Source organism: Cynocephalus volans, chromosome 10 (assembly GCF_027409185.1).
Source record: "Cynocephalus volans isolate mCynVol1 chromosome 10, mCynVol1.pri, whole genome shotgun sequence".
In the NCBI taxonomy this organism is placed as follows: Eukaryota; Metazoa; Chordata; class Mammalia; order Dermoptera; family Cynocephalidae; genus Cynocephalus; species Cynocephalus volans.
In genome coordinates, this window is record NC_084469.1 from 16,768,801 (window position 1) to 16,840,269 (window position 71,469).

General features: G+C 44.4%; 1 protein-coding gene and 1 non-coding gene across 3 annotated transcripts; one reads left to right on the forward strand and one right to left on the reverse strand.

Annotated features, from left to right (window-relative positions):
* The first annotated feature begins 1,931 nt into the window (after window positions 1-1,931).
* Window positions 1,932-36,456, forward strand: YPEL2 (yippee like 2). Of its 2 annotated transcripts, XM_063111300.1 has the most exons (5): window positions 2,153-2,236; window positions 7,528-7,547; window positions 31,293-31,336; window positions 32,298-32,406; window positions 35,968-36,456. In XM_063111300.1, the coding sequence occupies exons 2-5, from the start codon at window positions 7,533-7,535 to the stop codon at window positions 36,055-36,057; spliced, it is 258 nt and encodes an 85-aa protein (XP_062967370.1). In that variant the 5' UTR covers window positions 2,153-2,236; window positions 7,528-7,532; the 3' UTR covers window positions 36,058-36,456. The 2 variants fall into 2 exon arrangements, with proteins under 2 accessions (XP_062967372.1, XP_062967370.1); XM_063111302.1 differs by lacking the exon at window positions 7,528-7,547 and having other exon boundaries at window positions 1,932-2,236.
* TRNAS-GCU (transfer RNA serine (anticodon GCU)) lies at window positions 11,725-11,799 on the reverse strand. The gene has a single exon. It is a non-coding gene; the product is annotated as a tRNA-Ser (tRNA).
* Window positions 36,457-71,469: the final 35,013 nt, after the last annotated feature.

A 71,469-nucleotide genomic window follows, 5' to 3' on the forward strand; every position in this document is an offset into this window, starting at 1 on the left:
GTCCATTCACCTTACCTGCTACCCAGAGTATGCCCAGGGTGTGATGACAGAGCTCTGGATCCAAGGGTTCGTTTATCTTCTCTATCTCTCCTATATGGCCAGGCCTAACTCTGAGGCAAAACTGAGGGAATTATTTCCCACCTCCATATCCTTCAAATATTTCTATAATGTTCAGTGTAACCAGTTTTTTTTTTTTTTTTTTTTTTTTTTTTTGTCGTTTTTTCGTGACCGGCACTCAGCCAGTGAGTGCACTGGTCAGTCCTATATAGGATCCGAACCCGCGGCGGGAGCGTTGCTGCGCTCCCAGCGCAGCACTCTACCAAGTGCGCCACGGGCTCAGCCCAGTGTAACCAGTTTTCACATCTTTAAAAATAGTGGTAGGTGGGAGACTGAGCAGGGAAGACATTATGCCTGGGCCCCTGTAGGTCTGAATCCCACCAGTTGGACATCTCATATATCCTTGGTCACCTTGCACGTGGATCCTACTTGGCTCAGGGCTGCAGAAGGGATATGCTGTCACTGCAGGATATGGGGTAGTGGCCACTGTTGTCCTTCAGCCTAGTGCTAGGCAGTGGTGTTGGCCACTTGGGAAGATATACAGAATCCTAGGTGTGTGGTGGCCTCAGTGACTGCTGTGCTGGCAAGGATGCCGGGGGAAGAGCAGCCTCCCTTTGGAAGATTTGGTTCTAGTGAGGTTTAGAGGAAAAGGAGGACTATGATTTGCGGGCTTTCTCTAAATATCCAGATGGATCCCAGACATAATCCATCATGGAAGATCTGATTTTGTTTGTCTTCCTCCCCCATCTCTATAAAGAATTTTATCTTCAAAGCATGATGCAGGCATTAATTAACACTCATGGCCCTCCTGGGAGGTAGGCAAGTGGGAACACCACCCCCATGAATGAAGCGCAGGAAACAGAGAGGTGCCAAGGCCTCAGGTAGGTGAGCCATAGAGGAGCAGAGCAAGTCTTAGACCTTGTGGCTCTGCCCTCCCACCTTTACTTGGACTTACCCGCTCACTTGGTGACCCTGGGAGCTACCCCACTTTCTCAGTGTCCTTGGATCCCAATAAGATAAAAGAGCTGAGGCTATGGTAGGAGAGATGTTTGGTGCTGTGGGATGAGTAATGGGAAGCCTGAGGGTTGGCGAGAAATCCTGGTGGAATTTACCATCATCATGAATTTTAGATGCAAGTCTGATTATGCCATTGACTTCATTTGCTTGTTTTTTCTTTAAAAAAAAAAAAAAAAAAAAGAAAAAGAAAATGTATTGAGCATCAACTACTGGGCAAGGTATTACAAAGAGAATCACATCTGTCAAAAGAGCTGACGCCATCAGGGATCCTGCAGATTGGGAAGTTAATCCTTGCTATCCCATGCTCAGTCCCTAAGCAGAGGCTGGTGTGGGGTGTGCTGCCTTTGCAGGTGGTGGCTTCGAGAGCTGGATTCCCGGCATCTGGAAATGGACGAGAAATCCATATGTGACTGTTGGATGTAATGAATCTCTAGAGGCTGATGTTCTCCTTCTCCTTCAGCCATTCACCTTTGTTGGCTCAGGAGAAGGGCGTCCCTTAAGGGTCCTCTCCCTGGGGCTGTAGGTTGCACATCTTCAAGCCTGGCCTTTTCTATGCCTGCTTGGGAATGATGATGCCAGTTTGCTGGGTGTCTGTGGAGGATACCTGGGTAACTCCTGGAAGTGCTGAGTTGATACTGAACCTCCAACTCTAGAAAAGCAGCAAGACTTGAGTGTCCAATGACTTTTTTGTCATTCACCGGGCGTTTTGGGCATAGTACAAGAAACAGAAGGGGGTCATTTTAGCCTGTAAGTGTTGCCCTCTCTCTGGGTGGCAGCTGGACTCTACTTGCTTTGTAGGAAGCCCTGCTCCATCAGCTAATGATATTCCCCTTATCTTGGTGCTGCAGGCTGCTGAGAACCAGCCCTAGACCTCTGCTTGAGGGTTCTTCCTCTGAAGACATCACCAGTGTGTGGAGCCTGCCCCACACCCACCCCCTGCCAAACCACGGCCTTTACCTGTGTCTTCCGGTGTTTCCCGTGCGACCCATCCTGTGGGAGTGCCTCGTGGGCTGCCCCGGAGTTCGCCCCACACTCAGCGGCACCAATGGTGAAGATGACAAGATCGAAGACTTTCCAGGCATATCTGCCTTCCTGCCACCGGACCTACAGCTGCATTCACTGCAGAGCTCACTTGGCAAATCATGATGAACTAATTTCTAAGGTACATGTTTCCTGCAGGTCTTCCTTGCCTACCGAGGGGGAGGGCACCAACTGTTTCTAAAGTTGCAGAGGTTTACAAGCTCTCCCCAATAGACTGGGACATTTGTACTCCATCTTTTGTACACTTCATGACTACATCACTCGACTGACAACTCCAAGTCAGAGGGACAGGGTAGTAGCTTAATTTGTTATTTTGGAAATTAGATGTCATCCCTCTTGGAGGCTTTGGGAGCTGGCAGCTTGCAGGCCAAAGAAGGGAGGGGCTCAGGGGTGATTAGAGCCTGATGCTTGGCTTGCTCGGTCTAGGTTGGCAGTGAAGAGCTGTGAAGAGCGCTGCCTGCTTGGAGAGTGAATTCTAAGAAAGGGGTGTGTTGGGGGGAGGGGTCTTGTAGAGGGGTTTATTAACTGAGATGCGAGCCCCCAGCCAGCCCCTGGGAAAGTTGTGAGACTGTGGCTTTATTAAAATGGGTGGCCTTTGTGGAGGACCAGAAGTGGCCTGTTTAAGAGCTTGACCCACTGGCCTGTGGAGACCTTGAGGGCTTGTACATAAGGTAATATGGAGTGACATTTGGTCATAATTAGAAGAAAGAATGGAACCTTATTTTTCCTGAGGAGACCTGGCAGCTGCTTTCATAAGTTGGGGCTGGGGTTATTAATAAATATACTCAACATCCTGGTCGTGCAGTCCAGGAACTGGATCCTTCAGGCAGTGTTCTCAGGAGAGCTACCTTCTTCCTGGCCCTAGAATCCCAGAGGAGGAGAAACAGGTTTTACTAGGCTGCATGACAGAGAGAAAGAGATCATGAGGTACTTTTTCCTTAAAAAGCATCTTTTCCAAGAACCTGGACTTCATGCCGTTAAAGTAAAACAAACAAATTTTTATGCAGATACAGACTGTTTATTTATGTGGCTGTTCTGTATGGGGATCTGAAGCCTTGACCTTGGTGTTATAACATTGCTCTCTAATCAACTGAGCTAACTGGCCAGCTACCCCATTCCCCGCTTTTTTTTTTTTTTTTTTAATCCATTCCTGATTTATTTACAAGAACTGCTGGAAAAGATGGCATTGCTTTCTTTGTCTCTGGTTTGGTAGGCCCAGCCAGAGGGATGAAGGATCCAGTCAATAGTTACAGAACAGTCCTGTCCAGCTGGCTGATGTGACATAGGAAAGAAAGAAGCCTGACCAAACCACCACGTCTGTGGTAGCGGGGATTCAGGGCCTAGGGTTACCACAGAGCTTGAAGCTTTGAGACCTCAGTCCTGTCCTCTGGCCAGACTTTCACTCTGCCCCACTTTCCCTTCTCTACGGTTCTGCTAGTCACTCTCCTTTATTCTGTTTTTCATCCAACCTTTAGCTTCCTTCTCTATCAGCTAATCCCTCTTGTCTCAGATTCCCTTTGACTTTGGGGGGGATCCCCTTGAGTCTAGAAGTTTGGGTACAGGATGGTTGTGCCAGTGAGAGAAGAGTGTCAGTCCCCTGGACATTGGAAGCGGGCTTGCCAACTTGGAGGGGAAATGTGAGTCCTTTTTATGGAAATCTCCAGAGAAAGTGCCTGTATCTAGTGGGGAAGGCAAGGATCATTTTAATAGAAGGAAGAAGTGCCATGTAGCATAAGAAACTGAGGAACCAATAAAGTATGTTAACACCACCTATGTACTAAAAACTGCTACTGGACACTTTGTGTTATCTCACTTAACCCTCATAAGAAATCTTTGAGGAAGGTGACGCTAGTCATATTTTGTATGGTTGGAGAAGTTGAGACTCATAAAAGTTGTCCAATACCTCAAATCAGGTTTGGAGAAGAGAGAGTGATTACTTTGAGTGGGTGATCAGGACGGAAGTTAAATGTGTGGGGATGGTAATGGCCTTTAAAGTTTATGTCTCTGGCCTGGTATACAGGACCTTTGATCTGGCAAAGCTTAGCTTTGAGTTAGATCTCCTGCCAGTTCCTTACTTTGTTTCAGCCACTCAGAACAACATTCCCTGAATGTGCAGGTTAGAGGTATTTCAGACCTGTGTGTCTCTGCCAAGAAGTCCCTCCTTCCTCCCTCGGGAGCTCTTACACATCCTTGGGCTGTGTCCTGTCAGTTTTCTGTCTCTGGATCAGAACCTGACTCATGGCAAGAGCTCAATATGTGATCAAACAAATGGATGGATGGAGCTTGAGCCTTGGGAGAAGACAGGTCATGAGCAAACAAGACTTCGCTGGCCTCATGTCCCTTTCCTTGCGCCTTTTGGGGCAGAAAGTCTCATTCACAAGTCCAGGCCAAAGTCAGCACAGTCTTTGGTTTCATTGGCTACAGCCGGTGCACAGATGGGGTGCATTAGAGCTTGATGATTTAGAGTTGGGTGAAATGCCTGGCTGTGGGGAAAGCGTGAGGGAACTGTGGCTGGCATCGCACAAAGATTCCTTTATTTCACTCCACAGCCACCCCCAGTGTTAAATAATCTATAGATTCTTATGCAGGACCACTTAACAGAAAGATCATTGCCCCAGTCCCCTACTTGGAAAATGGGCCTTTCTTTTCCTTTTTTTCCTCTCTTCCATTTAAGAAAGTTCAAGGAGAGAATGTCTCTCCTGTTCTCCCCTCTTGACTTAATCTCCTATGCGGTTTCAGAATCTGTCCAGTGGGAGTTAGGAGCTGGGAAGCAGACAACTGGAAATGGAGCAGCAATGTAATTAAGTGATACTTTGTACTTGTAATAGAGCCTTTCATCTGAAAGCTTGACATTTGTTTGGCAAAAAATAAATAAATTAGTGAGTCTGCCTTCATTATGGAGAAGGGGACACAGAGGTCCAGAGAAGTAAAGCTCTGAGTGTGTGGTCAGCAGAGAACTGGGAGCAGTACTGGATGTCAGGCTCCCTTCCTATCAGCATGGCTCAACCTCTCTGGAAATGTATAGTTGTAAAGTTTTAAACATTTAGTGGACTGGCCAGTTAGCTCAGCTGGTTAGAGTACTATGTTATAACACCAAGGTCAAGGGTGACCGCATATATATCCACATATTGGTCAGCTGCCCTCAAAAAACAACAATACAAACATTTAGGGTCTGTTTTAATAGGTTGGTGGAAAGAATCATGCACTAGGCTTTCCACCTTCTCAGCTTGACCTAGATTCCTAGAGGCCTAGCTCCCTGTAATCAGCTAACTTCTGATCCTCAGTTTCTCACTTATAAAATGGGTAAAATAACATTTGCTCTGTTCTTAGTCATTAGAGCTGCTATAACAAAATACTGTACCATAAACTGGGCAGCTTATAAACAACAGAAATTTTATTTCTCATGGTTCTGGAGGCTGGGAAATCTAAGATCAAGATGCCTACAGATTCAGTGTCTGCTGAGGGCCCACTTTCTCGTTCCTAGACAGCTCTTTCTCACTGAAATCTCACATGGTGGAAGGGATGTGGGATCTCTCTTTGGCCTCTTTTATGAGGACACTAATGCCATTCATGAGGGCTCTGTCCTTAAGACCTAATCACCTCCCAAAGGCCCCACCTCCTAATATTATCATCTTGGGGGTGAGGGTTTCAACATATGAATTTGAGGGGGTGGGGGGGTGACACAAATATTCAGACTACAGCAGATGGTTAGCAGCCAGCACATAGTGTATGTTACTATGTGCCATCCCTGTACAGTCCTATGAGAGTAGGGCATACCTTATTGTGGGGAAGGGCAGGTTTACCTCATAGGGTTGTTATGAGGCTGAGATGAGATCATGGATGTGTAGGTGGTTTGCAAATTACAAAGCTCTATGCAAACATAGTTCATTTGCTTCTCTTGGCCTTACTGTCCAAAAAAAAGAAAAAAAAGGCAAGGCCGGTGGGTTGGAGAGTGTTATTCCTGCCTGACACGAAGCAGATTTAGTTTAGCCAAGATTGTTTCCTTTTAGAGCCTGGAGCATAGGAGGTAGATATGAGGAAAGGGTGATAGAAAGCTAAGTGTGTCTGTAGAAAGGTAACACAGCATTTGCTCTGTAGGATGGTAGGGCGGGTAGGGGGAAAACCTCTTTGAACTGATGACAGAACTATCTAGGGAATGTGCTGAGGCGTCCTACAACTTCTTTCTTAGGGGGTGTTGCGATCTAAATGCTGGAGCGTTTGCATGCAGAGGTATTTTGAGTTGGCACAAGGAATTGCTCACACTGTTGTTTCTTTTTCAATGGTGCAAGCCCCAGTATAAAAAATATAGTTTGGTTATAAAATAATAATAGCCTCAGCTGGAATAGTTAGTTGCCCTGAACGAGAGTAATCTAAACACTCATTTCAATGGACACGATCTATTATGGAAACCTGGCTCTTCACAAAGCTTTTGTATGAAAGTTTTCTGTCTGTGGTCCTTGCCTTGCCTCCCTCTTGCCACCCCCTTGATGGCATTGTGGAGTAGACCTTTTAGGAATGGTGAATTGGATTAGTCTATCACAAACTCACTTTGGGGACTTATGACTTCTTTACAAGACACAGGTTGCTCTAATGCTCTGGGTCCTTGGAGGGAAAGGTGATGTAGTAGGCCGTAGAGTGGGTGTCCAGGGCAGGTGGAAGGAACAAATCGTTTTTTCACTCTTTAAGTTATGTTATATCAGATCTTTAGGGCAGAAAATCTTCTGGTGGCAAATACGGAATTCCCAAAATTGCAGATCATCTAGTCCAAGTTCCTCTTCAGGAAGAAACAGTCCATGGGCGATTCATTGACCAGCCTGAAGTCATGCAGCCTCAGCACTAGGGATCCCTACCTCATCCCCCTCAGCTGTGTTCTGTGTGAGCAGCCCTGGCCTGACTTGTTTTCAAGCTCTGGGCAGTCCTTCTGAGGTTGGGAACATTTAGGAAGCAGGTTGTTTTTCTTCCCTAGGGTGTTCCATTGGGCTCACAATGGTGGCATTTTGGTTTTCCCTTCCTACCTAGAGATTAGATGCAGCATTGCTTTGAGAAGAGAAGCAGGGAGTAAGATGTTCTGAAGCCTTGTATTGATTTAGTGGATGCTGAGAGGTCAACTCTGCCCTCAATTTCCTACACTCTGTCTCTGAGCCCTAGTTTTCTACAACAGTGATTCTCAAAAAGACTCGTACCCCTAATGCAGTGGCTTAAGAGGTAGTGGATATGGAGGGGTGCTGGTTTGGAGGTGCAGAGATCTGTTCAGTCCTGTCGAATTCTCACTGCCCACCAGTTTGTGCTTTTAATGTATAATAAAAGTATTCTCTAAAATATTAATGCAATTATTTATGTCCTGAAAACTTCATGTAAATAATAAATACAAAAACAGAATTTCTAAAAATCCCCTTATTTCTTTTTCTCTAGGTGCCATGGAAAATGCTATGGTGAGCATTGGGTTGTATTAGTAGTGTTAGTGGCTGCTGTGTCACATCAAACAGCATGACTCATAAATAATGTGTACAATATAAGATATGGCTCTTGAAGATAATTATTCCATGAGCTTACTTGACTTGCAAAATAGTTGTTAAACTCTAATTTTATTAATTGAGAGAGCTTTTTGATATCCACTTGATATGACATGCTGGTTTTTACAAAAACATATTTGAATGAAATTAGTGTTTTAACAGGAGAAACATGTAAACCTATAAATGTCTGTCTCATAAAAACTGAACTTTTTGTTTCTAGAATAATGGAATCCAAGCTCTTTATCAGAGTAATTGGGTTCTAAGAAACAGAAGGTTGCAAACAACTGCTCTGTATGACCCATACCATAGTGTGTATCTTTGCCTCTTTGCTGTTCAATGTCAGTGTTTCTTTTTTTTTTTTTTTTTTAAAGATGACCGGTAAGGGGATCTTAACCCTTGACTTGGTGTTGTGAGCACCACGCTCAGCCAGTGAGCGAACCGGCCATCGGTATATGGGATCTGAACCCGGGGCCTTGGTGTTCTCAGCACCACACTCTCTCGAGTGAGCCACAGGCCGGCCCAATGTCAGTGTTTCTTAAACAGCATTTGCGAAGTACAGCAGAGACAGAAGTGATATGTTATGGAAGAGTTCCAGCACAATTCAGTAAACCCAGCTTCAAAACACATTCAACCAATTTGGCTCTTTAAAAGAGAATTTCTTTTCCAACCTGAAATTACTTATTTTTCCTCAACTATGTGACCTTTGAAAACCCTGTCGTCTTCTAACGATGTGTTAGCTCTTTTGTACTCCTCCAGAATACTGTCTGTTGACCACCCAGGAAGGGATGACAGGTGAGCCAAGTCTGTACAGAAAATCTCTGAACAAAGGGATGTGGTTAGATTATAGTGTTTCTTGGTGAAAAGAAACTATTAGGAGCTTGTAAATCTTATGGTAACTTCCCTCCATAGGGACAGAGATTGAACCAATTCGGGGTGCAATGGGCCACAAATTAGGCTGGTATAATTTGTATAGTGTAGTTGGTCAACAATGGGACCATTTTAACTGGATTTCAGGGGTTTCTGGTATACGTGGGTGATGGCAGTGGGGACTGTGCCTATACTTTTATACTGTTCCTTTGTCTCGTTGCCTTCATTCTATTGTTGCACAAATACCAATATGAACTCTGTGTGCTGGGGGTGGGGGGTTAAAACTGTACTATAGATTATGATACTACCCTCAGACTTTTAACCTCAAGGAACATTAACTCTAGTTGGGGAGATGATAGGTTCATAAGTCATCCCTTCCTTATGTTTCTCTTAAAGCAATTATCACAGTTTAATGATGCATATCTCCCATTAGCCTGTGAACTTCAGGAGATGATTATGATGTCATTTTTGTGTCTCAAGCACCAGCACGACGCCTAAGACTCCTAGCTTCTCAGTGAACATTTGAGGAAATGACTGTTAGTACTCTAAGACAGAGATCTTCATAAGTCTCAATCTGGGGTCCGTGGACTGGCTTCAAGGGATCCCTAAAGTTGTATGTGTAATTCTGTGTGCATGTATATTTTTCTAGGGTTCCATAGCTTTCATCAGGTTCTCAAAGGGGTTGCTCGTCTAAACAAAGAAAACCAAAAAAATCCTTATGGTGTATCCTTCTAGAAAATGAAGTTCTGGGAAGACTTGGTGGAAAAATGGTGTTGAGCTGTGCTTGAAGCATGAACCTAGCTAGACATGTGGAAATGGATGGGGAGGAGCCAGTAAAAAGAGCAGGGAGAACAAAGAGTCAGAGGCAGGAAACGTGCAGGGAGCAGCCATTCTTTTGGTTTGGATATTGAGGAACTGTATGAAAACAGATTGAAAGAGTAGGTAGAAGCCAGATTGTGAGAAGAATAGAAGGTTGGACTTCGTTCTGTTGGCAGTTGGGTGCTACTGAAGGCTTCTGAGCAAGCATGACGAGGGAATGATGAATGTTGCCATGCTGTAGTAGGTGAGCTGCTGAGGAAGAAACTAGGAAGGGCGCAAATTGTGTAAATCCATTGCAGTGGTCCCAGTGTATTCTGGGCACATGGTGGTCATCCAGTGAATACCTGTTTACCACTGCTTGACAAAGAAATACAAGCATTCTACTGTTTTTTAAAAAAACTTGTCTATCATTTGTTAGGCATGAGCCGGGGAATCAAGTTCAGGAAGTCACACTGTTTAGATGGGAGGCAGACCTACCTGTCCTAGTGTCATGCCGGGGGGACGTTAACGACCCGGGCACATGTAGAGCTGCTCACCAATTTATTATCAAGGGAGCTGCTGGGGGCCAAGTCTGGTGAATCATCTTTGTGATTTTTGCTGTAGACTGCAGGCAGCTGGAGCACGAATCTGCTCAAATGTGGTCCTCTCTATGTGGTTACTTTAAATACCAAAGGGAAATGTTGACTTGAGCTATGAGGTGTACCCTGAAAATTAACTCTGTGGTTTGCAAATGCCTGTAAGCTTCCAATCATGGGACTGATTTTTACATTAGTGTCTCGGCATTCAGCAAGGACACCGGTGATCGCAAGCTTTGTGTTCCTAGTCAAAATCCAAAGAAACTCTTTGAGTTCACCCTGGGAAGCAAGAAGTAGGTGTAGGACCCCTCCCCCTATGTTTTTGTTTGAGCACTGACACTCCCTCTGGCCTCTAGATTGGTAAAGCTGCACCGTCACTGGTTTGGCTGTTTGTATTTTAGGGCCTGACCAGGATCTATCGTCATACACTGTTCAATAATTTTTCTTTTTTTACTCTTGGCAGGGGGCAGCTGGCTGGTGTGGGGATCTGAACAATAATATTTCTTGTGCTTTAAACAGTATGCTAGGCCCTAGGCTAGGAGTTAGGGATAGGAGATGAAGCCAACAAGGATTCCTGCCCTCAAAGAGCCTGTGATCCTTAGGGGACAAGGGAATGCAAGGCTCACCATGGAGGGCAGAATAATGTTACAGATGAGGCTGTGTTTGGTGTCATTAAATACACAGGATGAAAAATCTACATTGCTGCTATTAGCTACTACCAGTTGAACACCTACCGTGTGCCAGGAGCTCCTTTAGACATATTACTCACTCTATCAAACTCACTTTATAACATCCCTTGAAGGTGAGGATTAAGTGACTTGCCTAAGGCCATAGGTTACCAAGAAGCTGGTGGGTTCAGATCTAGATCTATCCACACCCTTTTTACCATGGCTGGGTAGTGTGGCCTGTGTAGCTGCTTTCGGTATTGGCTATTCTGTGGTCCCTCTCAGTAGTATTGGTGGTAAATCCTACTCTTTCTTCCCTCCTGTTATTTCCCTTTTCTGGAGAAATCTTTTCTCTCTCTATTCAATTCCTACCCATTCTTGAAGACCTGCTCAAGTATTTTCTCTTCTAAGAAGTCTTCCTGGTCTATAGGATTCTGTCCTTCCTCTGAATGCCTATAGAACTCACTGTTCATCTGGCAATTAACCTTGTAGTATGGTCTGTGTTATTGTGGTTACATGCTCATTTTATGTATAATTGTCTTGTTTCCTAACAAGATTCTAAATGTCCTGGGGTCATAGACTCAGAATTTTAGAGCTGGAGGTGCCTTTGAACCTAGGTTTTCTAGTTCAACTCCTCATCTTACAGATTAGGAAGCCAAGGTCCAGAGAGAAACAGAGCACCTCTTGATTTTGTACTTTGCTATCTCCTCCCCACCACACGTTACTGCCTCGCACATAACAGGCACTTGTAAATGCTGGAGGCAGCCTGGAGAGTGCTAGCAGTTGGGAGAGTGAAAGTATCATGCTGCATGATCTTGGGCAAAACTGTTCACCTCTCTCTCATTTTTCCTCATCTATCCAAATAAGTACAGTAGATTAGACTGTCTATTAAGGTTCCTACCACCTCCTTCATCTTCTGATTCTAATATACAGTTATCCCTCGGTGTCCTTGGGGGGATTGGTTCCTGGATCCCCTGCAGACACTCAAGTCCCTTATGTAAAGTAGCACAGTATATATAAACTACTTAAGTCTAAGTCATCTATAGATGACCTATAATACCTAATACAATGTAAATGCTATGTAAATAGTTGTTATACTGTGTCTTTAAATTTGTATTTTTTATTATATTGTTATTCATTTTATTTGGCTGGGAGTGTTGGGTGGGGTACTGGCCAGTAAGGGGATCCGAACCCTTGACCTTGGTGTTAGCAGCACCATGCTGTAACCAACTGAGCTAACCAGCCTGCACTGTATCGTTATTCTTTATTTTTTCCTCCCAAATATTTTCAGTCATTGGTTGGCTGAATGCATGGATGCAGAGCCCTTGGATATGGAGGGCCACCATAGCAGCATGACATGGGGTAGCATCACTTTGTAGTTACCGGAATAACCTCTGAGCCAGACTGCCCAGGTTCAGACCCCGGCTTCTTCACTTGGTAGCTGTGCATGTTGAGTAACCTCTCTCTTTCTTAATGGCCTCATCGTCAAAATGGGAATAATATTAATATTATATACCTGATAGGATTTTTGTGGAAATTAAATGACACAATCAACGTAAAGTACTTACCACAGTGCCTGACATATAGTAAATGCCCAATAAACGTCTCGGTACTGTTATCCTGTGAATATTCACGCAGAACCAAATGGAAAGTGGCATTCAAAGGAACCACAGCTTGGCCCCTGTCACATGCCTGGACCGTTGGCTCGGTTTCCTGCTGTTTGTCTCAGCTGTTGCACTGCAGCCATGCAGTTGTCGTCAGTGGTCTTTTGAGGCCTCTAATCACTGGGTCTCTTGTTCCTTATACTGTAATTCCAAGGGGACCAAGCAGGTCTCCGGAGTAATTAAGTAACATCAGCACCTTCCGCTGCTGCTCTCTGGGGCCTTGCTTGCATGCAGCAGTGAGGCCTCTCTTAAAAGTAAATAGAAAAATCTGCCCCTGCCTCACTCCCTTCTAGTCCGTTAGGTGGCTATTCTGCCTCTGATCCACACAGGGACCTCAGTCTGCTATAACAGCAGCAGCCCTGGCCGCTGGAAGAGAATTCCCTGGCCTGGGTGTTGGGAGCAGTAGCTGAGAATTGCCCTTAGGTTCATGCGTTTGGTTCATTCTGTGATGCTTCAGGATGGGGGCTCTTTTGAAAGGAGCCATTTTCCATATCTTTAAAAACAAAAACAAGAAAACTAAAAGAATTCCTGATACCTTTGTTTCCAAGGCACTCAGCAAAGCTCCAGAGGGGAGGGCTTGACCTGGTGACCCAGAGTGTTATCTTTGGGGTCAGGCTGCTTTAGCTCTCTGCTTTCCTCCCTTCCCTGGCCTATTGCTGGTGGCTGGATGGTGACTCAGAGCAGGAGAGGGGGAGGAGAGGAGGAGAGGAGGAGATGGCTCTGCCAGCTGCTGCTAAAAACAACAACATCTAATCAGTCCACAAACTCCCTCCTCTCCGGACCACAGTGCTGTCAAAGGCAGAGCAGGTGGCACTGGTTCTCCCCTCCCCCATCTCCTCCTGACACCCTTGGGTCTTTTGATGGGGACCTTATCGTCAGAAGGAAAATTACCTACCTTTGGGGGCCCAGGAGCTTTTTTTCTTCCCGGTTAGGGTTGGCCCTACCAAGAGTATGAACTGTACCCTCAGCTTCCCAGCAGATACATGAGGGAAGACAAAAGCATTTCCTTGCCCAAACAGCAGATCCCAGAGTGAGACCTCCTGCGCTAAGCCTTATCATTCGGTCCACATTTACTGGGCTCCTCTTTTGTGAGGGGGTGCAGCAGCAAACGGGTGTAAGCCTTAACCTCATCCAGGCCCAGCATCTGAAGCAGCAGCCAGTGGTGGCAGAAATGGGGATCTGCATCTTGACGTGGCCCCTGGGGTTATCTGGGGCAGCTGAGAAGCCAACATTTCCATATTGCTTTCCATTCAGTTTGCCTGATTTTCATGAGATACCCAAATGTATATAGCTTGTTTCCTGAATGTCCCTGTCCTCGGCTGTAGTGTCAGCCCGAGCTAGCCTAGCCTAGTAAAACAGCCCACACTGTTCTGTGTTCTGGAGGAATGTCCGGGTTCTCAGCACCAGGCCTCTCAGCACTGGGTGGTGGCTGCTTTGTTTACACTCCTGACCTTCTGAAAGCTGCTTCACCCACAACTGGCCTCTCCCTTCTAGATGCCGAATGTGACAAATGACAGGTACGGCTCTGTGGAGGACTTTCAGGTTCATCCCAGACAAATTCAACTAGGAAACCTGAGGAAAGAGGAAGCGAGTGAAACCAGACCTCATGGAGCTCCTTCAAGCTCGAAGTCCCCATATTTCTTGATCCTCCCCTCAGTAAGAAAAAGAAAAGTATATCTGTGGGGGAGGGGCCTCTTCCCTGTCTTCTCTATGAAAACAAGAAGACAGTCAGCCCTGGGCTCTGTGGGGGTAGGTGCTGGGTAAATACACAGGGAAGGAAAGCCGATAAGATAAGGTCTGACAAATCTAGGTCACCAGGCTGCTGGCAGGCACCTGTGCGACTGGTCACCTTGAAACTGCCAGGAGGGGGATGGACTTTGTTCAGGACTGGGACTGGCTGACTTCCCCTGCCTTTGTTTGTTTATTCAGTAAACATTTATTAAGTGCCATTGTGTACCAGGCCATGTACTAGGTGTTTCAGGTTCCTGAGCGTCTGACAAGCAGTCTTCTCCTAGATCCCAGGCCTGTAACCGTGCTAAAGAAGAAGTGACTTCATTCAAAAGCTAGTTGGTCCACTAACTTCGAGTAGGGGCAGCCGGTCCCTTGGTAGAAGGGTGAGGCTGTTTGGAGTTTTGATTCCCTGTTCTTTGGTCTAGATCCAAAGGTCAACAAAAATTTCTCAAAGTCCAGATAGTAAATATTTTAAGCTTTGCGGGGCACATGGTCTCAACTCCTCAACTCTGCAGCCATAGAGAGTACATAAACACATAAGCATGGCTATGTTCCAGTAAAACTATTTACGAAACAGGTGAGAGGCCTAATTGGCCCCTTGGGCTTGTTTGCAGACCCCTGGGCTAGATGATTGGAATGACTGTTGTGAAATGCGTGTTGGAGAGATGGGTTTATGTGATTTCAAGAGGAATCCCAAATCAGCATGGTGGCTACATTTGGTATGAATAGTAGGGGTTGAGGCACTGTGCAGTCTCGGCCATCTAGCACCCACAGGTTCCCACCACAGGTTACAAGGTGACCAAGCCAGACAGTGCACGTAGTTTCCTACAGTCTCATCACTCTAATAGGAAAACAACGTGGGGGCCTGCTGAGGGAGAGTCAGTGGCACCATTTTAAAAACCCTGAATGGTCAAGCCACCTCTGCTCTAGGCCTGGCTTTGCTCTAAACTTTCCGGGTGGTGTTGGACAAGTCACTTAACCTCTCCGGTCATTCAGCATATATTGAGTGTGAGGCACTGGGGATGGGCCCAACCAAGTTCTTGCCCTTAAGCAGCTTATGATCCTACTGGGGAAGGCAAACAGGGAAACTATTGTAGAATGTAGTGAAACATTGGCTTCGAATAGGTGATTATTCAGTGTGCTGTGGGGACAAAGAGCAGGGTGACTGTTTACCCAGCGAACAAGAAAGAGGAGTCCATTCTGAGCAGCGACAGAGACATTATCGAGGAGATCAGGCCTGGGGAGCTGCAGTGAGATGGATGGAGAAGGCATGTTTGAGGACAGCAGGGGAGGATCACACAGGGCCCAGAAGGCCGAACCTAAGGAGTGTGGACTGGTTCTGGATGCCGTGTGGAGCCACTGAAAGGTTTTAAGCAAGGGAAGGATAGGATTTGATAGAGATTGGACGAGAATATTATAATATGGCCTAAGTTGATATTATGTGGAAGTTAATAAGCATCAGTAACATACCATGGCTGTTTATAATTAATAATCAGGTTCGACCCCTCCCTGGTGATGCTGTCAGCTAAACAGTAAGCAGCACTAACTCCAAGAAGAGGGCCTTTGTGAGTTCCCTGAGGCCTGGCGCACTGTCTCGCCTGACCCTCCTGGCTTCTTGCGTGAGGCTTACTGAGTCATTGTAAGCTGGCAGTTGCAGCCCCACATTATGAGGTTTTTCTATTACTTTGAAGGGAGAACTGAGTTGCAGAATTCAGATGGTTTTGGTGTAGCCCTGAGGCTTGAGACAGGGCCAAGTGAAGGGGGGCAATAAGTGGCTTCTGTAGTCTTCACATATGTTAGGGTTGGCCCGAGAGTAGTTGAAACTGGCATCAGAAAATGGGGGATTCTTGGGCAGTGACTCCCAATCTGACAGCACAGCAGGATCACCTGAGATAAAGGGCAGGTCTCTAGGCCCCACCCCCAGAGATTCCTGTTCTGAGGGTCTGTGGTGGGGGGGGTCAGGACCTTTACAGAGCTGAGGGAAGCAAGTCACCTAGGACACAAGACTTAAGGAAGCACTCACTCCCAGGGTTGTACAGTACAGGGTCAGCAATTCAGAGTGAGAGCGAGAGCCTCCTTAAATTTTCTTTTTTTTTGGAGGCTGGCCGGTATTGGGGATCTGAACTGTGACCTTGGTGTTACTAGCACCATGCTCTCCCAAGTGAGCTAACTGGCCAGCTCCTTAAGTTTTGTCTTCTAGCTTTCTGGCTTGCCTCATCCTAGTCTCAGCCCTACTGGGGAATTGTTTCTAACAAGCACACACACACACCCCATTCTGATGCAATGAGTACTAGTATTTTATTTGGGAGCCGCTGCTCTAGGACAAGAGTTCTCCGTACTCAGAAGATACTTAAACATACGGTCTCTACAGTCTACTGTCTACTATCTAGCCCTTTTTACTCATAGTAACTCCCTGAAGGCCCAAAGGGTAGTTTTGATTGGCATTTGTTTGAGAAAGGAAACAGCTCTTTGGAGGCCTTCTTCTGTTAATGGTAACAATAGTCATCATTTTACTGAGTGTACACTTTTTATAAGAATCACTTCTTTTGTCTTATACCAACCCAGAGAGATGTACTACCATTGTCCCTGTTTTCAGATGAGGAAAGTGAGGGTGAGACAGATTGGGTTGGCCAAGGGGACCCAGGTAGGAAATGGCAGAATCAGAATTTGGATTCAGGTCTGACCCCAACATCCATGCCCTTAAGTGCTCTATCATATGGTCTATTTCTTGCTCAGAGTTAGTGGAGGAACCCAGCCCAGGCCCTTGTCTTGGTCCTTTCCAGGCTGTCTTCCTGGCTGTGAAATCTCTAGGTAACCCCCTCTTCCTGGGGTCTTGCACTTGGACCAAATGTGGCATCCCAGATCTCTTCTGGTCATTTTCTTTTTTTTTTAAATAAGGTTTTCTGGCCCATAGAGCCATGGCAAACAGAGGAAGGGGTGGAGGAAGTTCACAGGTGATTCTCAGCAGGGGCAGAGAGCGATCTTTTCTTCAGCTGTTTGCTGATAAACTCCCTTCTCTCCTGAAACCAGTCAAGAAGAGGAACTCAAGAGTCAGCAGGGCTCAAAAGCCCTAATTTGTGGTCCAACTGGGTCAGGGGGAGTGACCCTGTGCAGTGGCCTTTTTTGTTTTTTGTTTTTTTTCCCTCAGGGACATGTGTGCTCCAGCTCACTAGAGCAGAGTTCCCTGCACTGAGGGGGAGGGATTCCAAAGGAGTTAGAGCTCCTGTAAAGCACATGCCTGCTTCTTCAGTCCATTCCTCCCTGGCCTCTGGCTGGATTCCTGCTGGTGTTAAGTTGCCCCAAATACCCAATCTCCTATTTCACATCCTCAGGCAAAGATCCCACAGCCAAGGTGCCCTTTCAGCTTAACTTCCCCACTGGTTGCTCACTGACAGATAAGCTAGCACCTAAAGAGGAGGGAAGGAGGAAAGTGAGAGGTGGGTAAACCGTGCCCCCCACCCCCAGCAGACCCCTTTGCAGCCTAGTGGGTCCTGCAGCTCCCCAGTATCGCGTTGGATAGAGCAAGCCCTGGGTGGTGGCTTGCCGCCTGGCCCCAGTCCTTTACTGGCAGATGGAACTTGGCTTGGCAGGGGTGCAGTTGTCCGTATGCTTAGGCTTTACCTTAGGGTGGAAATTGGAAGCTGAAAGTTTGTAAGTGTCAAGAGACAGAGAAACTCCGTTCAATGTGTGGGCTGCGAGAATGCAGAGGCTGCCCGAGCCAGGCTGTTTCTGCACAATCTACCCTGGCCTTGCCAGACTCCCAGTCTAGACCTCTCTGAGATGTTTCATTCCTTGGGCTGTGTTGAACTGACACATGAGTGCTGCTGCAAGACAGGAGGGGGAAGACGCCAGTGGACAAAATGTTCCTGCGCCTGGATGGAGCAGCCACAGCGCGGGCCGGGTCTTTGGGAACTGAGATGAAGCCTCTGCCCTTTCTTTAGCCAGTCCATATCTTGAGTAACAAGTGAGGTTGCTGCCGGGATGAACTGGTTTTAATTTACCTTTCTGAAGTGATGAATGTGCTTAAAATAAGAATGGGTGTGATGAAGTTCACACAGTTACTTTACCAGGCTCACTTCTTTGGGAAATGAACGTGTACTCCTGGAGTTAAACTCCAACACCTTCCCTTCTTCCCTGTCACTGGCAACCAAAGCAAATACGTGGAACCTCCTTATAGGGATTATTATGTTATGTGGAGTTAGTTGATATCCCAGCCAGTCTCAGGTAATTTCCCCAAGGAGTGGTCCCCTAACTATGGCTTCCAAAGGTAACCTTGTAGGTAGGTGCCAGATTGACAGAACCCGAGAACTGGGCCTCTATGTATAAGTTGGTCTTGAGTATCAAGAGACTATTTTAAAATGTGTACAGAAAGGTAGCGATTGAATGTTTGTCTTGGAATAACCCTGGTCTCTGCATTCTCCCAGGAGCCCTAGCCTAGGGAAGATGATTAAAAATAGATCTGAGTAGCACTTCCTGCTTGGCAGATGGCTGACAGCGAATGCTGGGACTTGCGGCTGACCTTTCCGTGCTGAAATCTGCTCTGTGTTTCCATGATGCTAATTGAGTCCCTCTCTAGACCTAATCAAAGACTCTTTAGCTGGTTGCAAAAAACCATGGTTTGCTGTCCTGGCTGGGCTCAATTCATGGAACAACATGAAAGTGCTGGAATTTGCATGGAAACACCCATTCTGTGGTCCAACTGGCTGGTCCTTGTTTAAAAACTAACAAGTTCTGCTTTCAAATTTACTGCCCAGTGATGTTAGGGATCCCACACCCTCTCTATCCCCATCAATCAGGAAAGATTAGCGGATAGGGGAGTGATAAGAATGCCCTGTGTTTAGATGTATGCACAATGCTCACAAAGCGAGTATACCTGAAGGAGAAGCAGGGGCTTTTTGAGATTTGGGCTCTCTGTCGGCCACTGTTGTCTTTCCTCACATATGAAATGCAGATAATACTACCTATGTGTCCCCCTGGGTTGCTGTGAGAGTGAAAGGAAATAGTGCTTATGACTGTGGCCTGAGGCAGTATCCAACTATGGACAACACAAGATATGAGCAGGTGGGGACCACTGTTGACTTCTCCTCAAGTTGTTATTCTCACCTAGGAAAGAGATGGGGATATAGATAGGTTGTGCGGTGGAGTCCTTACAGCAGTACCTAGCACTTCCGGCTGCTTAAGGCCCCACTGATGGAGTAACCTGCTGCTTGCTTGGACTTCTGCTGGCCTTCGAGGCCTCACAGCCTTCAAGCTTTCTTCCTGCCCACTGAAGGGCCTCTGCTGTGATGGGCCCACCTACAGCGCTCTCATCCTCTCTAGTTCCATACATCTCCTCTAAACTTCTTGAATGTCCATAATTTATTACAGTGAATTGTATCATTCTATACTTATTTTATGAATTTTAGTCCCGTTTTCTAGTTGGCTAGATTGTAAGCACCTTCAGGGCAGAGACAACTAGCTATATTATCCATGGCACCCAGCAAGGCTCAGGATACTGCCGCTCATTAAATATTTGTTGATTTCTAATTATGGAGGCACATTATTTCTTTGTGTGACCATACCATAAGATGTGAGTCATTCCCTTATTATTGGACATTTAGATTTCCCCCCTAACTTTTTACTGTCATAGACTACTTTAGTATGTCAATCCAACTTTTTTGCCCAGGAGAAGATTTTCCAATACCTGATATTTCACAATGAGCCTGACACTTCTATGTTGGCCAAGGAGGAAGGTTGAGCACCAGAATATGTGGAAGGAATTTAAGTTTCTGTCTTGAGGATGAGAGTCTTAAGCAAGGAATTATCGGATAAAATTGGCCAACTGATGAGCAGAAAAATCCTGCTTTTTATGCAGATAAACAGGAAGTTTAAAAACATGAGAGAAAATGTTTAACTCTGAGTAAGAAGTATTCACTTAATGTGTGAGGCGGCTATTCTCTTGAGAATATGGACGCACAGGATGCTCAGCCTTGTGAGAGACCTTACTCAACCCCTCATTTCACAGATGATGAAATCCCAGTTTGGAACATTAGGGATCTGTCCAAAGACATCATCCTAGTTGGGGGTGGGTTATCTAGCTTTGCCAGGCAGGAGTGGGTAGGGAATAGGTAGGCTGGTTATTCTGACCCAGTTATGTTCCATTTCTAATACCGAGAATCACCAGGGCCCAGCTTTTGCACTTTGGCAAGCATCCTATACTCAAATCTTTCTAGCAGGTACATGCGCATGTCTCTTTCATAAGACTCTTTGGATGTGATTTCTTCAGTCCCCATAATGACTCTTACTACCAGGACCCTTTTAAGTAACATTGTATCTTCCTTCATAACTGTTTCATAGAACTGTACTCCTAAACCCAGTCCCTGAGGATATATGAACACAGATGTTACAGATGGGTCTATGCTAATATGCTCACTGGAGGAAAGCCTAATGCTGGGCAAAGTCCACAGCAGAGAAGAACACATTCACCCACCTACTTCAGCTTGTACAGGCAACCTGAAGCCCAGTGAATTGTTCGAGTAAGGCCTCATGCTTTGATTAGTATTAGAAGGAGAGGAAGGTGTTGAAAGTGTTGAGGAAACGAATTCTAGTAAGAAATGAAAAACAAGGGATGGAAGGCAGTGGTGAACATGGTCAGGGATTCAGCAATAAAACCATGCCACATGCAGAAAAGTTCAAGGGACAGATAGAAGGAGGTAGATGTTGTTTTCCCATTTTGCAGATGAGGAACTTGACCAGAGAGGTGAACATAACCAAGAGTACATGGCAGAGAAAGTGCCAGAACCGGGAACTGAATCTAGTTCATCCAACTTCTAATTCTGTCATTATACCAAGCTCTACTGAACTGGGAGAAATTTAGCCCTTGGAAGGAAACCTTGATGTGGACACTATAAGAATGTTAAATCTATAACCTAAAGTCTTACAGCACTGAAGGATCTAAAGATGGAAGAAGGCTGGCCTCTTCCCTCAACCCTGGTGTCGTAACTCCAGCTGAGCTTTTGGATCTTCTTACTGGCCAGCTGCTTAAAAAAAAAAAAAAAGAAAGAAAAAAATGAAAGATTCAGGGAGCTCTAGGAAGACTGAGCTCAGCTCATAAGGAATTTTGGCATTGTCAGATCTATTGGCAGTAGAATGAGCTTCCTGAGAAGGGTAGTGGGTTCTCTATCCCAGAAAGTATTTAAGGAGAAGCAGAAATGTGGGCAAGAGACAAGCTTCAAGTGAGTGGTTGACCTTTGGAGGTCCTTCAAATCCCAGTGGTCCATGAGTCTATGAAATTAAAACTGCATAAAGTCTTATGTGTGTTTTGTTTGGGTTTGAGATCCTCCATTGTACCCAAACTATACTCCACTGTGTGAGATTCTAGTGGGCTGCAGTTCCTTAAATATTTCTCTTTACAACTCCTCGAGCGTTCTTCTTCGTACTCTGATACTCTGATCATTCTCTGCCATGAAGTTCAGATGCCAAAGAAAGATGGGATTTTAGGGCTGACTGGTTAGCTCAGTTGGTTAGAGTGTGGAGCTGATAACACCAAGGTCTGGGGTTTGTTCCCAGTACCTGCCAGCTGCCAAAGGAAAGGAAAAAAGAAAAAAAAAAGAATGGATTTTAAGGGGCTTCTTAGCTTTTACTTATTGTTTTTTCCCAAGGGTTGTGAAATAAGTCACTTATTCAATAGTGAGCTGGAAAGCTGTTTTTAGGCTGAAACTCGGAGAACATTCCCTAAGTGGTCTTCAGTCAGCCTTAAGCATTATAGGTCTACAAATTTAATTTTATCCATTCACTCAAGAGTGACCAAGCTCTGGTGAAGTAATTCACTATAACACAGAACTCACAGGAAGCTAATTGGTAAGCCAAAATTCTAATTCATTAGTTTACAGTGGAGCAGATAATCCTGAAAGCTTGGACTGTGTTATCTTCCTTGAAGGTAAACCCACTTGAGCGAGAGAATTAAATTTAGGCAGTTGCTAAGTGAATATGGAGTGAAAGCAGAGGAATTTGAATAGTCTAAGAGATTTTCATTAGTTCTGACAGATTGATACATCCTTCTTCATCACAGAGACATTTTCTAAGTGAACACCCTCTAGAAAAATCTTGGGACTTGGAATCAAAAGCTGTAAGTTTAAGTTCTGACCTTGATTTACAAGCTGTGTGAAACTAGGGAAGTTACTTAAACGGCTCTGGGCCTCAGTTTCCTCCTCTGTTGTTTTGGAGGTTGGCTTAGTTTATGTGAGAGTATTTTGTACATTCTGATGTCCTACATACATGTAGTTTTAGTCCTAATTCTAGTCAGGCTCCCTTCTTTTTAGGAAGTCACTTGGACAGCATTATCCCATTTTCATTCTACCCTAGACGTTGGAGCCAGACTACCTGGATCTCTGCATCATCCAGAGGTTGTTTGACCCTAGGCTTATTTCCTAACCTACTCTTTGCCTTATTTTCCTCATCTGTAAAATGGGGAAGATGACTGTACCTATATCATCGGGTTGTTGAGAGGATTAAATTACTTCCCTTTGAATTGGAATTTGAACCCTGCCTGGCACATAGTAAGCAACATATAAGTGTGAGCCATTACAGTTATCTCTCAGTTTCTACTTTATTGTTACAAGCCACCTTGACCTCATCGATATAAACCCTCCCCAATTTCACTACAGTGGTTGCTTGTTAGAAAATATTTGGAAAGCAATCCCCTCTGTAGTATGTGGCTTTGGTCTTGGAGGGTGGCTTTCTCTGGCCTTTTTGCCTAGGTTGGTAGCAGGGGAGGACTTCTTTTGGGGGTTCGTAGGTTTTGCCCACTGGTTAGACATCCTTTGTAGCGCAAGGACATTTTCATTTGCCAATGCCCAATTGGCTTTGGGAGCACGAGTGTAGACTGAAACATAAATCAGAAAACTCATGTTTGTTCTTCCTAGGCATATCCATTTGCACTTTAACTCTAGCAATTCTGAATTGTTTTCAAAGGCCTGATGGCTTTGAGAGAAGTCTGAACTCCAATATTTCAGCCCTCTTAAAAAGTTGTAGTTTTATATTTGAACTGCAGAGAGCCCAGCTATTAATGGCTGACTGCTACTACATCCTGATTCCACCACCGCAATCTCTACTTCAGAAGCCAGCCTCCCTGAACAGACCTAGTGAGGGTGACATGTCAGCCTTTCTTCTGTAGAAGATGGGGAGATCTGATTAAGGGCATCCTCCACTCTTTATCCTTCTGGAGAATGCATGTTTTCCATGCCTCACTCCTCTGTGGGGAAGGAGGCGGGGAACGCAGGATGTTGAGAGCTGGCAGCATCTGTTTTCCCACTGGCTGCATGTTTACATTGGCATCTAGCGTCCTAACCCTTTGCCACAGACTAGAGAGGCTTGTTCTGTTCTTGATTCAACAGAGGACAGCCATGCTGCCCAAGCTCCAGCTAGGCCCTTAGGACAGATGGGAGAGGAGCTTGTGGGGTCTGTAGCTGCAGGGGATTCGGAAGAGTGGGGAGCTGTGGCAGGACAGACTAGTCATGCATCTCCCATTTTAAATCCTGAAAGCCTGTGGAGGTGTTAAAGGAAGCAAACATTTATTAAATGCTTTTTGTGGGCCAGGCTCTGTGCTTAATATGCACACATTCATTTCATCGTCACGGCATCCCTCTGGAATACAGCATTGTGGAATAAGCATTATGTTTCTACCTTTTGTAGATGGGACGCTGAAGCTCAGAGAGATGAAGCGATTTGCCCAAGGTTACACAGCTAGTGAGGGTTGGATCCGAGGCCTCCCAGGTTCCAAAACCTGCATCCTTTCCACTGAACATTAGGCAAACATGATACCATGAGGGAGCAAGTCTTGCAGATCTTTCTCTGGCCCATTCCCTAGGACTATTTCTGAAAGTGGCCCAGTTCGTGTCAGTCAACAGGAAGGTGAATTTGAAAGGTCTGATCATTAAGTGATTTAGATCCCAGCCTTTTAGCAGTAAAGTATGGCCCCCTCACCACCTTTTGTTTTTGCAGTTCCAGGCATCGTGAATGCTCCCATGCCCTTGGAATTTTATGACTCCACACCGCAGATATTTCCTCCTTTAGAGCCAGTCCCTTCCCTGCCCCTCCCTCCATCTGTTTAGGGAATGTGAGAGTGAATTGAGACCTACCAGGCCCTGGGAGGAAGGGCCTTGAGCAAGCCATCCCTCTGCCCCTAGGCAGCACTCATGGCTTTTAACCCCCACCTCAAAGGTTTCCAGACAGGTATGTGAAAGCTTTTCATAAATCATAAACCATACAAATGGCTTTGTTCTATCCTAGTCTTTCCCACTGACCTATGTCCCAGTGTGGAAGTCACACAGAGTCAGGAAATTCGTCCTTTATAATTAACTCTCTTATTTCCATCAAAGTCCACTTCCTCTTGTTCTCTCTGTAGAGAAGATGGAAGAAATCTCCTTTAGTCTTCTTTCCTCTAAGCTGAACGTTTAATTTCTTTAAGTTGTGCTGGGGTTCTAATTCTGGAAGTTTTCCTTCTCACTTTCTCCATTTTCTTCCTCAAGGGTGAAATCCAAACAGAATCCATTGCTATTATGCTTGGGTTTCAACTATTTGGAATAGGGCCTATGGCTTACTTTGACCCTAAATAGGAAACCTCACTGGAAAAGAGTGAGAATGGAAAAAGAACTGATCCAACCCTTCCCTGCAGAGTGTCAGATCATTTGAGTTGGGAGTTTTAGCCAACATCCCAGGGGCAAGGGTTTTACTAATCCTCTTTTGTATGTCTCCCTAAACACTTCTGCTACCTACTCACTGAGTTGCCTAAAAGAAGGAGATCATTGTAATTAGCCCTTAAAATGTATAGTGCCTTGAGCAAATCCATAGAGACAGAAAGTAGATTTATGGTTGCCAGAAGCTGGGGGCAAGGGAGATGGAGGGTGACTGCTAATGATGTGAGATTTCTTTTTGGAGTGTGAAAATGTTCTGGGATCAGATAGTGGTGATGGTTGCACTACCTGTGAATATACCAAGAACCACTGAATTATATACTTTCTTATCTCCCCTCCACCCCCACCAAGTCTTCAAGTACAACCAAAGAACTTTAAAAGTGTGATGGCAAGGGTTCTGGTCCCCTTACTGGGCAGCCACAAAACAAAACAGTTATTGGTGGGGTGCGACGGTAATGTGAACTATATCTCAGTTTTTAAAAATTCAACTTTACATTTGTGTCAATAAGTTCTTCTATAGTTGTATAATAGAAACAAATTCTAACAAAATATATAGAGGCTTGAGGTTTATGAAACACTTTTATATACAACATTTAAATTATTTCTCATACAAATCTGGTATGAGTGAGAGTACTATTTTATTGTGCCCATTTTACAGATTAGAAAATTGAGGCCCAGAGAAGCTAGTTGGCTTGTTCGAGTTAGTGACGTAGCTAATACATGGCAAAGCCAGGGCTCATACCCTGGCAATTTAACTCTTTGAAGCCCATGCCATTGACACTGTGTGGGTGAATGGTAGAATAGAGAAGCAAGTCCTTTAAGAGGGGTGGACTCACAGAATATTATAACTGGAAAGCATCATGGGGAGCTTCAGTTCCATCCCTTCATTATTATGGAGACATTGAATTATAAAGTGGGGAAGCCTTGCCTTTTGGCATAATAGGAAAGAAAGACAGACCAAAGTCACCAAAGAAAAAAGTTTGAAGAACTCAGTAGGTTAGTGTCAGCCTTTTCATATCTCTTCTCCAGCCTCCTGAAAGGGCCAAAGAGGAAAGATAGGGGACGTTTTACTCTGCATTTCATTTACCTTGTTTCACTTATTGTTCTCAACAACCCTATGAAGTAGGCCTGGTTTCTATTTACAAAGGAAAAAGATGGGGAAGCTGAGAGAGGTTAAATAGATCTTCCAAGGTCAAGTAGCTAGTGAGTTGTAAAGTCAAGATTTGAACCTGAATCCTCTGATGCCAAGACTGGATCCTCTTACCCTCCGCAGACATGCAAGGGATCATCTAGCCCCCAGATGTTACAGCAGGTTAAGCAGATGGACACCTGCTTCCCTCATCTCTCTGTGTACCTGCTCACATGCTCAACTGCGGCACATGCTCAGTTGACAATGGTTGACCTTCCCAGTGAGAGGAGGGGCCTGAGTCTGAGAATCTCTGCTCCTTGGCTGGACCCTTCGTGCTGGGAGGAGTCTGTTCAAGTGAATAGAACTTCGAGGCGAGGACCTGCACCTATCACCAAGGGGGAGAAACCCTCATGTTTGCTCTGTCGCCACTTCCCCACCAAAGTATTCATTTTTCAGTGGTTCTCCTACTTTTAGAAGGTTGCTGCCTCCCAGACTTTCAAAGAGTCCAAAAATCAGTGGTTTTGGCTACCAAACAGGAAATTCAAAGCCCGAGATTCAAAGCCCTTTCCGTTCCATTGAGCTGGCTGGAAGGGCTGGGCCTAGAACTATAACTTTACTTTAAAGGACTGAAGAAAAGTTTTGCGTAGTTTAAAAAAACAAAGCAAAAATTTTCCTGGAGGCCAGTATACCAGCCTTGGTTGATACACAACATGGAAAAGAGCTGCCTTGTTGCCTGGCAGTAATGACAGCAAACAAATGTGTCTGACAGTCTGTTTGGCATCTCCTGGTCTGAAATTCTGTTTGCTTCATTCTAATTGCTTCCTTAACTTCCTTTCAGTCTCCCCACCTTCAGTACCGCCCTCACTCAAGGGACTGCCAGGCCACGCCAGGTTGTGCCAGGCTGGGCTGGGCCCCACAGGATATGGCTTCCCAGCAGGGCTATTCTTGTCTATTTGCAAGATGCCTGTTGTGCTCAGTGGCTGTTTTTCCCATAATCAATGTTGACTTGGCAGAGGCCCCAGGGTGGAAACCATGGTGGAAGAGCTTCCAGAGCTCGGCCTCAGAAGATGTAGCTAGTCCTAAGTGCTAGGCTTAGGAAACAGATTCAGAGACACTGTCCCTCAGGGAGTACCTGAATAGGCCTTGCCACTGGGACAGCCCTGATTGGGCTCAGTACCCTTTGCAGAGTGTGGGCCTCTGCCAGCATAATCTAGTAGAACAGGCCTGGAGGAACCGTATTGGTCCTTGAAGGCACCTCTGGCCTGACTAGCGTCTCTCTGCTCTGCCATGTGCCCTCCCCCACCCCTACTCTCTCTAGGAATTCTTAATCTGTGTCAGGCTAGAGAAAGTTACTCCTGGGCCCTGCCCTGAAGCAGACCAACACCCCAGAACAGTGGTCTCCAAAGTTTTAAAATTACGTACCCCTCTCAGTAAAACATTTGAATGTGTATTACTAGTATAGGTATACTTCCTTATAGATTGTATTTGTGTGCTGCTATATAATATGTATGTTATAAATAAATGTAAATTTTGAATAGACATTTATGTATATATAATTTTAAAGGATGAAAGAAAAAATAAACAATTGGAGGTATATGTGATCAAATGTGCTCCTTAAAAAAAATTTTTTGGTTTATCACTTTCTGATACAATAATTCAAACATGTGTCCTAAGAAGAGTATAATCAATCAGTCGTTCTTGCAAACTGTTCAGGAAAGTGTTTTTTAATAAGGGCTCAAATTCCTTTGAAACTCTTTGGAATGTTTTTAAATCGATTAGGGAATTGCTTACAATCCTAATTATACAGCTCTAGGAATACAGTATGCAGATACATATTTTAGAGGTGGCTTTTTTTTTTTTTTTTCGTGACCGGCACTCAGCCAGTGAGTGCACCGGTCAGTCCTATATAGGATCCGAACCCGCGGCGGGAGTGTCGCCGCGCTCCCAGCGCAGCACCCTACCAAGTGCGCCACGGGCTCGGCCCAGAGGTGGCTTTTTTTTAAAAATTATTTTTATTAATATTATTTTAAAAGATGACCAGTAAGGGGATCTTAACCCTTGATTTGGTGTTGTCAGCACCACGCTCACCCAGTGAGCTAATCGGCCATCCCTATATGGGATCCGAAGCTGTGGCCTTAGTTTTATCAGCACCACACTCTCCCGGGTGAGCCACAGGCCAGCCCTTAAAAAATTATTTTAAAATTAAATTTACATACAGTAAAATTCACTCTATTGGTGTATATAGTCTTATGAATTTTGACAAATGTATAGTCTTATAAACTTAGTCTACTACATTGTCTTATAGTCTTATATATACAATGATACATCAGGAAAAGTTCAAGAGCTGGCTGGTTAGCTCAGTAGATTAGAGCACAGTGTTGATAACACCAAGGTCAAGAGTTCAATTCCTTGTACTGGCAAGCCGCCAAAAGAAAAAAAAAATTCGTGGAGGGGGTTTGGCTGGTTATCTCTGTTGGTTAAAGTGTGATGCTTATAACACCAAGGTCAAGGGTTTGGATCCCCATACCCACCAGCTGCCAAAACAAACAAACAAAATGTATGGAAAGATTTGTATTATCTTTTAATTCCATTTTTCCATGAGCTTTTTGAAGAACCTCATAGTATTTATAGTGCTTATAAGACTTTTTTCTCTTACAAGGCCAAAGAGTAACTTTCTTCTTCACCAAGATAATAGAACAGTTACATCTCCTCTGTAGTTACCTCTATAGTCAAACATTCCCTTTACCATGACCTCTGGCAACCACTGATCTTATCGTAATGCATTTTATATTCATCCATGTTGTTCTGTGTATTAATAGTTCCTTTTTATTACAGAGTAATATTAATGTATTACTGTTTATGCAAACATCAATTGAGAGACATTTAGGTTGTTTCCAGTTTGGAGTGATTATGAATTAAGCTACTAAAAAACATCTCTTACAGGTTCTTATGTGAACATGGCTTTTCATTTTGCTTGGGTAAATTAAACTGCCAAGCTCTTTTCCAAAGTAACTGTACCATTTTGCAGTGTATGAGTTCCACTTGCTATGTATTCTTGCGAGCACTTAATTTTGTCAGTTAAAAAAAATTATTTTACATATATATATACACACACACACACACTTAAAATACATATATATACGTATATGTATTTTGTGTGTGTGGCTGGCCAGTATGGGTTCAGAACCCTTAATGTTGGCGTTACGAAACTGGGCTCTCACTGAGCTAAGCAGCCAGCCTGTAAAATAATAATTAATTACATAAAAATAATAAATTTTAAAAAATTAACCATTCTAATGTGTAGTGATTTATCAGTTCAACTTTTTTCTTCTTTTATAGATTGTTTTTGATGTAGTATTTAAAAACTCTTTTCTAACACAAGGTCACAAAGATTTTTTTCTAAATTTTCTGCTAAATATCATCCATTTTGAATTTTTTGTACAAGCATATCATTTTTAAACCACAAAAATTATATAATATGAAAACATTGCCAAATGCAAGTTCTATCCATAGCACAAGTTTCAAGTACTTTGCTGTAAAGTGAACTTCTTTGTGGTGCTCTGTCCCATTACAAAAAATTACAAAGATCCTACTGTTTAAAGATCTTGTTTTTATAAGATCAGTCTTACTGACATTCCGCAGCACAGAAACAACAGTATTCACAATGTGCTAAAAGCAAAAGAAGAGCACCACTGTCACCCCCACCGCCACCCCCACACACAGTGAGAGGCCCATGCCTTCAGGGAGCTCACAATAGATAAACAAACCAATTTAAATGATTTAAGGCCAGGGTGCTAAGTGCAAAGAAAAGGACAGCACAGAGAACAAGAAGAGCTGGGAACGGGGCATCAGTGGGTACCGCTTCCTGGGGAGGTCAGGGAAAGCCTTACAGGATAGGGAAGCTGCGCTGAGGCTTAGGCTTGGTGAGGTGGAGGAGGCCCCCCACCCATCAGCAGGAATAGCTTGGGCAAAGTTGGTGAAATGCAAATTCTGTGAACTGCATGTGGTTAGGCCTGAGGACAGAAAGGGAAAGTAGCAAGAAAAGAGGCTGGATAGGTGGACAGGGCTAGATCTTGAAGCTTTTGCTACCCTTGAAACCCTGGGGTGTTTTTGTGCTCCATTGTTGAACCAACCGTTTGGCCAAATCTAGACCTGTGTCACTGGGACAGTTTCTCATCTAGACACTTGGCATGGACTTCCAGATTCAAGGCTTTGAGGCTGTGACACTCATAGCTACTCAGTTGTAGCCTGGGTGCTCTTGTGTTTCAAGATCTAGAAAACATCCCCAGCGATGTTTCAAGATCTAGAAAAAGAGAGAGTGCGTTTGGGTCTGGGGAGCGGCTGGGGAACATCTGCTTGCTCCTTGCATCTGCCCCTGGGAGTGAAGGCATCTGGTGCATTTGAATGGATTGGAGGCAACAACAATCCAGCCGCCCCAGAAGCGGTTTTTCCACAAGTATAGAATTTTGCCTTTCTCTTTGGCTGGGGGCAAAGATCCCTGAAGTCCTATACATGTGACAAAATGACTGTCTCATACATGTCCTGTCTTGTGCTTTTCCTACCCTCTGGTTATCTAGTCACCCCCAGGTTTCTTCAGCCACTGAATAACAGAGATCCTGGGAGAGTCCCTTGTTTGTTCAGAGCAGGCTAGGATGTTAAATTCAGGATACAATTGTCAGACCATATTAAAAATGCAGGCAGCAATGCAGAGCATGGCTGGCTCATGTCAGCCAGACGTCTGAGTGTAACCGAGGAGGAAAACACGGACAGGGCCTGTGTTAATGGAAGTAGGCACCAAGTTGCATGGCAAGCTCTGGCTCTTGTTTCTCCTGTTCCCTGTCACCCTCCAGCCAGAAGAAAGAAGCTCATATTTAAGCTAGAGGTTAAAATGAGATTGCTGCTTAATGAGCATTTCTGTGATCTAGAGATCAAGGTGCTTACACCTCAAAAGGAGAGCTCCCATGCTGCCATTTAGGAGGATTGTCTAACTGTCATGGCAGTTAGGATCTACCAGAAGGCAAGACAACTGATAAGTGGGGGTTTGATGTTGACTCTTGTGCTGGAGACTCATTGCTGCCTTTGAGGGCTTGGTCCAAGAGGGCAAGCAAAGTGCTGGTACTGGTTTCCCTGCCCTAGCCAGCCTGGGGAGTTGTGGCCAGCACAGAGGGCGGAAACTGAGTAGGACCAGGGAAGGCCAGTGTAGATTCATCTCAGGTGGGTTAATTATATCAGGTGATGTCGGGGGGGAGGAAGTTTTTAACGACATATTGGGGTTTGGTTTTTTCCCCCATCTTCTCACCTAAGCTAGTGAAAACAGTCCAGATGTGGGCTGGTTGGAGCTCTGAAGCTCTGTTGATTCTGCCTTCTGTCCACCCTCCCTGCCCCATCCCCCGTGCCATCTGCCAGCTGAACCGTTAACTGGCTCAGTGCTCCCTTTTGCTGTGTCAATCCTAGAAGGTCATGCTTGTGATTTGGGGTTGGTTTCTCAAGTGTGCAAGTGAAATGGACATCTAACTATTGATTTGTTTTCTTGCATTTCAGTCGTTCCAAGGAAGTCAAGGACGAGCATACCTCTTTAACTCAGTGTAAGTGTCTCTGCATGTACAGACAATAGACCCTGCCTTCTCTACCACAGTAAAAAACCTGTGGAGCATCACTCTCCACTATTGGTAGTCAGTTACCTTTGGGGAATTTTCTAGGCAGCTTTTGTGGCTGAAAATAATACATTCACAACACTACCCTCAGCAGGCACATCAGAGCATTGTAGTCCATACGGAAGAAGCTAAGGAGGTTCTGAGAGAGAGCCTCAACATGTTGGTCTCATAACCAGATCTGGCTATGTCACTGGGAAGAGAACAAGGACGAACAAAAGATACCAAGATGAGCTGAAGGACCTAAGGAGGGAGGGAAGGCCCAGTTAGTGAAGAGTCTCCACCCCTTACTGCAGGTGCCCAGTGTACACGGCCCTGAGCCATCACTGGGCACCTGATAGGACCTCTTCCCTGGGAAGGGAAGGTGAGGCTCACACAAGCCTGATGAACTGTAAAAAGGGATGTCTAGCATATTCAGCTGGAGATGGGTTCTCTGTGAAGGTAGATAGCATATTGTTCCCTGGGGCTCACGCATCCTGGTGATCAGGACAAGACTGTGCTATCATGTTTGACATCTTCGGCTTAATTCAGTTCTCAGTAAGGTCTAGTGACTTCACAGTGTGGTTGTCAGTCTGTCCCCTTGAATCATATGATGAAAAGCATTTATTAGAAAAATTAAAGTCTAAACAAAGTCTCAACCATAAAGACTATCTTAGTAGACCCACCGAATGAGAACTTGCAGATCTGAAACTCATTCCGACTGACATATTTCCGTGTGGCTGCCTTTTTTTTGGAGGGGGTGGGGGTTGTTATTGATTTCAGCTTTATACTGTCATCTTGGTGTTGGCTTCCCTTGGGGCAGCCTCGCTCAGTCAATTTTTGCTGGAAGCTCAGCTTAAACGACTGACGTGCACGTGACTGACTACCTGTTCTCTCTCTCCATCCCTTGACATAGAGTTAACGTGGGCTGTGGGCCTGCAGAAGAGCGAGTGTTGCTAACAGGACTGCATGCAGTCGCAGACATTTACTGTGAAAACTGTAAAACCACGCTGGGCTGGAAATATGTAAGTACAGAGGAATCTGATTGGTAGAGGACCTCTGAAGGCAATAGCCGAGAGCCTCGTGCTACAAGAATGCTTTCTTCTACTTGCATCCCGTGACCTGTGGCACTGCCTTAGACAGGACAGGAAGCTGAGCCCAGAGAGCAGTACCAGGCACAGTCTTCGGCCAGCCACACTCACTCTTCCTTTTTGCTGACACTCTCCTCCTTTCATTCCTTCACACCCGTGCCTGAGACACACATACACCCACACACACCTCTTCAGATTTAATCAAAAATAATAGCACATAACATTTCCTGACAGCCTACTATGTGCCATGCATTATTTTATTTACTGTTTACAGCATCCTTAGAGGTTAGGTGCTATTTTCATCTCTATGTTATGGATGGACATAATGAGACTTAAGGAGGTTAATAGTATGTGCATGGTTACCTAGCCATTAAATGGCTTCAGAAAAAGCCTGAAGGATTAGTCAGAAATGCTACAGAGCAATAATGATGTGTCATTGTAGGTTCATCAGTTGTAATAAATGTACCTCTTGTGTGAGATTTTGATAGTGGGGGAATCTGGGGGCGGATGGTGGTATGTGGAGTCTCTTGGGGGGAATTATATATATATAATGGTATATTTTATATATATATATTTTGTTCAGGGTTCTTTAGAGAGAACCAATAGAATATGTGTATAAAATATATGAGAGGGGATTTATTAGTGGTGTTGGCTCATGTGATGGTGAAGAGTCCATGACATGATAGGCCATCTGCAAACTGGATGCTGGCAGCATGGCTAAGTTTGAAGACCTCAGAACTATATATACGCAAGAGTAAAGTATAATTCCATTTAAATCAAGATTGAAAGTGAGCTGATCATTAAAAACAACTGCTGCAGGTGGAGCCTGCCGCGGAGCTTGGCAGCACTGCCTTTAGATGCCATTTTCCACATCTCCCTTGAAATGTTCAGGATTAGAAAGAAAAAACCTAGATAGTGTACTTTGTGATGCTAAGATGGTTTAGCCACAGCTCCCTATGGCTGGCTTGGTTGTTCCTTGTTTCTGGGAGAAACTGGCCTTGGCCATTCTACTCTCTCTCTGCAGTTTCCTGCGCTGGGTGATCTGAGGGGACACAGTCTGGTTTTGATTATCCAGAAATGTTCTGCCCCTTGTTCTGTTTCCCACCTTCTTGGCTGTCTTATTCCACTGAGGATGTGTTGAATTAGAGACAAACCTGAGCTGGCTAGTTTTGCTTCTTGCTTGAGGTTTAGGTGAAATGATTCACTCATTTGACAAAGTTTTACTGAAAGCTTGGATAGAAAAATGAACGAGATGCAGCCCCTGCCCTCTCATGATGCCAAGGAGGAAAGTGACATGTAAACAAAGGAAACAGCTTGATAAGTGTAGTGATATGTGCAGGACAGGAGGGGAAGATCCAACTCCCCAAATACATGCTGATCATCTCTTATATGCCAGGCCTTCCATTCCATTTTTCCTTTTGACCCTCCAAATAATCTTGTGAAGCAGGTCTAAATATCCCAATTTCATAAGTGATTAAAAGGAAAGTCAAGTGGTTAAGTGATGCTTCCGATGCTGGGAAGCAGTAGAAGTGGGATCAGTTTCTATAGACCCCAGATCTAGTGCTCTTTCCACTGGAGTCCAGTCCTGACATTTTGCAAGTGCCTGTGTGGTTTGGGGACTGCTGAATTTTCTTTTTTCTTACTCTTTGTTGTTGTCTTTTTTTCTTTTTTTCTTTTTTCTTTTTTTGCTTAGTAGGAAAACCCTCACTCTCTTAGTTTTGCTTTCTCTTCTCTACCCTGAACACATTGCTATGGAACAATAGGTCTTATTTCCAAGCCACATTCCTGTGTTGTGTGTGCATATGTGCACATGCACGCACGCGCGCGCACACACACACAGCCAGGGAATAATGAAGTGTCAGGGCAATTGCTGCTGAGCCCACAGCTCTCGTGTGTGTGGCGTGTTTGCACATTCTCTATGCCCTTGCTTCCTCTCCCTTTTCCATTTTGTGCAATGATTCTTGCACAAAGTCTGAACTCTTGTTCTGAAACCCAAAGCCCCTAAGATGTTCTTAGGTACTTATCCTTGCAAATAAGACAGCCCACACCTACACAGGGCTTTCTTTCTGTGGGGCTTATTAGCTGGGAGAGCCCATAGTGCTATAAGTTTAGAAAAGTAACCTGCCAGGTGGTTTGTATTGAGTTTTTCCTCTGGAGGCCTGGCAGTTGGGTGGGGCTTAAGGGCTGCCAGTTTCTCCAGCCTGTGGTTTATATAGCTCCTGTCTCCCTGGAGAGAGGCAGTGAAAGAAAAACAGCCTTGACTCATCTGACATAGAAATGGCAAGAAAAATGAAATAAAAAGGGGACCTGTTTGGCCTCACAATACTTTTTTTTTTTTCTCTTCCTAAGTGTCTTTTTTCTTTTTTTTTCTTTTAAATTTTTTCAAAGATGACCGGTAAGGGGATCTTAACCCTTGACTTGGTGTCGTCAGCACCACGCTCAGCCAGTGAGCGAACCGGCCATCTGTATATGGGATCCGAACCCGGGGCCTTGGTGTTATCAGCACCGCACTCTCCCGAGTGAGCCACGGGCCGGCCCTAAGTGTCTTTTTTCTAAGCCTAACATGTACAGTTTAAAATTATAACAAGACTTCTGTGTTCCTAGAAACTAGTGGGAATGACAGAAGCTTTATAGATTTATCCATAGAAATCAAGGATCCCTAGAGCACAGTGTTGATAACACCAAGGTCAAGGGTTTGGATTCCCCTACTGGCTAGCAGAGAGAGGGAAAAAGAGAGAGAGAGGTGTTCCCTAAGATTTTATACACACACATACATATAAGTCATTCAGCAATTATTTATTGAAGATCTCTTATATGCCAGGCCATCTTTGAGGGATACAGCAGTAAACAAAACATGAAAATCTTTACCTTCTGTGAAGTTTATATTATAGTCATGGGAGGTAGAAAATATGCAAAATAGAAATGCAAATTATAATATGTTGGAAAGTGATAAGTATTGTGGAGAAAAATAAAGTGGGGGAAAAAGGGGAGAGAGAGTGCTGGGTTGGAAGTTGGGGTTTTAAGTAGAGTAGTTGGGAAAGACCTTATTGAAGTGGTGACATGGAGCAAAGATCTTATAGAAGTTCTGTTGTGGGCCGGCCCGTGGCTCACTCGGGAGAGTGCGGTGCTGATAACACCAAGGCCCCGGGTTCGGATCCCATATACGGATGGCCGGTTCGCTCACTGGCTGAGTGTGGTGCTCACAACACCAAGTCAAGGGTTAAGATCCCCTTACCGGTCATCTTTAAAAAAAAAAAAAAAGAAGAAGTTCTGTTGTAACATTGAGGAGTCCTGGTGCTGCCTCAGTTCTGCAGTTACGTGGAGGGACAGAGTGCTGGAGCGGTGGGAATTCTCTCAGTGAGTCCGAGTGAAGCGGGGACCATACCTCAGTGGTCCTGATGCCTGTCATCGGCAACACTTCTGCTTCTATGCTGTGAAAATCACCTCCCTGTCTTTGGTCATTCAGTGTCTTTTCTCCTCCTCTGTGTTTCCTAGGAACATGCTTTTGAAAGCAGCCAGAAATATAAAGAAGGCAAATACATCATTGAACTAGCACACATGATCAAGGACAATGGCTGGGACTGATGGAACAGCATCCACCCAACCCAGTGTCCACACGAACGCCATCCAACCGAACATTCTACCCAAGCGTGAGAGAGTGACTGAACACTGGTTCCATCCATTTAGAGGCCTTGCCATCTGGGGAATCCTCCCACCCTGATGCCATCTTTCTGGTGACCGGCCTCTAAATCGCTGTCTCTCTGTCTCTTTGCTTTGTATCTGTTTGTGAGTTGATCCTGGCTTCTCCCTCTGTTCTAGTGTTGGCTGAAAACAAAACAACGAAAGGAACAGATCCTCGACCGCATGGCGGCAGCCTACCTTGATAAGGGCCCCAGGGCCCACGCAAGAGCTGCCTGATGGCCCCTTGTCAGGAGAGCAGTAGCTCGGGGGAGTGAGGAAGAGGGAAAAAGGGGAACCCTGAGCTTCCTGGGGGTGAGCAGGGGGCGGGAGGGTGGGGGTGGAAACAATTGCACTGTTCCTGGAGATACCTGGTGACTTAGGCTTGAAATAATCAACTTGTCTAAAAGGACAAAGAGAAAAAAAAATACCTCATGACTGCATTCTCTCTGATCAGAAGCTTCTGTTCTAATTGGGCCAGGTTAGCAAATGTGCACAAGAAGTAGGCCTAATTCTAGCTGGTGTGGCAAGGGCCTGGTTCTCCTGGGCAGGGTTGGAGAGTGTCCTGGCAGCAGTGAGTGACTTGGGTAAGGCCCACATGGTTTTGATGACTGATGCCTTGCTCAGCCTCTGGGTGATCATCTTTGCCTCTTTAGCCACTATAGGTGAGGGGAGAAGGAACTGCTATTAGCAGCGGGTGCAAGATCCAAATATCCCAAGGCTTTGACCACAACCAAGAATAGTTAGTAATTGAGGAGAGCAGGGAACAAAAGGGGCTGCAGTTTGGGAGCTCTTGAAGAAATCGTTCAGATATTGAGCCAGAAAAATAAAAAGTAGAAACCAGTTAGCAATTCTGACTGTCTGGCCTTTTCTCTGAGTCCTGTGGCAAGGGAGGGGGTTGGGTAGGGGCAATCCCAGGGGTAGTTGAGATTTGAACCAATACAGGTTAGGTGCATCTTTCCTCTGTGGAAATGCAGAGGCTTCAGTGGGATCAGCTGTTCTTTGTCCATAGAGGCTCAGGTGGTTTTCTCCAGTTCTGTCATTGCAGACTGTGGAAAACGAAGTTCCAAGGCCTTTAGCTTAGTGTTAACCTGCTGATGGATTCCGCATGCCCCTGGTTGTTCTCCTTGGACCTCAGTGTCTTGTGTGAAGAGAAATCTCCTGTCAGTGTGGTCTGGCAGTAGGGAGGGGTTACAGATTCCAATATTACCCCCCACTCGTCCCCCTGTCTTCCACCTGCCTATCCAAACTTTTTTACGTTAGGGAATTGGAGAATAAATCCCTTTAAGGCTCCTGAGAGGAGGAGTTTGTTACATTTAATCAACACTGTGAAGTCTGTTCTGCAGCAATTCAGCCAGTACAAGGTGCATGCCTAAACTCATTTAACTGGGTTAATTTCATTTCTTAGGCTGAAAATATTAAGATATGTGTGTGTCAGGTAATCCTCAGCATCGCATTCTCCAAGTAGACTGATCCTATAGGAAAATTCACCTGAAAAGTCTCAACAAGAGTGAATTCATGGAGCTCATCTGTAAAATCGATTAACCGGGATTAAAGCAGCCAACCCTGGACCTTTTCAGAATTGCATCTGCAGCAGAACCAAATTTCCTTAGGGAGGTCAGATCGTGGGACTGACAGCAGGGTAGCTCGGGGTTCAGCAGGACACTGTCTCTGTAAGACAAAAGATTCTTAGAAATCAAATTTTGTCCCCAAGGCTTCTTGTCTAGACCTTTCCAGTGCTTTAGCAGCCCTGGGACAGTAAGTTGTTCTCCCCACTTTACTGCACGGCAGATTGAGGTTCAGAAGAAGTATTCAATTTCTGCTCATAGAGAAACAGTTCCTCTGGCTCCCAAGCCCAGTGTTCTCAATAAAAAAACACTTTTCAACTTTCACATTCCTAAGCTGACTTGCCAGCACAGAAATCATGGATTTCCCCTCTCTACCCCTTCTGAAGGAGTAGCCTGCTTTTACGGATTTTGATTAGATGCTTTGCTCAGGGAATGTCCTGGCTGTTGATAGTCCTTTCCATAAAAAGAAAATGGGGGTTAAACCTAGGTAGGTGCTTTGTCTTTAAAACTAAAAATGTAACATGGCGACATACACAAACCGGACACAGAGAGCCCTAGAATTCCCCAGGGGCAGAAGAGGAGACCAGTGCGCCACTGTTCTTCCTTGGGGATAGGGCCTTTGAGTGTTGTGTGGATCAGAGCAGGCTCCGGTCAGACCCTGGTTCTGTTTTTTTTTTTTTCAGATCCTATCCATTGAGCATCCAGTGGGTGCCTGGCACCATACTTGGTGCAAGAGATTTGAGTAGAGTGTTTGATTTTCCATAACTACAGTGGAAAAAAATAAAACTCATTAGGCTTTCCCTTTGGGTCAGTGAAACCAAAAGTGCTTCTTAGAACTTTGGCTCCATTCGTGGCTTATCTGTCTAACACTTAGCAGTATTGGAGAGGCCACCACTGAGCAATGGAGATGCATTAACTCATGGCTTCAGTCAGTTCATTCTTTAATTTCCTCACCAAATTATCGACTCAGAGCATAACCAAAGACCTCATTCATTCACCCCAGGTAGGTTCAGGGAACTGGAGTTTGTTGGTAAAGTTTGGACAGGGGTGCCAGCAGTAGGGAAAGGGTAAAGGAGAGGTGAGAAAGGGCACAGCATGAAGTTCTATACCTCAGCCAGCAGCTGCCTTCATTTAGAACTGAAGTCCAGCCAGCAGACTCTCCATTTCCGTCTCCCTATGCCACCCTAGGTCATACAGCCTTGGTCACCCTGGAGTATACCTAGACCCCCCCGGGATATTAGTCTCAAGTTGCTGATGGGTTGATTTGACGTGAATCAAGTACAGCCAAACTTGATGCCCACAGGTTGTCACGTGGGCCTGACTGCCCCAAATCCTATGACAGTAAGATCACGTAGATAAGATAGAGTAAATCTTTACTGGTGGATTAGTGTGTACAAAAGAGGTGTCCCCCTTATAAAAAAAATTTTCATGTGGATATATATAAAAGAAAGTTACTTGTGAAATATACTTTTGTAAATAATATTTAATTTTTTAAATAATATATTTGGTGCTGTTTTCTCAGATCCCCTGAGAGCACTTTTTATTTTCATTTTAAATTCTATGGTTTCCTCTGCATTTCTTGAAGTATATTTTAAGGGAAATAGTGATCACCAATGTACTTTTTTTTTTTTTTTTTTTTTAAAGGTCGCTATCACTTTAATCTGGATTGAGGCTTTAAAGCAATGCCTCTCTGCATTTTTTCCCAATGGAACAGACTCTGCAGTACATTACCAGGTTGAGAATTGAAATGTTTTCTCGCACCAGTATTGGCTAGAAAAGAAAATAAATAAAACCAAGTAAATTTAGCAGTAACAACTTAGAGTGATTCCTTTTGTCGGAAGAACTTCCAACAGATTGGACTCTTGTTTTTAAGTGTGGGTGTGCGCACGCACGTGTAAAAGCACTTTGGATTGTGCCTCCTGTTTTCTTTTTCACTGGGGACACTATACAGTTTACACCTCAGTCGCACAAAGTTTTTCTTCTCTTTCTCTCTTTTTATTTTTTGTTTCTGAGGTGACCAACAGCACAAACCACAAGGATTTTGTTTTCCTGAGTCTGCTGTTGTGCCGGTTTGCTCCTTTTTCTCTCTGTGTACAAGCTCCACTTTTACAGACTGTAAAGGAAATCTGTTTGTGAAGATCAAGCGGAGTCAGATCTGTGCTTCTGAGAGGTATGCCAGGGCTCCAGTTGTTTCAGAAGCCCCGTCATGTTAAACATTAACTGGTTTGGGTTAAAAGAACATTAATAAAATAATGCACATATCTTGTAGGTAAACAGCTTTTTTTTTTTTTTTAAAGATCAGATTGCCTCAGGTTCAGGAAGAGGCTGGGAAATCAAATCTTGAACATAATCAATTTACGTATTTTTAAAGAATATGCCTCACATGAGAAAACATGCTAGTTCTCTAGCTAGAGAAAAAAGATGTTTATTTTTTTTAAAAATTGAAATAGTCATGAAATCTACTTGCAGTAAAAGGTAAAGCTAAGAAGAAACAAACTATTCTCATATTACCAAATTCTATCTGCCCGTATGTTTTTGTATAACATTTTGGTGAAAGTGGGAGTCAGTTCCCTTTCCCAGCTTGCAGAGACTATCTTTCAATACAGAATCTGTCTATTTACGCTGTGTTTACAAAATGTATTTGTTGGGTTTGGGGGTTTTTGGTTTTTTTTGTTTTCTTTTGTGGCATTTTTCAGGTCACTTTGCTTCAATAACAAAGGTAATTGTTTTCAAATAATCTGTCTTCACCTTTTCCTGTATTTGTACATAGTGATTCAGTATTAGAGAAAAGTACATTGTTTCTGTCATATTTCCAATCTGTGTTGGTGCTCATTTGAGAAAAATAAAGTTTTCAAATATTAACTCTTTGGAGAGCTTGTCTGTCTTCATTGACCCAGTATGTTATATCTTGACATTTAGCATTTAAAGTACTTAAAGGCCCGCAGGAGGTCATCTGTCTGACCCCACAGATCTGTCATCTGAGACTCTAAGGCGTTATTTTTCCTAAGGATAGTTTGCCAATTAATGAATAAAAAGCAGGTCTGCTGCTTATCTGCAAATGCTTCTCTTGGCTTTAGGAACCATAAATGCATGAGTGACCTTTATCCAGTTCTGTATACTAGCCCCATATTCTTAGCCTCTGCAAGGTCCTCTGATAACACCAGTTTTTTTGGTGGAGATAGGATTGCATCAAGAAAAGAAAAAGTAAAACAAAATTACTATGTCAAAAGGGGAAGTATCATCTCTGATCTGCTCACAAAGGGAGATCTATATTTACTTATAATATATGGAATATCAAATTTTCTCACTCATTTGACAAATATTTCTTAAACATCTGTGATTCCAGACACTGGGCTGGGCAATTCTGTCATCCGAATAAATGAGCTGTCTTTGTTTTCCAAGTACCCTTCCTCCAGTCTTATTCAAGTACACACACAATCTTGTATATCCAGTCATTAGTACAGCGTTGTGTTTGGTGACTTCAGTTAACATAGGCTAAACATTTTTGTGTGGGCATCATTATCATTTTACACTATAAAATACCTTTTTAAAAGCTTGCCTCCATATCTTATGGAGTTCCCACCTTATATAGACAGCCTAAATGGCAAAGAATATATGAAAACTATACAAGTGTGTGTTTTCATGTTGGTAATATTTTAAGAGCCGGAGGGCTAGCCAGTCAGCTCACTTGGGAGAGTGGTGCTGGTAACATCAAGGTCACAGGTTTGGCTCCCCATACCGGCCAGCTGCCAACCACCTCCCCACGCCCCCCCAACCCCAAAAAAGCCTGTTTTATTTAAAAAAACACCTCTCCTTCCCATGGATTTTCACCTACCCATTTTAGGCCCAGCTACAGTTGACTTTTGTTTGTCCTTGAATGTATTATCTTCTTCCTGTGACCTGTTTTGCTTCAGTGGATGTGCCTGTTATCATTTCAGTCGTGTTTGCCTTTTGCAGACAGGAATGAGAGGAAAAAACATGTGCAGGAAACAGCGAGTCTCAAGCCAGCGACCCTTGGGTCCTCACTCTTCTAAGCTCTTGTTCCCCACGATCGCTGTCTCATGTCATCCTAGGAGTCCTTACCATCCTGTGGGAAAACAGTGACAGACACAGATTATCTCCATTCTGTAGATGATGAGGTTTTGCAAGATTTCAGTACTAGTGACAGGGTTAGGAATCAAAGCCTGTCTGTCTTTTCAACCCTGGGTTCTTCCCCTACGCCTGTTCCAAACTTCAGCCTCTCTCCTCCAGCCTTGTGAATTCTGCTGTGGCTTCACATGACACTTTCCCCGTCTGCCCACCTTGGCTGCCTAATTAGTAAGAGCTCAGGGAATACAAATTAGAAAATTTACAAACAAAATGGCTACAAACGTCAATGCTGCCTAAAAAGCATTGTGTGTTTTTTTTTTTTTTTTTTTTTTAAAAGATGACCGGTAAGGGGATCTCAACCCTTGACTTGGTGTTGTCAGCACCACGCTCAGCCAGTGAGCAAACCGGCCATCCCTATATAGGATCCGAACCCGTGACCTTGGTGTTAGCAGCACCGCACTCTACCGAGTGAGCCACGGACCAGCCTAAAAGCATTGTGTTCTATATAGCTAAATATAAATTGGGCTTTGTTGTATTTTAATACTCTCTGATGATTATATGTGTAATCCTTAGCCCCTTTCATTAATAGTAGGTGCTGAATAAATGCTTGATGGACATTGAATTAATGGGGATGGCAGAGAATTAAGAGCTTAAAAAAAAATCTGGTTAAACATGTTAGTATGTCTCAGAGGACAACGGAGAATTTAAACGTAAGATAGATGCTTCCTAAATGAGGTAGACGGTTACACCATTAGCGATCAGTTTATTATTTGCATTTATTCCACAAGCATTTTTTAGGACATTTATTATGTGCCTAGTCTAGTAGGGAAACTAAACTGAGGGAGCAGAAAGCCAGTGGCACCAATTTTGCAGAGTGGGAGAATGAAGGGTTATGCGAGGCCCTCTCTGCTTTTGGCCAAATATCCAGCTGCATCAACCAAGACCCTCAAAGTGGACCCTCACAGGCACCTGCTGTCTGCTGAAGCAATTGCTCATAAATCCGTTAATCTGAACTCAACAAATGCTTCGTGTCCTAGAGCAAGGCACAGGGCAGGCTCTGGAGCTAGAGTACCTGTGCTCAAATACTGATTCCATTAGAAAGAAAATCTACGGAAAAGGCTCAGTCCAGTGCCTGACACTAGCAAGGAGTCGATAAGAAAATTATTATTATTATTATTACAGATGGCTCATGTCTATTTTGAATTGAGAACGGACCAAGAAGAATATTCTATTTGCTCTTTACATTGTATGTTTAATTTTCACAATAGTTCCCCTATTTTACAGAGGAGGAAACTGGGGCTCAGTACAAATAATATGCCTATGGAAGAGCTGGGATTTGAACTCTGGTCTAATTCTGAAGCCCACACGCTATCTGTGGCCCCCGCTTGCCAGCAATATCTACCAGACAGGAACCTTTCTGGCAGGTCTAAGCACACACCCAAAATGTTGTGGCTATTTTATTCTCTCATGTGTTATTCTTTTCTTCAAAAGAGGGAAATCCTGGCTGTTCAAGCATTAGTAGCACAAAGCTTACAACTGAGGAGGAGTTGAGTTGTATTATTCCTTTATTTTACAGGATTTCAGGCCTGCTGATTGCGACTTTATGATTTTATATTTCTTTTAAAAGTAAAAAAAAATATGTATCTTTTGGTTGTTCAGAATGGTTTAAAAAGATAAGAATCCAAAAACTTGCCCCCATGAAAGTGACTGAGGTATCCTCACACCTGACAACAGCTCTATGGGGCCCCTGGGGCTAACTCTCCAGGCCAGCTTGAAACAAGCCAAGGATTGAAAGTTCGTGTTTCATGAAGACACTTCTTATTCCCTGGTGATATGGGATCCTTTTAATGAGAGACAGAATAGCTACAGAAGCTGAAGTTTTCAAGGTATTAGCAAATTATTTGAAAACTATGACAGAACTATTGAGTTATATTTATTTCAAATTAAAATAATGTTAACGATTTATCCCAAGCTCATGAGCTCAGAAATTAGCAGTGTCAAGTGGAAAGAACATTGGCTTTGGACGTGGACAGATGGATATTTGAAGCCTGACTGCATGCTTTTACATCACTTTGAGAAAGTCACTGCGTTTATCAGGACTGGTTTCTACCATTTGTAAATTGAGGATACCAGCAACCACTTCAGGTATTGTATAGGTCTTAGCAAGTGTCACTTGTCTTTCTTTTTGCTGAGTGGTTGGAACTCATTGTGATGAGCACTGCTAACACAGGATATTTAGGATCCAACATTCTTCCCTCTTAACCTCACCTCTACAGGGAAACTGACATTCAGAGAGGTTAAGTAACCTTGTTTACTGGGCCTGGTAAGTAGCAGGACTAGGACTTGAACCCAGACCATCTAGGCAATTGGGCTAATGGTCCCTGCACCACGCTACTTGCTTTTACTTCTACAGGGGAGTGTGTAGGTTTATGACAGGAAGGGAAGGCATCACCTACAAGATTCATCCTTGAATTTCGTGGTACCATATTTGGTGATCTTCAATCAAGCAAAATTTACTCATTCTCCTTGCACTCTGGCCTGGTGTGCAGGCAACATGCTGGGGAGGAGGAGGCAGAATGCTCTCAGACATGCTCACCTCCCCAGCCTCCCCTGGACCGCCTGCCTCAAATTCTGAGCCACTTCTCCAGAGCAAGGACACCCAAGCAAAGCAACCAGGCAGTCAAAGCAGGGATGTTTTATTTATGGCTTTAATAATCGAGTCTCTCGGGAAAATTTTGGTTTCCCATTCCCAGAAGCAAAAATGCTTTACAGAATGTTCTTAAAATTTATTGCTGTTTGGTTTTTTCCTACCACATGATTTGAGCCACCTTAATAGGTTTTAAAATGTCCCTTCATAAAAGTAGACAAAATGATCTGAGCCATCATTCGTTTGGCTGGTAGGTTCTGTACCAAACCAGAACACTGTCGAAAATTGAGACTGTATATTGATAATGCTGCTGCTGATGACATAAACTTATGGTGAACACGCCATGTTTATTACCAAAAGTGCCACAAAGCCAACAGAACCTTGTTTTAGCTTTGTCCAGTTCCTAGTCCCTTATTTCCACGGTAATTGGAGGAAGAGGCACCCACATCTCCCAGAGGCACTCAGGCTTGAAGTTGTTTCCATGGCGACGAGACATACCCTAGGTTCAGATTTCACTTTGTTTTAGATCTCAATGATATTATAAAAGAAATAGTTTACCTGCGAGAATGCCAGCGATCTGAGAGAGGAGGCTGGAGGCACTGACCTTCTGGGGCCCTAGCTAGAGGAGGGACCTCTGAGAGTTTCTGTTGACCAAGGTCGGTGGGTAGTCAGCCTGCAAAGAAAAGGTCAGAGTGACCACAGAGGTAACTGGTGTGGACCTGTCGTGTCCAGCCCATCAGATAATTCCTCTTGCTTAAGGTAGACCCAGGTTTAGCCTGAGGGAGGCTTGCCTGAGAAAGCAGGGCTACAAGTCAGGCAGAACTCAAAATGAGAAAAAGATCCTTCCTGCCAGTGGGCAGGAGACGCACAGGCATGGGCGGGTGGCTAACATGCGGGGCACTGGAGTCAAACCCCGGGGGTTCTGTCGCTTGTTAGTTGTGTGACCTTGAATAGGTCACTTGCCTCCTAAGGTTCAGTTGACGCCTCTTAAAGTCCTCAGCTGTGAGGACTGAGGTAGCGCCTGGCACTCTAGAGCTATAGAAATGGCATGGATCATGTTATTCAAAATGGTAAAAGGCATGTGAAATACTGGACAAATGAGAAGGATGATTAACAAATGGATGATAACGCTTTTTTTCTGCATGTACTTTCTAAACATGTTTTATATATCTTTCCAGGGAATTTGGCAAATGCTAAATATTCTCAAAGACAATCACTCACATGTTCTTTCAGCAAGTACTTGTAAGCCAGACATTATGCTAGGGATAAATAGACAAGGTCCCTGCCCTCAGGGAATTTTTTCATCCCCTCTGAGAATGCTTGTTTAACAAGGGGGAATGGGTAGTTGCTGAGTAAAGTAAGAGCTGCCACAGCAATTACTGTTTGGACTAGAAAGTAATGTTCTAGGAAGGCTTCCCAGGGTCTGTGCTGTGTGGCCTCTCTTCCACTGGGTCCCTGCAGCACTTGAGCCAGTCCTCTGCTATGGCCCATATCAAGTTGTATTGTCTGTGTCCCTCCCTAAGAGTCCCTTGAGAGAAAGGTCCCAGACTTTTTCCATTTTTTTTTCTTTTTTTTTTTGGCAACTGGCCAGTACAGGGATCCAAACCCTTGACCTTGGTGTTATCAATGCCACACTCTAACCAACTGAGCTAATTGGCCAGCCCTAGACTCTCTTTACAGCTGCCCAGACTATCAGCTCGGTGAATGTTTGATGAACAAATAAGTGGACATAAGGATAGTCATCTCTCAAAAGAATTATTCCTTTCAAACCCAACCCAAAAGGAAGCACTTTATTGAACGTTAGGTAGGGGGAAAGAAAAGATTGCCTTTGCTTTTACCTCATTCCACTGGAAACAATAAGATAAACGAGAGAGAAGTTTAGAAGACAGGAAAGGTATGTAAAGCAGGCATGTTTTTTACATCTCTGGTGGGGAGTGAAGGTTCTCAAATGGTTCCTTTAGGTCCAAGCTAAGTACAAGTGGTGCAGAGTATGGGGTGGCTGGCAGACATTCACAGAACAGCAGAAAGGCAGATTCCTCCATGGAGTATGTCGGACAGAGAGCTGAGCACAGTGTTGGGGGAACAAACATGAGTCACTTCAGCTGGCTGGTCAGAGGGTGATGTGTTTTCTGCTGCCCAAGGAAAGCCAGCATGGATGCAGGCAACATAAGGGCTCGCTCATCATAGGCTGGGTAGCCAGTGAACATGGACTCCAATCCTTTCCGTGGGGTGCCTTTAGGTTCAGCCTCTTCATCTCCAGGCCTCATTAATCTCTCTCATCAGTTCTTCTTCTTTGTTTTCCCTAATCTCTTTGGTCTGGAAAATCCTTTTCAAGTGAGGGATGGAGATGGGGAAATATTTCTTTCATTTATGGTTTTTTCTCCCAAATACTTTATTGCCTTTTTTTCTTATCCTTGATGGCCTAGGATTTTGAAACTCAAAAGCCAGGGGGATACAAATATTTTTTTCAAGTCAGATATAACTTACATATAGTAAAATTCACCCTTTTAAGAAACATGTAGAGTTCTATGAGTTTTGACAAATGTATACAATCATGTAAACATCACCACAATCAAGATGTGGAATATTTCCATCACCTCAAAAACTCACCTCTTGTAATCAACTCCTCCTAACATCACCAGCCACTGAAAATTCTATTTGGTATTCCTATAGTTTTGCCTTTTCCAGAATGCTATACAGTCCAGCTTTTGTCACTTAGCATAATGCTTTAGAGATTCACCCACATAGGACTGTGTAGTTGGCTCAGTTAGTTAGAGTGTAGCCTTCTAACACCAAGGTCAAGGGTTCAGATCCCTATATTGGCCAGCTGCCAAAAAAAAAAAAAAAAGGTAGAGATTCACCCACGTTGTTGTATGGATCAGTAGGTTATTCCTTTTCAATACCAAATAGTGTTCCATTGTATGGATATACCACCATTTGTTCACCAGCTGATGAACATTTGTGCTGTTTCCAGTTTCTGGCTATTATGAAAAAGCTGCTCTAAATATTCATGGGCAGGTTTTTGTGTATATATTTTCAAGTCTCTTGGGTAAAGTTCTAGGAGTGGGATTAGTGGGTCATATGGTAAATGGACATTTAAATATGTAAGAAACTAACAAACTGTTTTTCCAAGCAGTTGTGCTATTTTACATTCTCACCAGCTGTATGTGAGAGTTACAGTTGTGCCACATCCTTTTGTGTCCACACTTAGAATTGTCCATTTGTTTGTTTGTTTATTGATGCATCCATTCTGATAGATGTGTATACTTTTTTTTTCTTATGATTTCTGCCCCATCCCTCCCTGGGAATAAATGTACATCTGACCAAATGAGGTATGGTGCCAAGAGGAAATTTAAGACTGACTTTCCTTGTGTTTGTTTGTTTGTTTGTTTTAATCAACAAAGCAAAGGCAAAAGAATGAATTTCCATAATAGTTCACAAATATTTTTAGTTCATAAGAAAACACAAAGATGGGCCGGCCCGTGGCTCACTCGGGAGAGTGCGGTGCTGATAACACCAAGGCCACGGGTTCAGATCCTATATAGGGATGGCCGGTTGGCTCACTTGGGAGAGCGTGGTGTTGACAACACCAAGCCAAGGGTTGAGATCCCCTTACCAGTCATCTTTTTAAAAAAAGAAAAAAGAAAACACAAAGATAGGCATGAATAAAGAAATGAGAGAGCAGGTATTAGGAAGAGGGATCCAGGTATGGGATCTCATGCCTTTCCAGTATGACTACTTTTTGTCACCCAGCTAAATAGGAAACACTCCCTTTGGTCAGGTGTTTCTGGTTAATCTATTTGGAAAAATCTACTTCTCCTGTGCTGTGTAGATTATAAATCAACCCCTTTTTGTTAAGCTCTGTTATCCAACCTAATCTCCATTAAACCAGAAATGCCAGCTCTTGCATAAAGATGGCTGGGATGCTAGCATTGGTAAAATAGCCACATGTAAAAGAAAAAATGATAAAGGATTGCATACTTAAAGGAAGATCTTAGCCTTGATCCAAAATTATGTTATCTTAGTTGCTCTAGAAGGTCATTTGAGAAATCATTTTGTTATTTTCTTGTCACTCTTCATTCACTTCATTGGCATACACATTTGTATATTTATATACAATTTAATAATTGCAATTTATAATCTGGGCCATTTAGTTCAAGGCTCTGGTGAGACTGTTTTGACCTCTAAAAGAGGCTGCTTAACTTGGGATCTAGAAAACGCAAGTCTGAAGTGTAGGCTACAACCCCCTCCTCCTGCATGAGAACTGAAAGGAAGGCCTTTCTTCCAGCTGTGTGTGGGACGCTCACATTGGGGGCTCTGTTTACCCAGGGTTGCTTCTTGTACACCTCTGTGCAGCCGACAGAAGGAACAAAACACCCCACAGCCTACCCCGAGAGTCTGTATGTCCCACTTCCTTTCTTCCAAGGAGAAATTTTCTGCTTGTATCCTGAACTGGCTACACCAATCAATCACCTCTCTTTTGCCAAATGCAAGAAAGAGTGAGGGGCTGTGGGGGGCAGAGATGTGGGAATTTTGAAGAATTCAAGTAATCTGCTGACCAGTTGGCAATGCTTACTTTTGGTTTCTAGGCAATAAGTCATGACTTATAAGCCAAAGGCTACTCCTAGTCTCAGACACCATCTGGATCCATTTTCCCCGAGGCCTTGTATCCAGGGTGATCCAGTACGATGGTAAATGTAAGGCCTGCTGAAATTGAGTGCCCACGTTTGAGAACCAGACTCCAGACATTTGGTTTAAAAAGTGATGATGACACAATGGGGTCAAGTGAAGCTGTCAGGAAAATAGCTGCTAATAATAGTTCACATGGATTGAGCACTAGCTCTGTCCTGGCCACCAAATGCTCCACATGTACTCTTTCATTAGCTGTCACATTAACCCTTTAAGGTAGGTGCTATTATCTACTTGGTTTACAATAAAGAAAATTGAGGTTTCATGAGAAGGTGACTTCTTAAGGGCTCCCAGCTAGCAGATGGCAGAGCCGAGTTTTAAACCCAGATAATGTGACTCTGGAGTCTTCATTCTTAACCACTATATGTTCTACCTCCAGCCATAGCCCCACTACAGCAAAACGCCCCAGGTAAATAAGTCCAACAACGGGAAAATGTGAGGACATAATGTTCTCCAGATTTCAGAATCTACTTTGAAAATCAATTCTTTTCAAACAGCCATTCATTTATTCATTTAACAAATATTTATGAACACATACAGATGCTGGGTGCAACAGGCACAAGATAACTGTGGTTCCTGCCCTTGTGGACCTTACAGTCTTAAAGAAAGATGGTTTGTAAAGAGAAAATTACAATACAAAATGATGTGCTTCATCAGAGATATGAAGGGGTGATGCCAGAGAAGAGGAAGACGTGCCTAATTCTGATTGTGAGAGTGAGGAAGGGCTGAGTCTCAAAGAAGAAGTAGGAATCGCCAAATGGACAAGTTGTGTGTGTGTACCTTCCTATTTGCAGGGGAGTTGCATAGAGGACAAAGGGAAGCGGCATTCTGGGCAGAGGGGACATCCCAGATCCAGGACTCAGCCCTTAGAGAGCACGTGAGAGAGCCTGAAACACAGGGTTCAAGGGAAACAGCAAGAGAGGAAGATGGAGGCTGTGCCAGGAGGCTGGGGCCAGGTGTTGAAGGGCCTTGTAAAGAGTTTGGGTTTAAGTCACAGGCAAAAAGAAGCCATTCAAGGATTTGTTTGTTGGTGTTTTGGCAGCCTGGCCATGACAGGGATCCAACCCTTGACCATGGTGTCATCAGCACCACACTCTCCCAAGTGAGCCACTGGCCAGCCCCCTTAAGTTAAATTTTTTTCTTTCTTTCTTTTTTGTGGCTGGCCTGTACGGGGATCTGAACCCTTGACCTTGGTGTTACAAGGTCACTCTGTTCTAACCAACTAAGCTAACTGAGCAGAAGCATGACGTGGTCAGGTGAGCATCACTTTCCAACTTGGTCAGTTATGGAAGGAAGGATTAGATAGACGCAAAGGCTGGGTGGAGGCAGGGTGCTAGTTAAAGAGGATGTAACAATATTGCAGATGAGGACAGATGAAATGCCTAAGCCTGGGCAGCACCCATGGGGACAGAGAGGATGAGACAGATGAGAGTGTGACTAAGGAGGCAGAATCCGTGGGATTTGCGGACTGTGTCACCATGAGGTAGTATCATGGTTAACTCACAGGCTGTTGGTTCCCTACACTTCCTAGCCGTGTGACTTGGTCACGTTACTTACTCCGGAAGTCTCTTTACCAGTAAAATGGGTTTAATAATAGTACCTACAGCACAGGGTTGCGGTAAAGAGCAAATGGGATCCGTGTGCGTAGAACAGCGTCTGGCACAGTAAGTGCTCAACAAAATTTCTCTTTTCATCCTTTTAGTGAGAGAAAGGGAGGGATCTAGGCTGGGCCCCAGGCTCCCGAGCTGGGTCACTGTAAGAACCCAAATGCCCCAAGGGATCACACCAAGGAATGTAAGAACCCAAATGCCCCAAGGGATCACACCCTGATCACATAAGCCCTTCTCGGCCACACCCCATCATGGCGCTGGTTGCCCTCTAAGTAGGGATTGTATTTTAAGCCAATCAGCCTTCCCTAAAAGCCCTATATATATGTGTGTGTGTGCCACCTAATAGACGGGCTCTCTCCGGTGGATCGTCAACTGGTGTCGACTCGTCCTTTCAGTCACCACGTGGAGAGCACTCTCCTGGAGAAGGCTGTGGTCTGTTAGAGCACGCACTGAGAACATTGTGAACTGATCTAACAGACCACACCTAAGATCTGATGGACTTGTTTAGCTGTGGAAGCGGTAAGTGATGCTCTTGAATAGCTCCAGGTTCTCTAGAGCAGGAGAAAGGCATGGACTGGGTCATTTCTCCCAACAGTCCCATCTCGTGAAACAGCACCACCATCCTCCTAGTTCATTGGGTTCAAAATCTAGGAGACAGTTTTGATTCCTCTCTATCACCCCCATATCTAACCCATATGCAAGTCCCACTAGCTCTACCCCCCAAATACTGGCTCTGTCAAATCTGACCAGTTTTCACCATCTCCAGTGCTACAACTTGGTTCAAGCCACCATCTTTTGTGCCTGAACTCCTGCAATAATCTTAACTGGTCTCCTCACTTCCACTCATGCCCCTCACGGTACATTTGCAAGAATAGCCACAGTGATCTTTTCAAAGCGTAAATCAGACCTTGCTGCCTCTTTGCAATTAGATTAAAATTCAAACTCTTGAAGGTCCTACATACTGTGACATCTGCAGCCTTGCTCCCCACAACCACATGGACACTCTTTCTGTGCCTTGAACACATCAAGCTTGTTTCTGCTCAGCGACTTTGTATTGGGATCTCCTCTCCTTAGGATGCTCTCTCCCTGGATCCTCTCGTGCCTGCCCCCTTCTCACCCAGCAGGTCTCTGCTCAGATGTCATCTCCTCCCAAGGGCCACCTCTGGCCACCCCACCTCATCCCTCACTCCTCCAATCACTCTTTATCCTATTACTTTGTTTTATTTTCTTTACATCTGTTTTGGTCCGTTTTGTGTTGCTATAACAGAAATACCTGAGACTGGGTAATTTATAAAAGAAAGAGGTTTATTAGGCTTGCGATTCTGGGACAGCTGCATCTGGCATGGGCCTCAGTCTGCTTCTACACATGGTGGAAAGTGGCAGGCAGACGGTGGGTACAAGCAGATTACATGGTGAGAGGAAGCAAGAGAGAGCGAGAGAGAGAGAGGAGGTGCCAGGGTCCTTTAAACAATCAGCTCTCACGGGAACTAATAGCACGAGAACTCACTCACTACCCCTCCTCCCCGAGGGAGAGCATTAATCCATTCATGAGGGATCTGCCCCCAGACTCAATCAGTTTCCAACACTGCTACATTGGAGATAAATTTCCACATGAGTTTTGGAGGAGATAACACATCCAAACTCCATCAACATCACTTACATCTATTTCCTTCCTTCCTTCCTTCCATCCATCTCTGTCTCTTCCCCGGTCTCTTTCTTTCTATCTCTACATATAGGTGGTTTCCACAAGGGGCAGGACCTTGCTTTGTTGCCTCTATATCCCACATACCTGGAATAGTACTTGGCACATAGTAGGTTCTCCATGAATATTTTTCTTAATTACTGATTGAATGACTGAGTGAAGTAATTACAGTAAGTTGTGTGTTATCTCAAGAGCAGTAGCACAAGGGCAGTATTAGTGATGGCTGCTCAGTGATGTACTGGAAAAGATTTCCATCTGTCTGAGATTTAAATTCAGTCCCGCCTGATAGCCAGAACTTGGACTAGACTTTTCTCAGGATTTTTACCAGTCCAGTATGCTGGGATCCATGCCCTTTCCTGAGTCCTGAAGTGTCCTCCTTTCACTTGGTTCTTAGCAGTACACAGATTAGAGAGCTACTATGGCCAAACGGTTGGTGAAATGGAGACTTGGCCACCATTCTTAACAGAGCAATCAATCACCTTCATAAAAGTCCCTGCCAAAATTCTACTCAGATTATTTTATAGCTGATGTAATAACAAAGACTCCCATGTGTTGTGTACCTACTGCATTCCATCCATCTTGCATACCTCTTGGCTAATTCCTATGCCAACTCTGCAGAGTAGGTATCCTCCTGCTCTTCATCTTGCATATAAGGAACCTGAGGCCCAGGGAAGACCCATGTCTTGCCCAAGGTCACAAAGCTGGTAAAGGGGGGAGCTAGGAGCCAATCCAGGTCTGTTTGGCTCCAATCTCTGGGCTGGTTTCACAATAGTCTAGAGGGCCAACTTTTTAACCAAGGAGGTAGATGGCCTGATATCCACCTAGCTAATGCTAATTTAGGAAAACAATCCTGAGATAAAGAGTTATGGGGAACAGACTTTGTAATTAGCCTGCTGGCCCAGCAGGAATGGTGAGTTTTATCTACTGCAGGTCACAACTATTTGGCTTGCAGAGATTCAAGGGCGGGACTGTGGGGTCCCTGGAAAAAACTTTTTTTAAAGACAGTGAGTCCATGAAGGCCTTCTCTGTGGGAGGGAGAGCGATGTCCTCACAGTGAAGAGAACATGCTAGGGGACAGCAACAAGAAGCTTGTAAGGGAAACAAGCAAGCGAGAGAGGTCCTGGGATGGAGGACAGGTGGATGCTGGGGTGGTGGAGAAAGGGGACAGAAGTAAATGTATCCACAGCAGGAGAAGTGGAAGACGGGTGTGGTAGTTCCCTTCTCCCAGAATACTGTTCACTGCACCTCTGGCTGAGATTCCCTTTCATTCTTCTCAAAGCCTTTCATTGAGAGAAGGGAACTTTGAGCTGAACAGTGAGAGGAGAACCCTCATGGGCAACTGCCACCCAAATCCCACCAAGTCCTTAAGCGTCTTCTCCTCAGAGAGGCCTTCTCATCTAAATCAGACACCCCATCACCATTATTCTCTGTAATTGTACCTGAGTGCTTCCCTTGTTTTTATTATTGATTTATTTGTTTGTTTGTTTGGGGCAGCTGGAGGGTAAGGAGATCCGAACCCTTGACCTTGGTGTTATCAGCACCAGGCTTTACTGAGTAAGATGACCTGCCAGCCCCCTGAGTACTTCTCTCAACACCATTTCTCACGATTTGCAGTTACATATTTATTATTTTTCATGTTCATTGTCTGGCTCCGTCCCTAGGGCAGAGATCATTTTTGTTTGATTTGCCAGTGTGTATTCAGAACCTAGAATGGTGCTCATCCAAGGTCAATGTTCCAAAAGGATTTGTTGAGTGACTGAAGGGGTAAATGGTGTTTGGGTGGCTGATCCTTATACTGGGTGGTCTTTGTGGCGTGTAAATAAATTACAGTGTGCTCATCCCCCTCAAAATGTGCAGATAGGTGGAGTCAGGTTAGAGTTAACACAAAAGACAGGTCTAGAGGGGTAATAAGGACCGCTCCTCAAGAGGTATCGGGGGCAGCGCCTACTCTTTCGCTGACCAACCAAGGTAAGGAGAATTCTGGCTGCTTTCGTGGAAATGAGCCCAAGTCAACAGAGCCCCAGCTCTCTCCTCTCCCATGTCAGCCCCTAGTTAGTGCACAGTTGGGGGCAGATTGCAGAGGGGGTGGTGGCAGGTCATGCTGGGGCTTGCCCCACTTTGTGCTGCCAGCTCTGGCTGGCTCCCATCAGACATACGCAAGCTTCTGGCAAGCAAGAAAGAAGCAGGCTGGAGCAAGAACAGCGTCTGCCCCACCCCCAGACATGAAGTAGTCTGCTGAGGGGAGCCAGCTGGTACCTGGTGAAAGCGACCACTACTTGCCATGTAATAATCAGGTGTTTGGGGGCAGGTTATTCTCAGCAGGCTGAAAAGCAGGGCATGCATGATATTTTGTTTCTCCTTTGGCCTTCCTGATAGCAGGTTCACCTTGAGGCCTGGTTGACCTGATTCTTTTAAGGGGGACCTTGAAATGCAGATAAGCACACAGTGATGGGACAGATGGAAGCCTTCCTACCTGTTGTGTACCCGCTCTTCTTGGTGCCAGCCTTTGTCTATGAGCCGTGAGACTTCTGAGAACTGTCATTAGGGAAGGTAAGTGAAGCCAGGAGAGTCCTCAGTTTGGCCTCAGCAGGACGCATCACATCCTCTCTTTAGGCTGTCTAAATGGTATGAATCCAGAGAAGGGAAACAAAGTTCTGCCTATTCTCAGGAGCCTTCATACCAGAGACTTTATGTCACAGACCTGCCTATTTAGAGATGCTGGCCATTTTTTCCCAGTAGTGTGAGGGGTTTGGATGGCCTTGGTTTGCCCTGACATTTCCGCATCTTTTTTTTTTTTTTTTTTTTTTTTTTTTAAAAGATGACCGGTAAGGGGATCTCAACCCTTGGCTTGGTGTTGTCAGCACCACGCTCAGCCAGTGAGCGAACCGGCCATCCCTATATAGGATCCGAACCCGGGGCCTTGGTGTTATCAGCACCGCACTCTACCGAGTGAGCCACGGGCCGGCCTGACATTTCCGCATCTTTTATTTTCTGGAGAGAAAATTAAGACCATTTATTGGTCACCTACTATATTCCAGGCACTGTGCTAGGCATCCTTTCCAAAGATGCCTCATTTCATTTTCATTAAAACCGTTTCAGGATATATTGTTATTATTATCCCTTTTACATACATGAGAAGATGAAGGTTCAGAAAAGTAGAATAAATTTACTAACTCACTCAGCTAAGAGGCTGAGTCAGAATTTGAGCCCAGGGTGTCTGGCTTCTTAACCTGTGTGTGCTTTCTATTCAGGGCCCACAAGGGATGGGAAGGCTGGAACAAATTACAGGGTGACCTGAGCATATTACTGATCAGTAGGAATCTAGTGCTAAAGAGTGCTTAGCTTGTCTGCTTCTACTGGGGAAAAAAAGAGGAGCGGGGAGTGGCATTTAAAAAATGGTTTTGAGGGCCGGCCCGTGGCTCACTCAGTAGAGTGCGGTGCTGATAACACCAAGGCCACGGGTTCGGATCCTATATAGGGATGGCCGGTTAGCTCACTGGCTGAGCGTGGTGCTGACAACACCAAGCCAAGGGTTGAGATCCCCTTACCGGTCATCTTTTAAAAAAATAAAAAAATAAAAAAATAATAATAATAAAAATAAAAAATGGTTTTGGGGCCGGCCCATGACTGACTTGGGAGAGTGTGGTGCTGATAACACCAAGGCCATGGGTTCGGATCCCATATAGGGATGGCTGGTTAGCTCACTGGTGAGCACGGTGCTGACAACACCAAGTCAAGGGTTAAGATCCCCTAACTGGTCATCTTTTTAAAAAAAAGAAAAAATAATAATAATAAAATAAAAAAGGTTTTATGTGGTTTTTTTTGGGTTTTTTGGTTTTTTTTGCTGGGGTTCAATCTGCTTTAACCCTACACCACCCCCATCCCATCCAGACAATCTGGGCCTCTTTAAGTAGGCCACCTTGTTACTGTAGCGACTGAGAAAAGGTGACCTTGGTAGGGACTAACCCTGGCTTGGCCCAGAACTGGCTGTCCAGGGTAGCCGAGGGATCTGCATTATTGGATGAGATAACCACACTCTTTCAGTTCTGTCTAGGAATATCTGTGAGAATAAAGACTCCAATAAAATGAAAGTTAGCCTGCATGCTTGTCTCTTGCTCTAAGGGCAGCTCAGCAAGACAGAAACCCCAAAGCGGCAACTTGTCTTTGAGGCCAGTTGTTCAGGATCCCCACCTCTGCTCAGCTGCCCTTTCCAGGGAAAACCGAGTCCCAGTGTCTGCTTTCTGGGATGGAGCATTGGCAGTCCAGCTCCAGGAAGGTTGCTGCTTCCTTGTGTGAGACGCATTATCAAACCGTAATCATACTGGGAGGGGAGTCAGCCAAAGCAGTGGCTATTAATAGGGAGGGAAGAAAGCTGACTCAGAAGGAAGCTGCCTTAGGCTGGAGGGGAAAGCCCGGCCACCTTGGCCTTCAGTCCTTAGCAGGAGGTCATTAAGAGAGACCTGAGCTCATTTCATTCCTGGGCAGGAGTCAGCATTATCTGGATTTCTCAACTTTGGAAATAGAAACCCGAAGCAGTCCTGATCAGAGACTATTTAGCTGTCTTTCCCGGGTCCTTGGGGAGTCTCAGAGTCTTGAGTACAAATAGCTTAAATAGCCATGACTCAGCAGAGCAATAATTCTTCCCTCCCGTTGTCATCTGTTGATGTGACTTGGGGAGGGGCGCCAGGGCTGCATCTCTGTGGCCTCCCTCAGCAGACAAGCAAGCCAGTGCGGACCCAGCCCTTAGCTGGCCAGAGACGTAGGCAGAGACCTCCAAGTAGACGTCAATCCATAGGCAGAGACGTCCAAGTAGACTTCCTGGCTTCTGGATCAGGCTTGGGGATGTGGGTGTTACAGAAAGGTGGAAGCGGAGTGGCGAAGGACCACAGCGAATGAAGGGCGTGATGCGCCAGGGCCTTGAACTGGAGGCAAAACGTTAGTAAATTCTGCAAATGAGACGCATTTCTCAGGGAGTTAAGACTATAGCCATTTTTAGACTCACCATCATCTGGAACTGGAAGCAGGATAGATCCCAAAATCTGGCCCAGAGTATGCCACAGGAGAAACAGAACTGCCCCTGGGCCCAGGATTCAGAGTATCCTTACTCTGTACCAGCCACGACACACATGCTGTACATACGCTGCGTCACCACAGTTCTCACCAAGGCAGCAGGTGGGGATTATCAGAGGGGAAGACTGAGATTTCAAAAAGAGGAAGTGACTTAGCCACATACCTAGCAGGTGACAAAGACGGGGCTAAGTCTGTCTGATGCCAGAGGAAAAGCCAGGCTGCAATGAGCTGCCTCTGTACCCAAGGCACATCCCCATCTTTTCCACCTTACCAAGACCCAGTTGTCCCCGACTTTGTCACTACTTCAGTGCTCACACTGAAGCCAAGGTGATGAAAGTGTGTGTGCATGCTAGGTAGGAGGTGCTGGGAAGCCGGGGGAGTGATATGTCGTAATCTTCTCACCTTTCTTTTAGTTGGTTAGGTATGCCTAGGTGTGTTTCCTCAAACTGGATCATTTTTGCTCCTGATCTCTGAAGAAGGAAGTTTGGGTGGAGGAAGGACATGAGAAGTGTTTTCTCTTCCTTCCTAAAAATATTTATTAAGCACCTATTAGGCTCAGCTTTGGGTGACCTGGGCACTTTCAGATTATAGAACAATTTAATGGCACCATTGATCTGGTATTTTTCTCTGCTGTTCTTCACATATCCTTAGAGCTGTGTTACAACACCAAGGTCAGGGTTTGGATCCCCATACTGGCCAGCCACACACACACACACAAAAAAGTTACACAGGTGCTATAATCTGCATATGTAGATGTATCTATAAAATATATTTTTACAGAGTGAAGAGCACAATGTTAAGGAGTGGCTTTCCTTTCACTGATTGTCATGTGAGTCACTTTATGAACCTGAAAGAGATCCCGTGACCCCAGCCACCAGGTGCCAAGCTCTAGCAAGTACCTGAGGGAAGTCTTCAGCCCCCATCTGTCAGTGGGTTTGAAATACAGTGGTGGGACCAGACCAGGCTTATGAGAATTTGTTCATTATTTTATATCCACATCATGGCCCATCCTGAGAGGGCTGGAGAGTAATTTCCAGGCCCTCAGGCTCTAAGCTATTGTTTTTGGGTCTTATCTACTCTTTTGGTTAATTCTTTTTTCTTCCTTTTTTTGAAAGGCAAACAGCCTCGCAGCACGAACAGTCAACAGGACGGTGGCAGCGTCTAGTTTCAGACAGCTGCCTCCTCTCACTGTAGTCAAAGTTAATTAATCCTCACTGTACCTTGAACTAGGTCACCTGCAGGGCTGTGCTGCGGCCTGATGCGGCTGTCAGCTGAGGGTGTTTCTAATCTGGCTCTTGTCCTGTCCTGGGCAGTGGGGGTGGGAAGGGGTATGTTTCATCTTTGCCTGGGATTCTCTCCTCTTCTCTTCCAGGGAGGTGATCATTTTCAGATCTGTGGGTGGAGAGGAAAATCTTCTCTTCCAAAAATAATCTCTTTCTGCAGTGGGGTTTGAAGCTGGACCAAGCTGCTAGTGCTATTTTTACCCAGCTTGCAGATCAGGGTGTAAATAGCAACTCTGGCTGGTTTTTTTTTTTTTTTTTTTTTCCCACAGCTGACAACAAAGTCAACCTCCTCGAGGCAGAGCCATTTTGGCATTTTGCACAGAGAAAACACAACAAAGTTTGCCCTCAGGCCCTGGAGATGATGCCTTGAGCATTGGGTCAGTATACAAACAGGGGTGGCATCTCTTGGGTTCTGTTATCTCTGTCTCTGCTGTAAACACCAGGCCCCATGATAGCTGCTTGACTGAGGCTGATTTGAAGAAGTGCAGTGCAGAATCACAAGGGAAAAGGAAGGTCCATAAATCCCTGCCAGTGCATGCTGAATGTTCCAGAAGCTTGAGCAGCTCTAGGTACCAGCTGACTGTCTCCCTTGCCCTCCCTCTTGCATTAACAAGCCCTTCCTCCAAGGTCGCTGCCCTGGCAGGGTTTATACTCAGAATGTAGAATGTCTCTAAAAATATATGCCTCCTAGTTCTCAAGTGAGTGGAGGCCTCCCAGCCTGTGGTACTGGAAGGAGTCCTTTAGAGGTCAAAGGGAAATGACTGGCTCTCTCCACGCCCCATGTCAGCAGAAGCTGTGAGAAACTAACCACGTGGATGAGTGGGAAGTTCAGCCTCATAGAGGGCCCCTCATTGGTACTGTTCATGAGCGAGTTAAACTAGGGAAGACTGAGATGTGCCCATCACAGCTGGCAATTCCCTATTGCTTTTCTACTAGGGAATGCTTAGCCTTTAGTTGCTTTTTCCTGAGGCCAGGTTTCTCACCCAAATCTGTCCCTGGGGTCTTTGGCTGGAGATAAAAAAAGGAGTTATAAGTCAGCGGGAGGAACGGAGATCATTATGAATTACATAGCAACTCCTTTTGGAACTGCCCATACCCTTCCTCTAGATACACATTAATCCATCAGTCAATCAAAGTGCTTCTCGAATATCTATCGCATACTAAGAAGTGGGCATTTAGGCACATGGTTCGAATTTCATGTTCTTCCAGCAGATGATTTTGTGTGGGGTAAGAAAAAGGATTGGAGGACAGGTAGGCAGATGAGTAATCCCCAAATCTGCTTTTTTGGAAGTGGTCTCTGTGCAGCATCCTCAGCATTGATTCTGGGCAGCCGTTGATTGCAAAACTCACTGCCAGTTGTTGATAGCTAACGTGGCACCGGAGAGCTTCTGACGGTAAAAATAGGGGCAGGTAATAGATAAGAAAAGAGCTTTGCAGTTGAGTAGACAGGATGGGAACATATTGTCTTAAACTGCTGCGTCCTAGGTTTCCATTGTTAGCTTGGGTTCTCTCCCAGGACCGGCCAGAAAAGTCTACTTAGTGACCTCCAGGAAAAAGTCCACCAGGGAGACATGCAGAAGTAGAGCAAAGATTTGTCTTAGCAGCCAGAACAGAGATCCACGATGGGTTCAGGACATCCCAGTTCTCACTGGGCTCAGACACATTAAGCAGCCAACACCACAGCTTTCAGTAAAACTCTTTGAATTTTAAATAATTTTGGCTAATATGGGGATTGTTATTGTCCATTTCAGCTGGTAATTAGTTTGTCTACCAAACTTCAAAGCTACAAGCAATGATTTTTTGAGGAAGCCTCTTGAAGCCTAGATAGTAAATGTTTACCTTAAAAAATAAAACAAAACCACTCACAAAAGCAGAAGCAGGAAAAAGTGCCCTGATGAGTAAAACCAAAAGCACGTGGCAGACAGACACAGCACAGCACTGACCATTTGTTTTGAACAATGGTTGCAGCCTCAGCCTTGACATTGGGGAAGTTGGGAACATGGTAACAGATTTCTTATGTCTAGTATTTCCCTGGATTTCCTGGAATCCAACTTAAAGTGCCATTTCCCCTTGTGCCAGCAAGGAGTTAAACTTTGTTTCTGCTCTCCCTGTGACTAATGTGCACTGTGTGGCTCTGAGATCATCGAGAAAGAAACTGACAGTCGGCGTGGGAAGTGTGTGAGATTTCAGTGCTCTTGAAATGCCTTTGATGGGCATGGTGAGCGAGCAAAAGGATTATTGCCACCTAGTGCCCCTGATTGTGTAATTTGTCATGAATCCTTGTTTCTTCCTTTGAATTCTGCAGGATTTAAAATGAAGATCCGTAATTCCTCTGGGAGCTTGATATTGCCGTGATGCGTGAGTTATTCTATGGAAAGTGATATTTTAGACAGCAAATTTCAACACTTTTAAAAATAACCCATTTTGATTGAAAACAAAGCAGAATCAACTGACCTGACCAAATCACACGTGATGTATATTAGGTCCCACTCCTGATGTTTTGTGTCTTCTGAAGGGGGACCAATTAGCATAATGCTTCTGGCTTCTCTCCACCCCCTCATCTTCCCTGAGAAGGAGGCTGGCTTCACATGACTGGTGAGTTTGGAAGGAGAAACTGTGCCTCATCTCATCCCCTCTGCCTTTCGTCTTCGCAGCAAGTTTTGCTCCTGCAGGGTAGGAAGGGGAGGCCCATTCCAGCCCAGCTGCCTGCAACCGAGGGGCCAAGTCTGTGTAATTCTGAGGTTGAATATCAGGAAGGTCATTGTCTGATGATATGAGCAACACTGTCTAGTATCAGCTCTATCCATAATAAAGGTTATTTTTGGTCCTCATGTAGCTTACTGCTATCTTCTGGTTCTATTCAGAACTCGCAGAGAAGGGAGGGGGATTCTAACTGGGGTCCCCCTGAAGACCTCAACATATTCCCAACGTAGGGCTTCCTGGTGATTAGAAAAAGCCCTGCGTTGGGGTGAGATCTCACTTCTAGATCCACATCATTACTTTCTTACTCAACACCAGGTTCCTTAGCTGCCAAATGAGTGAAGGGGAGTGTATAGAAGGTGTTCCTTCCAGCTGAAATGCACCCATTAAAAAGTTATTTATTGAATGCCTACTATATGCCAGGGGATACAAGTGATCAAGAGAGACATTCTCAGCTGTCACACAGTTTATAATCTAACTAGAGTGTATCAAATAGAAAGTTGAATGTTTCAAGTGAAATAAAACAACCTCAACTAGGCTTAAGCAATAAAAGGAATTTATTGTCTCATTGGAGATCCAGGCACTATTTGGTCTAGGACTCATACAACATGGTTCCATTCGTTGGCTCTACTTACTCTGGTTGAATTCATTCTTTAGCCACCACATGATGCAATCCCTCCTCTCTCTTGGCAGCTTCAAACTTTCCATTATGGCTGCAGCAGACCTAAGACATAGCATTATCAGGCTGAGAAGAGTTTGAGTCCCAGCAATGCCTGCAAATTCCTAAGGTCCACTCTGATTAAACCATCTTAGGTCATGAGCTCAGTGTGATAAGAAACACTGACTGGGCCACTCTTGGATATGGCAAAGTTGGACCTTTCCACATGGCTCAGAAATCTGGGCACGTATTAGGAAGGGAGAAGGGGCCTCAACCAATAACTGTCCATGATAGAAGGAAAAGACAATAAAATTATAATTCTGCTCTGAGGGAACATGCAGCCTGTAGAAAATGGAAACATCTTGTTACTACCTGGCAAGTCAAACACAGGCCTGGGAATACAGAGATTTGGATTCCAAATTCTGTGCAGGCCCCTATACACATGGCCCCTATCCACATGGACATTGTAGAGGTTAATAGACTTTGCCCCTTGATCTGGCCCCTTGGCAATTGCCCTTGGGTTGGATTCTCCTGTCCTGTGATCCTTTTTCTCTTTATGAAAAGGAAGATAATACGGACCTGAGAGGGGACGCTAAAAGGATAGCTGAGTGATATCTCCAAATCGCACGGTGCAGGTCACAAAATAAACCTAAGCTGTCTATTAGCCTGTGCTTGTTATTCTTTCAGATTTAAGGACATTCATCAGTGGTTTAGAGACTAAACATTAACCACACTGGGGTAGATCAGCACTACATGAGCTATGAGCCGTGAAGATACACAGGCCTTCAGTGTTCTAAGTTCAAAAGACCTATGTGAAACAAAATATAACCCAAATGAATTACAAATGGACAGAAATGCAGTCAAACAGGCGGGGTAGGGAGCACGCTCCAGCTAGTCACCACAGCCAGTTCTCAAGAGGTCCAAGTACTTGCCGAGCAGCTTGAAAATACCAGTGGTTCCTGAGCAATCCTTTCTTTCTTCATTTGACAAACATTTTTCAAGGCTCTTCTACACAAGAAGATGCAGTAGGAACACACAATCAGCTTATGAGGCAGCCACTTAAATCCTTTTTAGAATAAGGAAGGGATCTCCCTTTACAAATAAGCAGATTATTATAAGAAACCATATGCAAAGTTAAAATGAACTAAAGACCTACTATTTATTATACCAGAGACAGAAAAGGCAAAACTCATTTCATTTGGGGGATGGAAGTTAGCGGAGTGGGCCATGCCTGGGACTGAGTGAACTGACCTTGCATTAAGGCAAACACATATGGCTAAGTTGAGAGATTACAATCAATAGTACAAAGTCTTTTTTGGTCTCTCAGATCAATATGACTCTGTCTTCTGAACCAAACTACTACAGCAGCAGTTTATTTGCACCTTTCCTACTGCTCTCATTCTGACATGTCTCTCAGTAGATTCCTTTTTTTTTTTTTAAAGATGACCGGTAAGGGGATCTTAACCCTTGACTTGGTGTTGTCAGCACCATGCTCTTCCAAGTGAGCAAACCGGCCATCCCTATGTAGGGATCTGAACCGTGGCCTTGGTGTTATCAGCACCACACCACACTCTCCTAAGTGAGCCACGGGCCAGCCCCACAGTAGATTCTTTATTTATTCAATTATTTGGTCATTCAATCATTGAACATCGATGGAGGACTTGATATATGCCAAGTACTGTACCAAAGAACAGGTACAAAACAGAGGGAGACATGGTTCCTATACTCTAGGAGTTCAGTCCAGGTGGGGAGGAGGCATATAGAAAATAATTATAATATAGCTTGAGAGGTGCTATAATAGAAGCATGCCTTGAGTGCTTAGAGGTGAGGTCTTCACAAAAAAGTTGCCATTTGAGTGAATCTTGACAATAACAGGAGTTTTCTAGGCTGAATTTCCTCAGCAACTGGAAAGCCCCTGAAAGAGGAGCCAGCTCGGTGTACTGGGGAAATGGTAAGTAGTTTGGTATGTGGGGGAGGGCTTAGGGTATGTAGGGAGAGTGTCAGAAGAGGAGGCTGAAAATGTAAGTTGGGTAAAGGGTAAGTCATGCAGAGATTCATAGATCTTGCTATGGGTTTGGACTTTATTTTTAGAGATAAGAGGTATTTGTTGAAGCAGTTTAAGTAAAGGAGTGACAATATTAAGTTTGGGCTTTAGAAAGACATCTGGCAGCAATCTGAAGGAAGAGTTGTCATGGGAAGGGATTAGGGACAAACAAGTCAACAGGGGGCTATTTCAATAATCTAGATGAAAAGTAATACAGTCTTGATTACTGAAAAAAAGAAAACAGAATGAGTTGAAGGAAGAGTTGAGAGTTTGAATCCATAAGACTTAACTGGGTGGGAGGTAATGTGGGAAAGGAAGGAGTTAAGAATGATTTAGAAATCACTAGCCTTTGCAGTTGAGGGAATGAGGGGTCCATTAACCGCAGCAGGTGACAGAAGAAGAAGAACAGGAGGAAAGATAATGACACGCTGTGTTTGAGAGGCCCACATGACATTCAAGAGGACAAGCCTGATTGACAGAAATATGTCTAGAGTCTATGTGAGAGATTGCACTAGAGAGTGTCCTGGGGACATGTAGGTGCCAAGGCCATGGACTTAAATGGCACAGCCCAGGTTGAGCTGGAGAGTGAGAAGAGAAGAGGACATACCTTAAGGAGCACTGATGTAAGTGGACTGGCCAAGGAAGAGGAGCCAGCAAAGCAAAGTGAAAAGAGGCCTCCAGAAAAAATCCAGGAGAACTAGGAGAGACTAGCGTCTTGGAAGACGAGACACAGGAGACAAGAGAAGGAGGCAGTCAAGTTGGACAGAGCTGCTGAGAATTCCAGTGTAGCATTTGTGACATTGCCCCATTAAAGAGTAAAGCTTTTGACAATAGAAGCCACTGACACGGTACTTTGCAAAAAGCATGCAGTATCTATGCAACAGTCTACAGAAATGCATATGGATATACCTGTTACCATCTTGTGTATTTCTTTGCATTTGGTCTTCAGAAGATACTTCTACATGGTTAATATTATAAAATGAAGAAGCTGTGGAAGTACAGTTTATCAAAAAGGGGAGTTCTGTTGCCCTTGCTGGAACACAGAAATTGGTGTCAATGTGTTTGACCTTCAGAAGAGTCATTCCGAGGGCAAGTTCATGGTGTTTTAGGAACTAAGCAATGTCTTCTTTGAATGTCATACAATGTTACTGTTCTTTTGCATTTGCTCATTCTTCTAACATCCTTTGAGCACCTCATATGTTCTAGACACTGTGCTAGGGACAAAAGACATTTTCCCATCCCTCAAGGAGCTCATAGTCCAGTGGGGGACATGTACAAGGGAATAAAATGAAAAGACACCGTGAAGTGCTATGATCGAGGTAAGCACAGTGTGCAACTGCAGAGGGTGGCAAGGTTAGAGAAGTCCTTCTAGAAGAGATTATGCCTGCCAGGTGATACAAGGAGGGGATGAGGGTCCAGATCAAGGGGAGAGTAACTGTAAGGCAAGAAGGAAGAGAATTCAATATGGTGGAACATAGAGTATAAGGCGAGGAAGAGCAAAAGGTGAGCTGGGAGAGGTGAGCACCTGTGAGCCCTTCTAAGGAGTCTGAACTTTATTTTTTTTATTTTTATTTTCTAAAGATGACTGGTAAGGGGATCTTAACCCTTGACTTGGTGTTGTCAGCACCATGCTCACCAGTGAGCTAACCGGCCATCCCTATATGGGATCCGAACCCGGGGCCTTGGTGTTATCAGCACCGCACTCTCCCAAGTGAGCCACAGGCCAGCCCCAGGAGTCTGAACTTTAGCCCAAAAGCAATGGGGAGCCACTGAAGCATTCTTCTAGAGATTTCAAAGGAAGTCCTTTGCTTTTGATATTTTTCTTATTTCCCATTCTCTCTCTCTGTGCTTTTTCTTCCTTCCTTCCCTACCTACTTCCTTTGTTCCTTCCTTTCTTCCTGTAAACTTGCTTTTGGAAATTGCAGTTGATCTGGCCTATATCTAAAAAGGATAAGGTCAAGGGATTTATTTATGGTTTGTCCAAGACGGGGGTGGAGAAAAAGTGGGAGTTGTAGATCCCTGAAAACTGACTTTGGATGGCAGTAAGAAGCAAAGTGAAAGGATCCCAGAAGTAATGCATATCACTCAGAGGCTCTCCTTCCACCCAAATCTGGAATTGCCTATGTTCGGTTTTATCTTTTGTTTTTCTTATTTATTTGACTAATTAACTTATTTATTTTTAAAAGATGACCGGTAAGGGGATCTTAACCCTTGACTTGGTGTTGTCAGCACCATGCTCAGCCAGTGAGCAAACCAGCCATCCCTATATAGGGATCCGAACCCATGGCCTTGGTGGTATCAGCACCGCACTCTCCCGAGTGAGCCGCAGGCTGGCCCTTATGTTTAGTTTTATTGAGGAGCTGTTACCTCCAAGTGTGGACAGAAATCTTAATTGTAGAAAGAACTATACTCCTGTTACTTAAAGTGGGGTCCTGGATCAGCAGAATCAGCATCACCTGGGAACTGGGTAGGCAAACAGAAATCGCAATCCCCACCCAAAACCTACTGAATCAGAATCTGCATCTTTAACAAGATGCCTGGGTGATTCCCATGCACATTCGAGTTTGAAAAGCCCTGATCTCCAAGATAGGAAAACTGCCTAGTTGGTAAACGTTATGTCACTATGTTGCAATCTGTACTTTGTTTTGCATGACTGATTGACGCATAATCAGTTTGTCAGCCTCTGTGATTACGAATTATGTCCAAAAGTAAACTCAATCAAGGGTTAAACCATTTCCACTCTAATGAATATTTCTAAGAAATCCCCTCTGAGCCTATGATGCTGTGATCTGTTTAAATAAAGCGCTTGCTATCTGGCTGATTCAATCTTTTTTTTTTTTTTCCTATTGTGGCAAAATACACATCACATAAATTTATCATTTTAACCTTTTTGGGGGGTTGCCAGCCAGTGTAGGTATCTGAACCTTTGACCTTAGGGTTATAACACCACACTCTAACAAACTGAGGCTAGCCCCTTAACGTTTTTTTTTTTTTTTTTTTCCCATGGCTGGCTGGTAAGGGGATCTGAACCCTTACCATTTTTAAGTGTACACCTCAGTGGCATTAAGTACATTCACAGTGTTGTGCAGCCACCATCATCACCATCCGTCTCCAGAGTGTTTTTATATTCCCAACCTGAAACTCTGTACCCACTGAACAGGAACTCCCCATACCAGCCAGCCGCCAAAAGCAAAAGCAAAACAAAACAAAACAAAAACAGTAACTCCCCAGCATCCTTTCCCTCCAGCCCCTGGCAACAACCATTCTACTTTCTGTCTCTATGCCTTTGACTATTCTAGGTACTTCATAGAAGTGGAACCATACGGTCTTTGTCTTTTTGTGACTGGCTTATTTCACTTAGCATAATGTCAAGTTTCATCCACGTTGAACTATATGTCAGAATTTCCGTCCTTTTTCAGGTTGGGTAATATTCCCCTGTATGTATCTACCATGTTCTGTTTACCATTCATCCGTTGACAGACACTTGGGTTGCTTCCACCTTTTGGCGACTGTGAAAAACACTGCTACGAACATGGCTGTAGAAAGATTCATTCACACAACCAGCATTCATGCCAGGCATGCAGGTCCCCCTCCCAGCTCACCCACTTTATTTCCTAGAGGTGTGACACAACAAACACAGAATTCATAATTAATGGATGCTCTCAATGGATTTTCTTTAATACAGCAAGTCTCTAGTTAACTCCACATTAAGAAAAGGAAATTTGCTTTTGTTGGGAGCGAAATGTCGGTTGCATTTAGTGTCTCTGTCTGGGAGCAGTAGCCTCCTGAATATAAACTCAGAGCCAGAATCCAGACATTAATTTGTGTAGCTCAGGTATTGATTTGGTGACACCACTCTCTTCCCCTGATGCTATTCCTATCAACCCAAATTATCTGTGTGAGTATAGGAACCATTTTTTCTGAGTGTACTGGGCAGCTGGTGACAAGCTGCTTGCTGATAGGCCCTGACAGAGATGAACAGTTGGCTGCTCCTGGGCAATAGCGGCTTTGCCTGCCAGATTGTTGCTGGGCAAAGGAATCTGCAGCCCTAAAACCAAGGGCAGACACCCATGTAGACAGAGTTAGCCCTCCAGCCTGATTTCAGCGACTTACAACGGGGCTCAGACAAGGGGAAGAGGCCTTGAACTCGTAATTCTAAAGAATTATATAAAGAGTAATATCTCCCCCAAATGATCACAGTTTTCTTCTAGAGTCTCAGTTACTTGTGTCGCTCCAGGAAGCTGGGGGGACGGGCTCCCCTTGGGTGCTTTCCCTCAGACATCCAGCAGGGGCGCCCTGACATACCCCCTTTCATCCCGCTGTTTCACCTCTGGGAAACTCTCTGGGTTGTCAGATATGTGTGTGAAGATAAGAGGGTTACAATTACATCAGCTCATTTGGAAAATAAACACTGAAACTCTGGGTTTCATTTTCTGTAGAATCACTTTTGCTTTGCAAACTAAATCTAGACTTAACAAAAGAGGAACACAAGGACAGGTTCACCGTTTTCATGTTAATGCCTGGCCCTCAAGGATGATTAACGTTAGAAACTGAAAACACATTTGGGCTAATCGTTTATGAGATCTGATTAAGAGCTTTACAAAGAAGATTTGCACCACCGTTAAGAAAGGCTCTAGAAATTTAGGAGAACGCGCATGTAAGGAATGTCCTTTTACCCGATTATAAAGATTATAAAAGAAGAGCTAGAAAACACAGCTTAATGCACAAGAAAGGAAGGGGTGAGGACCTGGCCTATATGGATCCAAAGAAAAAAGTTTGTATAGGGCCGGCCTGTGGCTCACTCGGGAGAGTGCGGTGTTGATAACACCAAGGCGACGGGTTCGGATCCTATATAGGGATGGCCGGTTTGCTCAGCGGCTGAGCGTGGTGCTGACAACACCAAGCCAAGGGTTGAGATCCCCTTGCCGGTCATCTTTTAAAAAAAAAAAAAAAAGAAAGAAAAAAGTTTGTATATTGGTGAGCACATTTGAAGAATTCCCATGAGAACCACTGACTAAACCAAAAGATGTAACATCTGATGAGGTTATCTGTATGCAGCCACAGAAACGTGTGACGTGTGTGTTGCTGGAAGGATCTAATGAAAGTCTGGGAACAAACATAAGATGATAAAGTATTTTAGGCCACTGCCTAGAATTTACAGTTTGTCTCCTCCTATGTTTATCCTGATCTGTCCACTTGAAATGCCCTTCCCTGTCCTTCCCTTCTCTATTAAAATGTGCTTATCACCTTATTCAAGAGGCAAGTAAAATCTCACTGCCTGCAGGAAGACTGCCCAGACTGACTCCTCTCAACTATAATCATTCTTTTGTACCCTCTCCAAATGTGTGTGTCCTATATGTCCTAAGGCAGCCCACATGGCATTAATGACATATTTTTTAATGATTATTTTCATGCCATTTTCACAGGTGTGATTGTGTTCCTAACCCAGTCTATAAATAAGCTCCAGTCTATTCCTTGAGGTAGGGAATATTTTGGAGGAGGGAGGGTGGTGTGTGTTCGTTGTTTTTGTTGGCCTTTCCTCTTGGGTATGCTAAAGCCGTACTTCTCAGTCTTTAGCATGCAGGCGGAGATCTTGCTTGCTAAAGTGCAGATGCTGATTCCGTAGGAATGGGTTGGGCCTGAGATTCTGCATTTCTAACCAGCTTCCAGGTGATGGGGAAAACCCCACTTTGAGTAGCAAGGCCTTGTAGCACCCAGTATAGTGATTCAGCATAAACAAATAAGACTTTATATTGGTAGTAGTTCCTAGGAAAATTCCCTTCTGAGGTCTGAGCTCTTCAAGCACATGCTACTTTGCAGTAAATCTTTTCCTCTTTGATCCTTGGTCGTCTGTCTCCTAAATTAATTGAAACCTGAGGACACGCTCTTGTTATAGTGCAGTTGTGTGAATTTGTGCCGAAATTCTAGGAATACAATTGGTTTTACAAATGTAATTTGAGAGGATTGGGGAGTTATTTTGGGTATGCATGACCCAGCCTTGTAATGCTAGGCCCCTCTTGATAAGAGCCACAATTATACCAGCTGGTGCCATAAAAGGGACACACGCTAGCCTGCATAGAGTGCTGAGAGCTGTAACCTCCCCTTCTGGATGAGGGACCTTCACTTTTCTCCCAGGTAGGATAGGTAGCTGGAGGCAGAAACAAAGTTTACTTTGATTTACCTATGTCTGTTACCTGGGAAAGTTCCCATTCTGTCAGTGGAAGAATTTCCTCTTAGTTTCACCTTTGAAACTAGGAAAATTAGTCTTTAACCATACTAAACAGACTTTAATAAATGCTTTTAAACTGGGAGGGACAGACCAGAAAGATAAGCTGGCATGGTGAAACCATGAAGACATCTGTCTGCACTCCTAGCATGGCGCCAACAAGAGGACAAATCAGGTCTCCCAGGGCCTGGTTTATTTGTCTGTAAAATCAAGATATTGGGCTGGAAGATTCCTATCAGCCCTAACAGTCTATGATGATTCCAATCAAGGTATCAGGGGAAAGGCACAAAAGACAAGAATTTCACAGCTGGCTACTTGACAGCAAAATGTGACTGGGAGTCTCTTGGCTGGTTCTTATTTTCTTTCTGGTCTCAGCCCAAACACTTGCCCTGATATGGTACTAAGTTATCCCTTCGTAGAAAATTTGGTGGCTCAGGGCCAGCTTGTGGCTCACTTGGGAGAGTGCGGTGCTGAGAACACCAAGGTCACGGGTTTGGATCCTATATAGGGATGGCTGGTTAGCTCACTGGTTGAGCGTGGTGCTGACAACACCGGGCCAAGGGTTAAGATCCCTTTAGTGGCTCATATCTGCCTGTCTATTGTAGAAGGACCTAAAAAGATATGCCCTGTGCTGCCACCTAATGGTTGCTATTCTTCAGCACTGTTTGGATATTGTAGTATCTTCAGGACCTTTATACATAATCCACCAGCTCTGAGAGTCAAACAGGAGAGAATAAAAATAGTGTACTTCCAAGTGCCACCTCATTAAGGGAATCAGGGACTATGACTAAGACCTATAAAGTCTTAAACTCTGTAATTTCCTCCTTATTGTTATTTCCTGTCTGTTTCCCTGTAGCGATTAGCAGTAAAATTGTAAAAACAGAGAAACAAGGTGTTTTCAAGGGCAGCAAGGAAGCAGAGAACTGGGGAGACAGCACCCCAGGGTTTGAGGTAAATAACTCTAGGAGATGACGTGGGTGGAAGGAGCTGAATAGCTGCTAGGAAAGAGGGCAGAGTCCTCAGGCTTGTTTGA

Coding starts and splice junctions, on each gene's coding strand:
- YPEL2 (XM_063111302.1), top strand. CDS start 2,120: ATGGTGAAGATGACAAGATCGAAGACTTTCCAGGCATATCTGCCTTCC. Junction 31,337..32,297: donor GCATACCTCTTTAACTCAGT/GTAAGTGTCTCT, acceptor CCCTTGACATAG/AGTTAACGTGGGCTGTGGGC. Junction 32,407..35,967: donor CCACGCTGGGCTGGAAATAT/GTAAGTACAGAG, acceptor TGTGTTTCCTAG/GAACATGCTTTTGAAAGCAG.